The sequence below is a fragment of the Pinus tabuliformis genome, chromosome 3_1, assembly GCF_031772625.1.
Source record: "Pinus tabuliformis cultivar Carrire ecotype Pingquan chromosome 3_1, CPIR1, whole genome shotgun sequence".
NCBI lineage: Eukaryota > Viridiplantae > Streptophyta > Pinopsida > Pinales > Pinaceae > Pinus > Pinus tabuliformis.
The window spans coordinates 519,160,653-519,232,741 of record NC_142301.1 but is presented as its reverse complement, the minus strand read 5'-3'; the positions used below and the strand labels follow the sequence as shown (position 1 = coordinate 519,232,741).

The window sequence follows — 72,089 nt, the reverse complement described above, 5'->3', positions numbered from 1 at the left end:
TATTGGGCAATTCTTATTTTTGGCATAACTTTCTCATACGGCGACCGTTTTCCGAACCGTTTGTGGTGCCAAAATCAGGAAGACGAGCTCTATCCGGTCATTCAAATTCAAACCAGTTTTGAACACTTTCATTTTTGACCATTTTAAGACACTTGGTCCTGAGCTCTTGATAACACCTCCCAAATGAGAGGGCTTTTGGTCCCCAAAAGCTTACTGATTCTCTGAACTGAACTGTACAGCACTTGAGGAACAGAAATATCCTCTTCTGTTCAGCCAAAAGAGCATACTGATGCCAAAATGTCTTGCCTTATCAACTGTCACGATGCCCATCCATGGCACCTCCGCTCCAGAAGAAGCGCTGCCTCCCAAATGAGAAGGCTTTTACAAAGATGAAACACTTCATCATTTCTCCTTTTTACAATCTTGGAGATCAAATTAACTTTTTCCAAGTCAATATTACATTACATGCATGGTTAAAAACAAAGTAATCAACCCTTCAAGTTAATCAAACATACATGTTTAAGATACAAGGAAATCATCATGATCCCTGTGCTCATGCATATCATTCTCATGCATGCAGTTTATCCTTCAACTTTCTCTTAAGTACAATCATAAGCACAATATCCTCGATCACATGTACATGTACTTTCAAAGCTGAAATGAATATAACTTTTGCTGCGATAGAGTGAGTCTCATACTCAGCTTTTCCATCCTGCAACTTGCATTCCCTTAACAAAGAAATGCATTCAATCAAAAGACATGCAACTTTAATTGGATAAGAATTCTATCCATTTCTTACCAATCCATTTCAAAGGCGCTTCATTTAACTGCACATCAATATCAACATGTGTATCATCCTGACACATATCAATGATGGAAACTTCCTTCCCATTCTTGCCATACTCTTTCTCCAATTTCTTCAACTTTCATGGAAGCATTGTTGGATTCAGAGTCCAACATCTTTTAGCAGTATGTCCATGCTTATGGCAATAAGTGCAGCACATGTTCATCTTCTTGACAGCATGATTTGCATTGTTCAATGGAACTTTGGCTTCTTGCCTCCTTTCCTTCAAAAGTTTCCTGTATGTTGCCATTCTTTTCCAACATCTAGAAACATTATGGTTAGCCAAACCACAAAAAGAACATGCAATTCTTTTCCAATGCTTGTGTGGAAATTTTCCATGCTTTACATGATCAAAGGAAGGGTGATGGAAATCATATTTATACCTTTCTCTTTCACCTTCATTACCTTCATAAGGTGGTGAATCGAAAGAAGAAGAAGCTCCCTTTGGAACACTATCAATCCCATCAATGGTTTTAGAGCTTTCACCACTCCCTTGTTCAAGTGCATGCTGATGCACACCTTCTTCCTTCATGGCTGCTTTGGAACTTTCTTCATAAGATTGTCCATAGCCAAGACCCAAATACTTAGGCCTTACCTCAACCATTATTGGCTCAACTATACCCTGTGCATGTTTGCCCAATCCTTTTCCTTCATATCCCATTTTGGACATCAACTTGGACCCTATGCCTCTGGTATGTTTCTCAAAAGAACCAACATAAACATTCTTATAAGAATTTGAAGATAAACTAGAATTGTTTACCTCTTCTTCAAGCTGATACTTGGCTAAGGCTTCTTTGGCAACAAGGAGTTGTGTCTCCAACTCATGCATCCTTTCCAGATTCATGTTTGCAATATGAAGTTGGCCTTCCATTTCCTGCAATTGGTTAGAAAGCAACTGCTTCTCTTCCCTCATGGAATTCAACTGCTCTTGAAGTCTAGAGCTCTTTCTTTCATCCTCATACATTTCTCTCACCATATTCATCATGATGAAATTTTTTTGCTTCAAGCCTTCATAAAAAATCTTGTGAAGGAGGACGATTTTGAGAACTCACTTATGGAAGTTGTCATTATAAAAAAGAACAAAAGAGCTTCAGCAAACTCAAACAACAAGTAGTTTGCAGAATAATAAAGCAGTCAATCTTCAACACTGCTTTAAAACACCTTTCAAGCTACACAATCAAGCTAGTGATGTCAGTCAAGCAAACCTAGTGCTCTGATACCATCTTGATCTGAAAATGGAATGTACTTGTTTAAGGGTGCAAGGTATCCATTTCCCATAATTTCAAACGTGAGCTATACACTCCAAGTGACCTCTGAAAATGTGAAAACTTCTTATTTCTTATACAGAGATAGACTGTAGGGGCATTCACCGGACATGTCACCTCTAAAGAGAGGATGAGTTCCAGAGGCTACCTGGCCCTCTACAGGCTCTGCTTAAAGAAATAGCAAAGTAAACACTTAGAAGTCTTTGACATACGCATACTTGAAGTTTGATGTCTTACGGAATAAGACAAATAACTTTCTGCAGCTGAATAGGTGATTATGTGTGTATGCAAGTTACGTATATTTGTTGTTTAACACTTTATATCAGTTTTTTTTAGAATATCATCTTTAGCAAATAAAGACATCAAAATGATAAAGCAGTTCACCCCCTCTGGGCTACATTTGCTGGACCAAACCTCTCAAACTAGGCTTGTCCTCTTGTATTAAAAATGCTACAAAGACTAATACAAGAATATGAGTGTCTTGAAAGACAGATCTGACTGTAAATACAGAATCAGAAGATAGGAATTAGCTAAACATGCTCTTTCCCAAACACTAAACAGTGAAATTGTACCTTATACAGTACTTTCCCCAATTGGCCCTAGTGGTCTTTTAAACTTGCATGGAGAATTTCAAGGTGAAAATGACCTCAATTGGTTCTAAAACCTTTGCCATTAGACTCAGAAGGTCGAAAATAGTAGACATAGGCTTTTGAATCACCAAAAATGGATGAACACAGCCCCCAAACAGCTCAAGCACTGAAATGGCCCTAGTGGCCCTGAAAGCTTCCCTGAAGCTAAACAGTGAGAAGAATGCCTCAACAGGAAAAACGAGCTGTAGAAATGGATTTAGAATACTGAAAACCTTCAGGAATGACCTTCGTTCCACATTCACTGGCTGCACAATTCTCAATGCAGCTCCTAAACTGATTTGGCCCTGGTGGCTCCTGGAACTTCCACGAAGCAAAATCACCTGCAAACGACCTCAAATGGCTGTGAAACCTATGCCAATGGCTTCAGAAGCTCGAAGAGAGTCAAAAAAAAAAAAAAAAAAAACATCGTCCAAAAAGGACTTTCCTAGCCAAAGTTATGGCTCATTCAAGATTTCCTCCAATCTGCCCTAGAAAAACTTCAAATAAAACTGGCTAATTGCCAGATAACCCCGACAAATAGGCAATTCCGTCCTTTTTGTAGCGCTCCGCCAGACAGACCGCCAGTTAACGAATTGCTTTAACGGCACATGTGAACGCATTTATCAACGGGAAGTTTACCTTGGCTGGCGCGCCTGGGCGGTTAGTGCACGGGCGGTGAACTATGTGTTAACTCCTGCATTTGGTGGCAATGTGAACACGTATATATTATAACAGTTGAATGGTTTAATACCCGACGGTTTAGGGTGGAGCGTCATGGTCCCGGCGGATGGGCATATGGTATGGGGGCTGGCCCTCAGGGGCTAGCCCCTTTCGGGCCCAGCCTAAAGTAAATTTGAACTTCATATAAAGTTTTCCCTGCCCATACAACAAGACCTGTAGTTGTGGTTCAACGGTTAAGCACTTGGGTGTTAGATGGGAGGTCCTAAGATCAAACCTCACTGCCACCAAAATTTTAAATAACGCACATGTCACCTGCTGACTTCACTCGAGCCATGTTGCTGCCTCTAGGCCTGCCACGTGGCAGCTTGCCATTCATTGCCCAAAACAAAATATTCCAAAGAATATTCTATTTTAAAAATTTTTGAAAAAAATTCAAAATTCCAATGTTATTGGGCAATTCTTATTTTTGGCATAACTTTCTTATACGGCGACCGTTTTCCGAACTGTTTGTGGTGCCGGAATCAGGAAGACGAGCTCTATTCGGTCATTCAAATTCAAACTAGTTCTGAGCACTTTCATTTTTGACCAGTTTACGACACTTGGTCCTGAGCTCCTGATCAAGGGGTTTCGTAAAAATTGCGAAGTGTGTGTGTATTATATATGCTAGAAATTAACTTTGAATTTAGATCAATCTAACTACGAAACCAAATAATGACAAACCAAATTCACCTATTCTAATTCAACACTCAATTCAAAAGAAATTATAGTACAATTATAGTACAACGTGCAGAATTGAAATATTAATCTTTCAATCTTGCAGGAACTGAAAAGCACACCACTCTTTCAGAAATGAAAGCAAAAACAATCATTCTTAACCTCTCACATAGGAAAAGATATGAAAGCAAATAAAAACAAATGCTCTTAACTTCTAGGTAGAAAGCAAATAAAAACAATCACTCTTAACCTCTCACACAGGAAAAGATATGAAAGCAAATAAAAACAAATGCTCTTAACTTCTAGGTAGACAAAAAATAAAGACAATCACTCTTAACCTCTCACACAGGAAAAATTATGAAAGAAATAAATCTTAATCTATGAAAGTAATAAATATTAATATATGAAAAACAATAAATCTCACACATTGTAGGTGGCCAATCCAAAAGCATGAGAGATGGCAAGTTGAGAGGCTTCAAATGCAAGCATAACCAAATCAAGGTGAACATCACTCATGAGCATGGTGCCAAATCCAAATTTTATATTCAAAACATGAGCATTTCCCCAACTTTACACATGCCTTTCAAAGGAGAAGGCTCTCCTATTTATACAAAAACATAAGAAGCTACCTCATTAATGGAGGTCCATTATTCTCCCCCTAGATCCCTAGAAAATCTCATAGAATTACAACTCAAATAGGTAATGATGAGACACATATCCTCTTTGACCTTTACCCAAATCTTCTTCCATATCTTGAAGATAATTCGAATTTGAGTATTGGAGGCCACACAAGGGTGCCTTGGAAGCTTCCAAATGACCTACACATGTCATGAAACTCAAGCCACTTTTAAGTATTCGCAAGTATATGTCATTTTTTTAAATTTTAACCATTTAATTCACTTATAATACTAGAAATCATTAACTTTTGGAAAACACAAAGGTAACCCATATAATTATGAAAATGGAGGCTAATGAAAGGTTATATGGTCATGGAGTTGTGACATGTGAGTGAAATGGTGGTGATAAAGGTGAAAGTGGATGATATTTTAAATACATTTTGGAGACTTTACATTCCCCCAACTGACGTTATTGCATGTCCTCATGCAATTTGCTGCATTGCTTAATCATGATTTTCTTTTGAATGAGATTGGCTTATATCATATATCCTTAAACTTTGCATTTGATAGTATTTGACAATTTTATTTCATTTTGCAAAGTATTCCTTGTCATACGTTGAATTGCAACATGTTTGGTTGGTTCTTGTGTGACAATCAAATCTTAATTGGTATTGGTTCTTGTGTTTCAATTGCTTATTTCTTTTTGTTGCAGCAAGATTCATTGAACATGTTTAAGAATGCATAAATCAACCATATATCTACAAACTAAAATATACATACAAACAAACATAACAAAAATCATAAAAAAACCTATAAATATACAAATATTATAAAAAAAAACACTTCATTAAAAAAAATAAAAATAAAATGATAAAAACAAATATTATACAAAACATATATTTACACTTAAAAAAAAATAAAAATAACAAAATAACAAAAATTATACATATAAAACATTAAAACAACATTCCACTAACATCAAAATATACATATACGGAAAAAATTAGTACGAAATTTCCCATGAAAATTCAAAGCATTGCGAGTGAATATCTAAACTGATATGAACTGATATGTGGTTTTCACTGTAGCAGCACTGAGACATGGTTTTGACTGTAACAACATCATATTCCGGAGCACAAGTGCTAGCAATGCGCATAAAATTCATAACTTTGCATTTGTAGCATGAAGGAGCATAAGTTGATCGTTGCTAATTTTGAATGTCCACGTGGAGGGATGGATGAGGCCACAATTTAATGTGTAATCTGCAAAAGAGATCCGCAGGCGGTGGTGAGAGCAGCGGGTGGAATTTTTGGGTGGATGCGTGTTTCTTCTCAGTGAAGCAGTTGGAGATATAGAATAGAGCGGAAGCTAGTTTTTGTAAATAAATTGATACTTGGTGCTCAAAAACCCACATTTCTCCCCATATTGTGGACGCAAATCTAATAGCGCCCATCAAAACCAAGATGTCTTTCTCATGGACTCAATCAAACCGGATTTGTTTCAACGATTTGCAGGATCAAGGCAGTAAGTAAAAACCATTTTTTCCACGTAATCTGGAAAATAAGGCTCTAAAAAACCTGGAATATCTCCCAATCTATTACGAATTTGAGAAAATCACTCCTGTTTATGGTAATTGACCTTGTTATGGGAAAAACCTACATTTCAATTTTTAGAATTTTGTTTTCATTTGGCTATAAATCGTGTTTTAAAACTGATGTTTTTAAGTTGCTACACATTCTGGCAAATGACGAGTTAACAAAATTAATTGTTTCTAGATTGATTGGAGATTTGAACTTATTACGTGGACCATGCTAATGCATATGTAGAATTTTTGGCCTTCGATGTTAGGGAGGTTTCGATGTGGAAGATTTGTGCACCCTGGCAGCTGGACACAGGGATGAGCCAAGCATGCACACATGGAGTTATTAACAACGTGCAGTGACTTTGGAAAGAAAGATCCTCTAAAAAAAACCTACTAAAATGTGCCTCCTAGGCTCACGAATGAACCATTGATGCTCAACCTGCAGATCCTCAATTGATTTCCAGATTTGGATATTTGGAGTGTATTTCTTAACAAATTCCATAACTTGCTGCTCAGCTTCTTGCTCCCACTGTTTTCTTGGAATTTTTCTAAGAACTCAGCCGCGCAGTGGATGCCTTGGCCCGATCTTCATTGTCCTTAGGAACCCCTTTTCTATAGTGCTGATCAATATCCTGGACCACTCTTTCCCCCTGCAGCAGCCTTAGCACCAACTCTCTGGCCTCAGTTTCATTTATGCTGGACCTGCAAGTACTAACTGAGAAGCTAGTATCTGAAAAGTGTGCCTGTCGTTCTGCAGTTACTCTGGTTAGAAGGGCTTGCCGAGAGAACATAGCTATTAAGTGAGCAATGGAGTCAGTTGGGTGCAAAGTTAATTTCTCTAGTTCACATGACTGTATTACAGATATGGCAAGCTCAGAAGAAATAGAACAGAAAATAATGGCCATGTCACTGAAGGAATCAATGAAGAAAAATGTAGATGAACTTAAACAGGAAGGTTTAAATGATATGTCTGTATCTATTTCCATTTCTGGGACAGTGACCTCTCTGCAAATTTATTCCTGAAAAGTTGTGATAGTGTTTGCCCATTTCGGACTCGAGAAAGTTGTAAATGGCCAGATACAGTGTGTGCATAGATGGGCAATCAATTTACAGGATTGCGAGCAAACTATGATGCATTTGATCAACTTTCGATATTGTTATTGCATTTTTCTTTGTGAATTTTTAAAACATATTTTTTTATTGTTTTTATTTGGTTTATGTGTTTTGTTAATTTTTTTTTTGATGAATTTTGGATTTTGATTTTTAAGCTAATGCAATTGAATTTAATTTTTTTGCAGGTAGCATGAGAGCCAGTTATCAATTTGTCAATTCTTTTGGGAAAGAAAATCAAAGAAGAAAATTGATTTCAGAATTTTTATTTTCCTTATTCAAAAACATGAATTTTTTTGATTGAAAAAAAAATGATTTTTTTTCTTTTTTTTGTTAATGAAAATCTAACATGATTTTTCTTTTTTAATTATTTAAAATCAAAACATGATTTCTTTTTATTGAAAATATTTGTGATGTTAATGAAAAAAATGCAAGAAAATAAATAAAATTCTAAAAGATTTTCAAGTCTAACAACTTTAAAAAAATGCAATCAAGAACTTAAAAAAATGTAACCAAGAACTTAAAAAAAAATGTAATCAAGTTTGATTTTATTTTTCCTAATTTATCTACTTGAAAGAAATTTTTTTATTTATTTTTTAAGTATATGAATATTTCCAATGGAGCCATTTACAGATTAGACCATCTAAAATGTTCATATCCAAATTTTCAAAATGTACCTGATTGTGTATGAGGACATGAGAAATCATTTTAACCTTTAGATTTGCCGCAAAGATCTCTTGAAGAATGGATGAATGTCGTGGCGCAATCGCGTTTCGACACCATTCCTCAATGTAGTCCTTGTGCTCCAAAGAATGTTTGATCTGCATTCTAGATCCTTTGTCCATAAATGATTAATATCAAAAAAAAAATTATATATCTATATATATATTTATAAAAATGACATGCAGCTAAATGATTTATGCATCTACATGCTTTAATCATGCATCTAGAAAAAAACTCAAAAATGAACTCTAGACTGCAAGCTAGTTCGTATGCACACTTCCCCGGCAACGGTGCCAAAATGTTGAGGAAAATTAATTACTTATCATTTAATTGTCAACCTGGGGGTTTCGTAAAACTTGTGAAGCATGCGTGCACTGTATATGCTAGAAATTAACTTTCAATTTAGATCAATCTAACTACGAAACCAAATAGTGGCAAACCAAATTCACCTATTCTAATTCAACACTCAATTCAAAAGAAATTATAGTAGAATTATAGTATAGCGCAAGAAATTGAAATCTTAATCTTTCAATCTTGCAAGAACTGAAAAGCACACCACTCTTTCAGAAATGAAAGCAAAAACAATCATTCTTAACATCACATAGGAATAGATACGAAAGCAAATAAAAAAAAATGCTCTTAACTTCTAGGTAGAAAGAAAATAAAAACAATCACTCCTAACCTCTCACACAAGAAAAGATATGAAGGCAAATAAAAACAAATGCTCTTAACTTCTAGTAGAAAGAAAATAAATACAATCACTCTTAACCTCTCACACAGGAAAATATATGAAATAAATAAATCTTAATGTATGAAAGTAATAAATCTTAATCTATGAAAAACATTAGGTGGCCAATCCAAAAGCATGAGAGATTGCAAGTTGAGAGGCTTCAAATGCAAGCATAACCAAATCAAGGTGAACATCACTCATGAGCATGGTGCCAAATCCAAATTTTATATTCAAAACATGAGCATTTCCCCAACTTTACACATGCCTCTCAAAGGAGAAGGCTCTCCTATTTATACAAAAACATAAGAAGCTACCTCATTAATGGAGGTCCATTATTCTCTCCCTAGATCCCTAGAAAATCTCATAGAATTACAACTCAAATAGGTAATGATGAGACACATATCCTCTTTGACCTTTACCCAAATCTTCTTCCATATCTTGAAGATAATTCGAATTTGAGTATTGGAGGCCACACAAGGGTGCCTTGGAAGCTTCCAAATGACCTACACATGTCATGAAACTCAAGCCATTTTTAAGTATTCGCAAGTATATGTCATTTTTTTAAATTTTAACCATTTAATTCACTTATAATACTAGAAATCATTAACTTTTGGAAAACACAAAGGTAACCCATATAATTATGAAAATGGAGGCTAATGAAAGGTTATATGGTCATGGAGTTGTGACATGTGAGTGAAATGGTGGTGATAAAGGTGAAAGTGGATGATATTTTGAATACATTTTGGAGACTCTACAGGTAACCATGGGGGAAGTGGTAGTCGTGGCGGGCAGGGTTCTTGTTGGAAGAGTTCGAGGTCGTGCCTATTCGGCCGAGAGACTTAGGCTTTGTATCAAAGATATTTGGGGGAACATCTTCAAGGAACTCCCAAAAGTGCAAACATTGGCCCGAGGATGGTTCGCACTCTATTTCCATCAGGAGGAATATACAAACTGGGCACTTACCAGACATTGGCATATTGAGATGGCTCTGATCATGCTTAAGCATTGGTGTCCACTGTTTGATCTAGAACGGGAACAAATTGGAGTCGAACCACTTTGGGTAAGGCTGCCTGGTCTCTCCCTACATTTTTGGTCTGAAGATATTTTCATTCACATAGGAAATGCTCTTGGCACCTATCTAGACTATGACAAGACGTACATTCACTCGGGAAATCGGTCATTGGCCCATATACTGGTTTACTTGGATACTAGATAAGGGTTGGAGGAAAAAATCACCCTGTAGTGGAAGAATTTCACCAGGATTCAAATCCTGGACTATGAAGGAGTGCCTTTTAGATGTCATAGGTGCCATAAGGTCGGGCACCTCTACAAGGAATGTCTGTTGGTTTGCAAGACTGCTTCACCATCCAAAGAAGCAGGCGAATGAATGAAAAGGGATGCCACATCAGCTCTTGGTTTGAATCCTTAGGAAAAATATCCCTAGACAAAAGAAGGTGCAACAACTCAAGTGCCTTCCTCGAGTGCCCCCCGCCCTCCTTCCCCATCGATGACCAGATCAAGGGTTGCAGCTGTGGCAACTTGATCATTGGCTACTCCTCCTCTCCCTTGCTCTGAAACTGTTTTTTCTCTTTTAAGTTCTACACTGCATTTTCACTCTGCATCTGCATCTTTACCGGATTATATCCCTACCATCCCTTGCTCCCTGGATCCCCATATTCCAGTTATCTCCACTACTCCACCCACCATCCCAAACCTGGATCATTCTCCCTCTCATTTTGAGCCATCAACCATCTCCGGTCACTCTCATTCTTATAATCTTCGTCCCCACACTTCTCTACCATCTGAGACCTTTGGGAACTCTGGGTTGGGCCTGATATCCCCTTCCTGCTCCTCCATTGTCCCTTAAGGGTGGAAATCCCCCATATCAAATGCCATTAAGCATCTGGGGTGGATGTAGCTTTTGGCAAACAATCTACTCTCGATTTGGTACTTAGAGCACAACCTACCCACCCTCAGTCTCCCCCATGAAGTGGCTCTTCTTCAAATGCAGAGGTCTGGCTAGCCCTCCTAAAAAACTAGCCCTCAGACACTTATTTGAATCTAAGTCAGTGGATATTATCTTTCTGCAAGAAACACTTGGGTTGGCTGATCATACTATACTTGTGCTTCATTCGATTAAACTAGGATGGCATTTCCAGGCTCTTGATGTCATGGGGCGATGGGGTGGGCTGGACCTGGGTATTAATTCCCGCACAATACACCTTAAGACCTCCTGGGGTGGGGTTGGCTTCGTTGGCATGGAATTATTTTCTTCAGAACTAGGCATGGACCTCAAGATTGTCAATGTATACAACCCTTGTCATAACAGAGAGGATTTTTGGAATCATCTCCTAATTCTTTCCATCATCAACTCTGATCAGACCATTTTGGGAGGAGACTTGAATTTCTCCATTGGATACAGGGAATCATGGGGAAGCAATGCACAGGTGGATCCCTTATCTGACTTTATGGAACAACTCCTTGAACATCATCACTGGATTGACATCCTTATGGTTAAACCACAACCCACTTGGCGCAACTGAAGAATCGAGGATGTTGCCTTGGCTAGGTGTTTGGACCGCTTCCTCATTAAGGATCCCTTGGTGAGAAGGTTATCCTTGTATAGACAATGGGTTGGTTCTGGAGGAATATTGGACCATTCCCCCATCTACATGGAACTCTCCAGTCCAGTCCGGAAGCCAAATGCACCCTTTAAATTCAACTCCACTTGGCTAAAGGATCCCTCATATATTCACCTGGTTAACAGTTACTAGCTATCTCATCCACCATCCTTGAGGAGAACCTTGACGGAGGGATTCTATGACAACCTACTTGAAATCAAGCGATTATCTATTTATTGGGCAAAAGAAAAAAGAGACTGGGATGAACAGACCCTCAGGTCTATTGAACTTAATCTGGCCAATCTGTTGGATGAACAGGATTGGGGATTCACATCTGAAACTGGAAAGTCCCACCTTATCGAATTGGAGGCTCAGCGATCCAAGATTCTAAAAGAGAGGGAAGGAACCTGGTGCCTCTGCAATTGGGCTATTTGGTTACAAGTTGGTGATGAGAATACAAAATTCTTCCACAACTATGCAAGGGGAAGGAAAGTTTGCAACACTATCTGGCACATGCCCATGGAGGATGGTGTACTTGCAACTTCTTTTAATCAGCTGTCTCATCTGTCTCATCTGGGAAACAAACAATTCCAAAAACTCTTTAAGGCCCCCCCTGGTGCCACCCTTGCTAATATCGTTTGAATAGTGGGACATTTTCCTCGGTTTGTTGGCATAGATTAAGTTGAGGAGCTCACCTCCATAGTTACAATGGGTGAATTGGAAAGTACCTTAAAATGGTTCAAAAAAGACAAGAGCCCAGGACCTGATGGTTGGTCTATTGAGTTTTATCTTGCTTTTCATGAAACTATTGGTCAGGATCTGCTAAAGGTGGTGGAAGAATGCAGGACATCTGGGCATATGTACAAGGCTATTAACTCCACTTCCATTGCCCTTATCCCCAAATCAGACTCCCCTTCATCTTTTAATGACATCAGGCCTATATCTCTTTGTAATTGTCTCTATAATATCATTGCCAAGATAATAGCCAATCACCTCAAACCGATTCTCTCCTGTCACATATCCCCTGAAGAATTCGCTTTCCTTCATAATAGAAATTTCCATGAGGCTATAGGCTCAACGCAGGAAGCCCTTCATTCCAGGAAATCTAAAAATCTCAAGGGGTAAATTCTCAAAATTGATCTAACAAAAGCCTTTGACCGGGTAAGCTGGCTCTAACTCAAAACGATTCTCACCCATTTGGGTTTTCCCCCTCCCTTCATTAATTGGGTTATGTGTTGCATCACCTCAGCCTCTTTCAGTGTCCTGATAAATGGCTCTGAATCTTAATTTATTCATGCTAAATAAGAGCTGCATCAAGGATGCCCTCTCTCCCTCTCCTCTTTCTGATTGTTATGGAAGGACTTAGTAGGCTCATTACTTCTGCCAAGCATGATATGCGTTTTTAGGGTCTCAAAATAACCGATCAGTGCATACTTACACATCTACTTTTTGTAGATGATGTACTCATCTTCCTTGATGAAGGCATTCGAGATATTAATACCTTTTTAGATATCCTTCTACTCTTTGCAAAGGCCACAGGTATAGAAGAAAACCATTTGAAATCCACTATTACTCTATCTGAATGTACTCCCCATGAGGCTAGGTTGGTAGTGCAAAAATTTCCTTTTCAGAGCCATCACCTGGAGGATGGACTCAAATACCTGGGCTTTTGGATCAAGCCGCATAGCTACAAAATTGATGATTGGATTTGGCTCTTGGTCAAGATCGAAAAATGATTACTCAACTGGAACCACAAATTCCTCTCCAGGGCAGGACGATTAGTGCTCATCAAATCTATCGTGGAAGATACACCTGTTTACTGGATGTCGCTGGCTTGGATTCCTAAAGGAATCCTTTCTCAAATTCAAAGGATTTGTTGCAGATTCCTTTGGAATGGCTATAAGGAGGGTAAACCCTTTGCATGGGTGGGATGGAATCATATTGCTATACCAAAGAAATGGGGTGGTTGGGGTCTGAAGGATTTATCCTCCTTTGCACATGCACTTGCTACTAAGCTGGGTTGGAATATCCTCACCTCCCATAGCCTCTGGACTGAGGTTATCTATTATAAATATATTTGGCCTCATCAGCTAATGGATTGGATATGTATGCCCACTTGGCAGAGAACTGGGATTTCAATGGTTTGGCGAGCGATCCTACACACATTGCCTACTATCAGAAATGGATTAGCATGGAGAATTAATGATGGCACATCTGTTCACATTGGTTTAGATCCGTGGTTGGGCTGTGGGAATATGTTTTGATTACCCCCGGACTTAATTCAATTTCTCAATAACAGGAACATTACTGTAATTTCTCATGTTGCGGATATGGAGAACAACTCTATCTTTAATCAAGCATGGTTCTCTATAGAGCATTTAGACATCCCCGCACACTGCAGTATGACTGGGAGGCTTATATAGAAGCCCTTAATGAATCTCACGTCCGTATAAAAGAAGGGGTTGATGAACTCCTTTGGACCCCTGCAGAACATCGTACATACTTCTTGAAGGTGTTCTATCCCATTATACACATCAGGCACAGACCACTTGTTCTCAAGGATTGGTGGATAAATATATGGAAGCTTAAAGCGCCTCTGAGAATGAAGATCTTCATGTGGAATGTCATCCGAAATAAGACACCTACTAGTTGAAAATTAATGCAGAGATCATTATTTGGCCCTACCTGATGTGTGCTCTATCAGTAAGCAGAGGAATCTAATGACCATCTATTCCTATCCTGCCCATCGGTAATTCATCTTTGGAATCAAGTCCTGGATGAGCTGGATCTAACTAACAGATGGCATGGATAGAATGTATCAAATTCTTGGGATCATTGGTGAGCTTCAAACCAGAACTCTAAAGTACGTTGTCTACCACTCCTCATTTGATGGTCTATTTGGTTGACAAGGAATGGGATCATCTTCAGAGAAAAATTGGCTCGATGGTCGTCCATCATCACAAAAATTATTACAACATATCATGAAATCCCTGAAGAAGATAATATACTTGTAGGTCATGTTGTCTCACCCGAAGTTATTGATCAATCTATTCCCTGGGCCTATTTTGATGGCGCGACACAAGCATAGGGATGTGGAGGGGGAATCCTACTTCATAAAACTGAAAACCACCATTACAAAATTCTAATGGGGTTAGGCTTGGGAACAAACAACTTTGCTAAACTGATCTCTCTCAGACATCTTCTACATTTTTCACTGGCCCATGCATGTTATCATTTACAGATTTTCGGTGACTCAAAAATCATCATCAATTGGTTCAATAACATTTCTACTTGTCATGTGCACTCTCTTAGGAACATATTGGATGATATCATGATATTAAAAGAATAGTTCAATTATGTTTCATGTCAACATATTTACAAGGAACGTAACATGGCTGCTGACCAACTTTCCAAGGAGGCTACGACACACCCCAAAGGCCTATGGTTAATTCAGGAGCAGATTGGAGATGATCACTACCAGTACTATCATCGGCCATATATTGATAGAGCATACCCGAGGGCAGACAAACCCTAAATTATTTTGCAATTTTTAGCAGTGATTATAACAACTACTTGTTCATGTATTGTATATATTTATTTCATGCCTTTGGACTTATCAGTATACCCTGCGTGGTAAATTATGTATAGATCTATATATTTTGCATGGCTATGGCCAATAGACTGCATATGTCTACGACATCTACTACATGTAATTTTTCAAATTAATGAAAAGTTACGATTTTTCCTCCAGGGAAAAAATGAAAATGAATATTTACACAGAAGGTGTCTCTTTTTGAAATTGGTTGCTAGGCATTTTCATCTCCATTTGACATTTGTCCTTCTGTTTTGACATGGGTCAACTTTAACTTAAGGAAAAAAAGGAATTACACATCTTATTATAAAATGGACCATTTTGCTAAATAAAATTTGCTTATATATAAATGACTGTTATAAATAATAATGAGGAACTTATCATGGAAGAACTTATTAGAATTGGAATAATTACTGTTAGCCTCACTCTCATAATAAAACAATTATAAATCCAAATATCTTAATTAAATAAATCAAATCTTGAGAATTAGGAGTTAGTTCCTCAAACTAGGGAGTTTAGTTAGGATGAGAGATTCTCTCCAATTAGTTCTCCTAGATTAGTGTTTTGTTGAGAAAATATCTCAACCATAGTGTCCAAGATAGGTGTACTACCTTGAGACCAACTTCCTCATGTATTTATTTGTACTATTACCATTCTTTGTACATTGGATTGATTAATAATAAGAATGTGAGGAATGTTGTAAGGCTGAGGCCTTTTCCGCCATGTTTGATTGTTGTATATGTCTGATATTTATTTTATGAGTGTGAGTGTGTATTATTAATTTATTAGTTTTCTACATGTGGTATCAGAGCCAATGAAATGTAGCAACAACATTTTGAAGGCCAAGAGTGCTTGTGAGGGTTCATCGCATCAATTCGGCAGCCATATAACAATTGTGTTAATGAGGAACCATACAGCTGGTCGCAAAGAATGATAGAGACCACAAATCAAGATTCACATACAATGGCAACAAAATAATGGCCAAACCGCACCCACATTGCAGATCTAGGGATCGCTGCTCTCTGAAGTAGTCAAGGTCGTAAGGAGATTGGTTGATGGTAAGGTCAACAAGTTTTTGTTTGCAATCCATAGCCCTCCACACACAGGACAGACCATCTCTTATTGCGCACCGTCAAGGAGCAGAAGTGGATCGCAGGTGGAAGCCATGCTGAAGTTTAAAACTAAGGGCCCTACGCATATATGGTGATTGATTGACGTGCACCATATATCCATCATGTTGAGTAAAACAACATCCTTAGCCAAATACAGAGTCATATGACTGGTAAGATTGAAAGTTTCTGTAAGCCAAACTCCACTCAGAATATAAAGCAATGTGCCGCCTTTGTCTCTGTTGTTTAGATTTTGAATTTGAGAGATTGTCGTACGAAAACCTTTGGTGTTGAGAGTTTTCTCGTCACCTACAGCTCCAAAATATCTGATGGATAAAATGTTTTCCCGATGTTTGTTCGGAACAATTCCGATACACGTTTTCGGTTCTGGTCCAACCTTAATGCCACGGTAAAACCTCTTCTTGCCATAAGAAACTGAGAAACCCCATTGGATCAAAACCAAAAGGAAGATCACTCACAACATTTGACAATTCGTTGCATTTCTATGAACGTATCGTCAAAGCATGTTGTTGCTGGATGTGAAGAAGGATATGTATCGTTGATTGAAGACATCAACTGTTCCTATCACAGCAGGAAGACAAATGAGTGGAGGAACCTACTTGGGACTGTAATCATAGTTTTGTCATTGTTTTGATCCAACCGATACCCGTCGAAGTGGCACACAGGCCTTGAAGTGAACGTAGTCCCCTGGCATGCTCGCCATCAAATTAATCTGCATGAATCCTCCATTCTCTTTAACAGATTAATGGGAGCTTAAATTATTTAGGAGCATAGCAACGTTTGTCAGAATTGAATCCGAATGGTCAGCAACCCTAGTCCGACCTAACAGTCCATAGGATTGTTCCACATGGCCATCAGATCGCCCAGCTCAACTCAACGTAAAGCAAATGTTACATCGTGGAGGGAGGTACTGCGACTGACAGCTGTCGGTGAGTTTTCCAGGGTGTGCTTCCAGACTGGAATGTTTCGATTGTTTTTTAATGATTTTGGTTGGATTGCTCCAAATGTATTTAGATAAGGTATGCTTTGAATTTGTAAAACTTTTTGGGAGTGATAAGTGATGGAAGTAAAGTGAATCTTTTGTAATGGAGTGATAAGGTATAAGTTGTAATTTGGAGAAATAAGGTGTGTAGAGAATAGGTATATTTTCGAGCTATAATTATTTTGTATTTAGAGTGATAAGTGATTTTTTAGAGAAATCCATTGTTGCACTCCAAAGTAATATTTTACTTTGAGAACGATTGAGCTAGTGCAGACAGTTTTTGAAGACAATTTGCTTCCAAAGTTTGCAAGTGTGACATTCTCATTGAGAAGTTTACATGACAAAGTTGTGACATTGAAGAATGATGTACTCCAGTAATTAATAAAATCATAATTTTTGTGGTGCTTGTGTCCTAGATCCGCCCGAAATTGAATAAGGGGATCTTAGGTACACCGTGTGTAATGAATGTGTGTGCATGACTTGTGTTCAGATTATCAAAACACTCTCTTTGTATTATGCTTAAACAACTACATGCACATAAGCAAGCTTAAGTATAAGAACGCTTAATCAAGCTCCTGTAATCAAGCTTAAGTACACAAGCACAAAGCGTCACATCATCAACTTGATAAGATGATCTTCCAAGCAAGAACATTCCACATCACATAATCAAAGCAATCCAGTTAAGGACGCTACAAAATCAAGCATTTCAAGCCAAGATGACATCAACATTATCAACACTTTTTGTATCACTTGCAGATAAACATTTTTTAACTGAATTGTATGGGTTCATTCTCGGTTGTAACCGACACCCTATTTGAATTGTTAAGGTGAATACATTAAGTCAAGTAAGTCTTCAACTAAGTCATCAATATTGAACTTGTCATTTGTCTCTTAGGTGCATTTTCAACAATGTTCGACACCCTTCCTTTAAAAAAAAAAACAGTACATTCAGTGAGTACATTCAAGAAAGCACAAAGTGTCAGTAATCAATCAAGCAAGTTCAAGCACGCCATCTAACAAGCAATCATCATCAAATGAGTATGAATTCTAGTATTCTTTTCTTCAAGTGAGAAATAAGCAATAAATCAAGCGAGCGTGTCATTCAAATAATCAAAGCAAGTGAGCGTGTCATTCAAAAAATCAAAGCAAGCGAGCGTGTCATTCAACCAATCAAAACAAGCGAGCCTGAATTCAAAGTGAGCAAGCTAACATGGCGACACATATTCAGTTGTCCCAAATTCTTAACAATTTGATTTTATCATCAGCTAGCGACATGGTGAACATCAACAAGACAACTCTTGCTGATATTCAAGTGCATCTTCAACATGCACATGAAATGATTGAGTTTCTTCAACTGGAGTCGCAACATCAAAAAGATGAGTTGCAACAGAAGAGTGATGTTTCCAAGTCTTTCATCCATCCAGATGAAGATAAAGATGATGATTCCAAGTCACTGATCCAACCAACTTCAAGTGTCGAAGTGGTCCCTGATCTAGTTCAACTTTCTTCCAAACCAATCATCAAGCCATGGGAAGAACTTCAAAGTAACAAAAATCGACAAGGATTAGGATATGAAAAAGATGAAAACAACTTGCATATGCCCAATTATTCTAAGCCGATCAAGTTCACCAGTGCAGGATTTCTTGATCAAATAACATCAACAAGCCATGAGAAAGTAGCAGACAAACCAAAATGCCTTCATTGTCAAAGAACCAGTCATCTGGAAGATCAGTGTTTTGATCTCCATCCTTGTCACCATTGTGGCAAGTCAAATCATTCATCAACACAATGCAGCAAACAACAACAATCAAGCAGATTGAAGATCGATTATTCATGGATTGATCCTTGGGAATGGTCATCCACATTTAGAAGATTGTATAAGTTTTACAATCGCATTCACTCACACATATTGCAGCCAACAGTAAAAATGAAGATGGTACTCTCGTGAAGTTGAATGGGGGAGTACACCAGTGAAACACTCCTACACTTGAAGGGGGGGGAGTTCAGAAATAATTTGAAGAAGATTGTCTCTCCTTTCAGTTGACAAGAGGGGAAAATGTCATTGAAATTGACAGTGGTTATCAGACTGCAAGTCTCAACAACATCAACAAGGCAGCCAGTGGGCATTTTCATCAACGAGTGAGCATCAACAAAATTCGCCAGTGAGCGATCAACAACAAAGTCAGCAATGAGCAGTTTTTCAAACACAACAAAAGCAACCGTGAGTTGTTTTTTGACATCATCAGCCAGTGGGCGTTCTCAATATTTTGTCAGTGGACACAGGATGTTGATTTCAAGAAAAGGACAGTTGGATCCTTTTGCAGCTTGGTACGTGATGGAGTTGTCAAGCGACATTCAAATATTAATAATAAATGTAGCTGATTCATGGTCTCTTCATATTACAGTTTCTTCGGCATCTAGCTTTGGCGGTTTTTGAGGTAAATGTTTTTTTGAGGATCAACCTTAGAACATGGAAGATGGTTCCTTGTTCTTATTCTGGATTTATCATTGATGGGGGGGGGGGGTGCGGGATGTTAGCCTCACTCTCATAATAAAACAATTATAAATCCAAATATCTTAATTAAGTAAATCAAATCTTGAGAATTAGGAGTTAGTTCCTCAAACTAGGGATTTTAGTTAGGATGAGAGATTCTCTCCAACTAGTTCTCCTAGATTAGTGTTTTGTTGAGAAAATATCTCAACCATAGCGTCCAAGATAGACGTACTATCTTGAGACCAACTTCCTCATGTATTTATTTGTACTATTATCATTCTTTGTACATTGGATTGATTAATAATGAGAATGTGAGGAATGTTGTAAGGTTGAGGCATTTTCCGCCATGTCTGGTTTTTCTATATTTCTGCTATATATTTTATGAGTGTTTTATTTATTAGTATGTTAAATTTTCTACAATCACAAATCCCTAGGAAATTGGTGGGTGGGGAGCCATCTAATTTTTACATTGAAGGTGTCCCTTTTTGAAATTGTTCACGCTAGGGATTGTCTACCTTTTTCATCTCCATTTGACATTTTTTAAAAATAGATATTTTATTACATGATGAGAAATTTAACAAAATTTTCATTATTTTTAAAAATTAAAAATTCAATTATTTAGATGAGCATGTATATTTTGGAATGGTTTTTGGAATTTTAATTTAATTATCAATAATTATTAGGTGGATGGTATAGATTTAATCTCCATGAAATATTTTAGATTTTTCATAGTAGTATACACAAATCAATGATTGAGATTTATCTTCAAAGTAGTTATGTCCTTTTTATCCTTTTAATTAAATTAATTAATTAAAAAATGTTATATGAACAAGTGTCATATGAAATGAGTTATGGTTTTTTGGGCATGTAGTATTGATAAACCATAGTAATGACCCATGATATATCATATTATAAAAAAGCATATTTACAAATTAAGAATCTAAATATATTTAATTAATTTTTAGTATCTAAATTAAAATTAAGTTTGTTATTTATTTATTTTTAATGTTTTTGAAAAAAAATAATAATAATGATAATTTAATTTTAAGATTATGGCTAAATTAGATATTAAGTTGATACATGAGATTTTTTCATTTAAAATTTATAAAGATATATATATTTTAATCCTCTTTGAATTTGAACCTATAACATTTTACCAAAAAAACACATACTCTTAACCATTGTTATATATATATATATATATATATATATATATATTTTTTTTTTTCCTTTATATTTATACTTCGTTAATATGAAATTGAGATTTATAATTTCTCCATTCCACATACAAAACAAATATATGCAAAATAAACAATTCAATAATGTGAAAATTTTCCAAACCATAAATACATATTATATACTTAGTAGGTACTCCTTCAAATCAAGAGTGATGAATGTACTTATTGTTTCAAGTTAAAAACGGGGAAAACGTTTACTCACTCATTATTAAAGAAAAATAAAGCATAATAACAAAATTATTAACAATGTTAACATTCAAGAAAAACTTTTACAAGAAAAGAGTTATTATTTTATTAAAATATAATGAATTATCTTCATCTTAGAACTAGGAAAGGTACAAGGGTTTTACATAGGTTGATTTTGATACGTGTAATGTGCAACTGAATATTTATTTATATATCAAAAAAGAAAAATAAAATAAATAATATATATATATATATATATATATATATATATAATATTTAATTGAAAAATTAAATGGGCTTAGTTTTATTTTTCTCAACCAATTTACAGCAAGATCATAACCTAACCAATTTTTTTTTAAATAATAGAAAATATCTAAATTTTTGGTAAAGTTCGTATAGAAATTACGGCTTTGGGGATTCTTAAGATAACTCCCACACAAAATTGCTTTAATTAATTATGATGAAGTCCCACTTTAAATCGTGTTCAACCTTAGATGTTATTGGGTATTTTTTGGTTAGGCCATCCTCGACATAAAGACTTCTTAACTACGACTAACTTACATGGTTACTCATTATTCTGGGACCCACACGAGCTGTGAAAAGACAACCGTAAAGAAAATTTAACGTCCACAATGTTAAATATAGCCTATGGGACCTATTTTAGAGTGTAAAACTTGAAAAAAGGTATGCACCTCAAGGGATTTAATCCTCTTCAAAATGGATCTATATTGGTTCTATATATGCATATAGCATGTGTAACTTTTCATTTTTAAAATTGTATTTTTGAATGCATAAATGGATACAATGCCTTGAAAGTTTACTTGGACACTTGGATTGTGTAAATTACACCACATAAATGTGCAATTCCAACAAATCTTTGCTAGACAAAATTTAAATTTAAATTTAAATTTGGAGTTAATGGTTCTAGGAAAATGGCTCCAAAATAATTTAATTTTTTTAAGGGAGATAGCTAAAATTATAAAAGTAACCCCCTTCTTTATGTTGATTGCAAAATATCCTGGAATCTAAAGGTCACTCGAGCGAAAGATGCTCATTATCAACACACATTGACTTTAGTCACTTCGTCTACAATTACATTTTTTGTGCGCAAGTCCCCACGAGGACCTATGGTAATGTTTCTCCTCAATACCTTGCATGTTATATCTTGGATATGATATCTGTATAAGATTTTGGCATAGTGGTTTGATTGGAAAAACTGATTTAGCCAGGTGGTTCGAGCAACATCTATCAGACAGGTATCGATACAAGTGTGAGACTATAGCATGCCTGAACACATTTCCTCCCCTCCATCCCTTTAGGTTGTTATCTTTCCTTTGCTACAACATTTTTGCCGTAACATCATAGGCATGTTCAATTCCTTCGGTGTCTCTTTGCACCTTTAGGAGCAGTTGCTAGTAGTTAAGTTTTAATTGAAAGCATTATAAAACGTCAATAGTCTCACTTTCACCATGTTCACTTTTTTCATTATTGATATTACAAGATAATATGAAAGAGACATGGTAAAAAAATTTCTAATAAAATATTTTAGTTAGAGATTAAAGATAAAAAAATAAAAAAATGAAAATTCTTATATTTTTACTTTTGAGTGTGAAAAAGAAGTCTTATACTTTTTAAAAGTATTTCAATACATAAATTAAATAAACTGTTTGAATATTTATGGTAACATATATATATATATATATATATATATGTATATGTATATGTATATGTATATGTATATGTATATGTATATGTACATGTACATGTACATGCACATGTACATGTACATGCACATGTACATGCACATGTACATGCACATGTACATGTACATGCACATGTACATGCACATGCACATGCACATGCACATGCACATGTACATGCACATGCACATGTACATGCACATGCACATGTACATGCACATGCACATGTACATGCACATGCACATGTACATGCACATGTACAGTGTACATGCACATGTACAGTGTACATGTACATGTACATGTACATGTACATGTACATGTATATCTGAACATTTGAGTGGTGGGATCTACTCTGAAGGTTTGACAGGCGATGGAGGAATGTGGAGCCAAGTAACGTTTTTTGTAGGTTTCAGGGCAGCCACGCGTATGTTGGCCCCACATTTGGTCTGGGTGCCGATGAATTTTTGAGATTTTTGAGGTAAGGGTTTTCTAGTGGAACAGGTTTATGTTCTCCTCATTCCAAGTGTTTGGGTCACTGGTTGGGGTTTCACTGTACTTTTCCTCTGCTTCTTTTACTCATCCTTTCAATGTTACCTTCCTTGCGATGTAATGGTTTTCTCGGTTTCACCACTGGCTTCCTAGTCACTTGGGCTTCAAGTTACCGATGGTGTACTGTTTCTTGGAGGTTCCTCTACATTGGTTTCTCTCCCATAATTTTCGCTGCTCGAATTTGCTTCATTGGTCAGTACAGTAACAGTTTATTTTTTTTAGTCTTTTTCTCATTTTACTATTAACAAGATGGTCAGCCCCAAGGATTATGTTGATTTGGAACTGACACCAGAGGATATTTTGTCAGTGTGGAGTTTGGAACTGATGCAACAAAATCTGGCGAAGGTAGCCTTGCCAGCTAGGTCACCACCTGGCAAAAGTGGTAGTACGACGCTGGCATGGCATTTTGGTGGTGATTTAAGGCTGCTGGAGGAGTCAAAACCTCCATCTATAAGGTAAGTTTGCTGTTTTCTGGATTCTAAAGCTCTTGAAGGTCAGGACGATGCAGTATTGGCAGGAAAATCTGTCGAGTCATCGGCAGAAATATTGGTAAGCCCTAAAACCCCTCTTGTTGCCTCTGCCTTTGGGTTTCTAATGGTCGGGTTGGAAGATATAGTCAGGAGTAGTGGGCTTAAGAGAAAGGAAGGGTTGCAATCTTGTTTAAATGAAGTTTTGGGGGTTGAATGACCGACTGCAGGTTTGAGATTATACAAAACACAAAACTGCAAAATTCTTGCTCTGCCATGCGCCATAAACCTCTCAGAGTCTTTTTGATTAGCTATTGAGACTGTTGGTAGTGGGGAGAACTCCTTTATTGGCTTCCCAGAGTTAAATTCTTCAGTGGGTCAGCTTCTCCAGAAAAATCTGGGAATGATGCACTAGGGTTTCCATCTCTTTCTTGTTAGGGTTTGGAACTAGTTGGTCAATTGGAGTAGGGCTCCCAGGGGTCAAAGGAGGGAAACCATCCCCCCATTCTCGTCTCCGGTGGAAAGACACTAGATTTTTGGGTTCCTCCAAACATCAATTTGGTACTGGATGAGCCGTTGGAGGGTCTCCCGATGTTTGAAATCCAAGTTGACGAAGAACATATTTCAAAAGCCCCTTCAGTTAATGGTCAGGCCTCAAGCCTGGAGAGGAAGAAAGGGAAGGTGATAAGAAAGAAAGCAGAGAAACTGAATTTGATCCTAGGGGTCGACATTCATATGGACGAAGCTATGGATGCATCAAAGTGCATCATAGTGGGGTGGGTAAAGGGAAGACAATTCACTGCAAATTTCATAATGGAATGGATAAAAAATGACTGGAGTGTAGGGTTGTTACACAGACGGAGGTAATATGCTTGACCAAGGGTTGGTTCATGGTTATATTCTCTAATGTTGAAGTTGTTGATTGGGTGCTTGAGCAGAACTAGGGTTTTGGGAAAGCTTCGATTTTTTTTTAAAATGAACTCCTCTCTTTGATGCTCAAAGAGAACGATTAGGAGAAATCCCCATGTGGGTGCGTCTTCTAGCTCTTGCCCTTAGCTCTAGTCGATGGATGTTTTCAAGGTGATTGGGAACATTTTGGGTACCTTTCTGGATGTCGATATGTCCTTTCAGGTGACAAAGGAAAGAAAGGTGGCTCGTATCCTAGTTAGGTTGGACCCGAGGGAGGGTTTGGAAAATATGATGTAGATACAGGTGGACAACTACTCCCTCACTGAATTTCTCAACTATGAACAACTGCCTTATAGATGTCATTGCAACCACAAACATGTTCACTCGGCAAGGGATTTCCCTTTGGAGTTTAGATGCCAGAGAAAGAACAGGGTGGAGCCGGTTCAAGAAATGCAGGAGAAGCCTTAGGACGAAGTTATGGAGCAGTCGGAAAATCATGGGGAACAACTAGCATAGGCTCTGATTCTGACTGTGGTCAAGGAGGTTCAATTGGCAACACCCGAAGAGGAAGAAATCCCTACAATAGAACATATGCGGGACGAGATGGTAGAGAAGGAGGCATCTCATCCTGTGGGTACCACTTCTCCCCCTCCTCTTTCGCATTCGATTCTGTTGATGCCCCATGTGGATCCTATTCTCGGGCCTGGTCCTTCCAGGCCTTATTTTGATGGTTTTTCTCCAATTTGAAATATATCTTTAGCCCTTGACAATATCATTACATCGATCTCGGTTTTAAATATTTTTGGATCCTCTTTGGTGGGCTTTGTTTTACCCCTCCGTTGAGATCTTTTCCCAAGAAAACCCCATTATAACCTTCAACCCTGGGATAAAATAGACCGTCCTGATGAGCCTGTAGGTGGTCTCGACCTTATTCATGATAATGCTAGTCCTCCCAAGACCCAGGGCTAAAAAATGAACATTTCAAAAGCCCAAATAAAAGCAAAGCTTGACATAGCTGATGGGAAACAACTCTCCCTCAAAGGGTCACTTAGAGTAGCAGTGACCCCTGTGGTGGTTTCCAAATGATTTTTCTGTCCTTCAATTGTAGAGGTATTTCCATCCCCGGGAAAAAGTTTTCTTTAAAACAATTATTCAAAAATGTTAGTTGTGATGTAATTATGCTCCAAGAGACTCTTGGTCCTAGGGATTCTGTAATAAAAGTTTTGAGTAACATGATGCCTGGTGGACTTTTGTGGCATTGGATGCAAGTGGGCATTCTGGGGGTTTAACTATGGATTCTAAGGGCTACATATTAAATTACTTAAATTCTTGGGGCTTTGAATTGATGCTAGGAGCGGAGGTTTTATCCTTGGATCTCTATACAAACCTAACCCTTATCAAAATTTATGGACCTTGCCAGGGACGAATTCCCTTTTGGAACAAGATGTTTTCTAAATCTCTACTAAATTTCTCTAAGCTTGTGGTTGGAGGGGATCTCAATGTTTCTTTAGGTTTGTCTAAATCTTGGGGACCAAATGCACAGGTGGACCCTTTGGTTGATTTCTTTCTAAACAAGATTAGGATGGGGAGACTTATTGATGTTGATCTTCTGAAATAAAAACCTACTTGGAGAAATAGGAGGGTTGGAGAGGCAAGGGTGGTTAGATCGATCTTTTATTAAAGAATATTTGGCTGCTCAAATTCCTTTTTTTTCGCTAGTGGGTCAGATCCGGGGGTGATTTAGATCACTTTCCAATTTTTTTGGAACTAAAAGGGGCTAGTAGGAAGCCTGAATCTCCTTTTAAATTCAACTCTTCTTGGCTTAAAGATCTATCCTACAATAAGTTGGTTCATGAGATTTGGAGATCTCATAACAGAACCTAGGGTTTATCCCTTGCTCAGTCTTTTATGGAGAAGCTTAAAAAATTGAAACAATCAATGATCTCTTGGGAAAAGGAAAAATATTTAAGGGATGAAGCGGCTCTAAAAACCATCAAGATTGAACTGGAGGCTTTAGAAAGTCTGGAAGGGGATGGGTATGAGACAGAAGAGAAAAAGGGAAGGATTAAAGCTATGGAGGGTGAAGGTATAGGATTATGAAAGACATTGAAGAAAAGTGGAGGCTTAAAAGTATATCCATTTGGCTTGAGGCTGGGGATGAAAACTCCAAATTTTTCCAGAACTATGCTAAGGGCAGGAAAAACTCAAATACCATTTGGGAATTAAAAAAAGATGATGGGGGATCAACATCTTCTTTTAGCGAGCTCGCTGCCCTGGGTGTTTGTCATTTTAAATCCTTATTTAAGGCTCCTACTGAGGCCACTATTGCGAAGTCATTCGGGTGGCACAAGTTTTCACCAGCTTTGTTGAAGAAGACAATAATGATATACTCATGGCTTTCGTATCAAAGAGGGAAGTGGAGGGATTTCTTCATTCTATGCAAAAGGAGAAGAGCCTGGGTCTTGATGGTTGGACGGTGGAATTCTTCCAACATTTTTTTGACCTAATTGGGGATGACTTGGCTGGACTGGTGGAGGAGTCCAGAAGCAGGGGTTTTGTGCATGAACCCCTTAATTCAACCTTTTTGGCTTTAATCCCTAAATCTGATGATCCTCAAAATTTCAATGAATTCAGACTCATCTCTCTGTGCAATTATACATACAAAATTATTGCCAAAACTATTGCAAAACACCTAAAACCAATCCTTTCAAAAAACATTTCTCAGGAACAACTTGGGTTCCTTGAGGGTCGGAAAATCCATGAAGCCATTGGGTTGGCCCAAGAATCTCTGCACAATATTAAAAGACACAACAAAAAAGGAATGATTGTCAAAATTGATCTTTCAAAGGCTTATGACAAGATTAGTTGGATGTTCTTGTGTCTTTTGATGACCCACCTGGGTTTCAATATTGGTCTTATTAATTGGGTCATGGGTTGTATAACTAATCTGATCTTTGTTATTCTCATCAATGGGGTTGCCTCTCCTTTTTTCACTCGCTAGAGGGGTTTGCGTCAGGGATTCCTTTTATCGGCCCTTTTGTTCCTCTTTGCAGCTGAAGGGTTAAGCCAATTGATTCATTCTGCTATCAGAAGGGGTGAATTTAAAGGAATTGAAATTTCTATAAATCTCTTTATTACTCATCTTATTTTTGTGGATGATATTTTACTATTTTGTGATGGGTCTAGGGGTGAACTATCACAGCTAAAGATAATTCTAGACTTACTCCTTAAGGCAACCATGATGAGTATTAATGCACATAAGTCCTCTATTACTCACAATGGGATCTATGGGGCGGAGATAAATAGATCATTATCTTTATTTCCTTTCGAAGTAAATCCTTTGTCAAATAGTCTTAAATACCTTGGGTTCCTCCTAAAGCCAGACTCCTACAGGAAATAAGACTGGAATTAGTTAGTTGCAAAAATAAAAAAGTGTGTCAAGCATTGGAGTTTTAAGTGGCTCTCAAGAGTAGGGCGCTTGGTTCTTATAAAATTTGTTTTATTGGCTATCCCTATTTACTGGATTGCTCTTACTTGGGTCCCAAAAGGAGTTCTTTCACTGATCAGGAAAATTTGTGATCATTTCTTATGGGCGGGTTTGAAGGAAGATGATGTACTCCCTTGGGTTGCCTGCGGGAAAATTGTTCATCCAAAAGATAGGGGTGGGTGGGGTATTAAGGATATTACATGTTTCTCTCGCTCTTTGGTTGCAAAATTGGCCTGGAGTCTTTTAACCAAGGACCACCCATGGACATTTGTGATAAAAAGGAAATATATTGATCCCTTGGATTTGGATGCTTGGTTGCAAACCCCGGAAAAGTTCGACCATCTGGAAGGCTATGATTGAGTCTTTTGACATTGTTGTTAATGTTCTATCCTGGCTTGTTGGGAATGGTACTAGTGTTTGAGTGGGAGTAGACCCTTGGGCTGGTTGTAATGAGGCTTTTACTCTTTCAAGGGATCTGAGGGAGTTCCTCGCTACTCAGGGAGATTACTTTCTCAATCAAATTTCAAATGACGAAAAATCATCTTTTTGAAACCAGAGTTGGAAGTCAGATGAGGATTTAAACCTCGAGCCCCAGTGGGAGGGTGTCTGGCTGGACTACACTATGGATTTGCAGAGAAAAAATGTATGCATAAGGGAAAGGGAAGATGAACTCCGATGGGTCCACTCTCCCAATGGAATTTATGCTCTGAAGTTTGGGTACAATTTGCAAATGAATTGAAGGGCATGTGGAGATAGGAATTGGTGGTTCAAGCCAATGTGGAAACTTGGTTGCTGAGAAAAATCCAGAATTTTATTCTGGTATATTCTTAAGAACAAAGTCCCTACTTGGGATAACCTTCAAAAAAGAAACAAACATGGTTCAGGATGGTGTACTCTATGCAAAAAATTTGAAGAAAACATTTCTCATCTTTTTTTAAGTTGCCCTTTTACTTTAAGAACATGGGATATCTTCTTGAAGGTTGTTGGTATCAACATGAATTGGCTTGGTCTTTCCCTGATGGATGCTTAGCAAAATTGGTGGTCATTTTCAAATGATTCTCATCATAGGAACATTCCCCCGATTATTTGTTGGGGGATTTGGTTGGCTCAGAACTAAAGAAATTTTCAGAACCAACCTTCAGACCCCTATCTTATTGCTATTAAATGTGCCTCTATCTATGAACTGATTCCTCAAACCACTCCCTAATTTTCTTGTCAGAACATACAAGAAGAACATATCAGACCTGATATCCCATGGGCATATTTTGATGGGGCTTCATATGCTCATGATAGATGTGGGGCAAGGATTACCATTCACATAAATGATCACAGACTTCTAAAAGCTTCAGTGGGTATTGGTACCGGTTCAAACAACTATGCATAATTAAAAACTCTGAAATCCTTTTATGTTGGCTAATACAATTAGGGATTGATTTAATACATATTTTTGGTGACTCTCTGAATGTGATAAATTGGACAAACAATGTGCAACACTGTCCAAATATTACATTGATTCCTATATTAGAAGAAATATGTTTTATTAAATCATCCTTTGTTGATTCCTATGTATGTCACATTTATAAGGAAAGGAACATGGATGCGGATTACTTTTCTGAAAAAAGATATACATTAGGCTCTAGACTCCTGACACATAATTGATTCTAATAATGGAAGGGTCACCGAGTCGGATAAGCCTCCATACTTTTAATGGCTCTGTTTTTTGTATATGAATTTATATCTTTGCCTCTTTTTGTTGTGGGGAAGCATAGATTCCATTGGTGTTTTTTCTCTCCTTTCAGTCGACATGTTTGTATATGACAATTGGGCACTTAGTTAACAAAACTGCTACTTTATATTTTTGTTGTTGGGTTGTTTTCTCTGAATGTTTGGAGAGACCCAGGTTTATGTTTACAATTTATAGTACTTCATATGGTTATTAGTATTGAGCAAGTGCACTTTCCACTTTCCTCAGTATGTTGTGGTTTCACTTTCTGCGTATGGTGGATTCACAGTTTGGTTTTGAATGCTTTGTTGCATCTACTTTGTAACTTTTTATTTCCTTAATAAAAAGTCTAATTTTCATGTGGAAATATATATATATATATATATATATATATATATATATATATATATATATATATATATATATATATATATATATAATGGTAATTTCAATGAGAGGTTCTCTATAGCCTAACATGGTAGGGATTTTGTAATTTAATGTAATGTTCTATAAACATTTTAACTTAGTTAAAATAAAATAAAATATTTTTTATATTTATTAATTTTTATAAATTATTATCTGTGGGTTTTGAGCTCCAGGTTTATGTGGAATATAGTTTATTTAAAAATTAGATCCATCTTAAATCTGGATTTACCAAGCACTGAGAAGGATCAACTTTCTTGAAATGTAAACCATTTTAGACTGAAAATAGATTTGATCCATCTCGGGGCTTGGTAGATCTGAAGTTAAGATTGATCTAGACTAGTCATAACCAATATAGATCCATCTTAACCACATATCTAGAAAGAGCTTAGAGGGATCAACCTGTTTTAAAATGTAATTGCACTTCTACAAATTTGATTCCTATAGATGCTTCATATATATATATATATATATATATATATATATATATATATATATATATATATATATATATATATATATACACACACACACACACACACCCACACATTCACCATATATAATTTTTCATTATTAGTCCCTGCCAAGGCAGGACTATAACAATCGATTTGTCTGTTGACCATTAATAGTTTAGCATTGACCATGACAACTTCTAATGTTTAATTTTATAAATCATTATTTAAAGTTTTTTTTTAATTAAAAATAATAATTTATTACCATGCGATTGGGTTAAACTTTGAGTGTCTATTTCAATTTTTTTGACATGTGTCCCACATGATCCATGAAATTTGGCCACCCCGACAATTCACCAATTTTCATGGGGATCATTGTTGGTATCTTGTAATCAAAATAAAACTAAAACTACAAATTATTTTTTATTAATTAACTCATTGTATTGCCTAATTGTAAATATCAACATAACGTTAATATGGTTGTGTTGAGTTAACATATCTTTATTATTTATAAATCTACATGTTAAAGAATCAAATAAAGAAAATATATTAATTAAAAATATATATATTATTTATTTAAATCAAATTAAGTGATATTACTTTTGATTAAAGTTAAACTAGAGCAAGATATACTAAAAAAATGTAATTATAAACAAATAACATAATGGTTATATAAACTCAATAACATAATGGTTATATAAGATCAAATATTGATGCATTTTAAAACTAAATAAACACATAAAGTTATAGACGATTATATGAAATTGTAATATAATATATTTTAAGAATCATGAAAAGTTATATTTAATGTAAATAACAAATTGTAAATACCAACATAACATAGCGTTAATATGGTTGTGTTAAAGAAAATATCTAAATTAAAAAAATTGTATTGTTTATTGAAATGAAATTAGTTGATATTAGTTTTGATTAAAGTTGTAACATCCCTTCACTACAACCAATCAGTACAATTTTTTTTACAGGTAAATAATTTTTTTTCTTCACATGCTTACTTTGATGAATTTTCTTGACTTAGTTGATTATTGGATTTTTTAATGTTTAGAAGAGTAGCACACTACTACTACATATTATTGTAGGTCTTGGCATGATATTACATATGCATATTAAATACATCCTCACATTCACTTATGTACGGCATGGTTATTACTTGATATGAATACCTTTGGGGTTTATTATTGAGTTGGTGTTTTTAGAAATTCCAAACCATAGTGGCATATATCACTTGGTCCTTTACACTATCCACAAACTTTAACTTAGTGTCATATTTATTCAATGTTATATGGTCAAAATCATCTAGAGAGTACAACTGGATGCACATTGTAGTTTAGGATAGTACCATTGGAGTTTGAGCTAGCAGACAATCCAACAATGGGAATTTTTAGGGTTTCTCTGTGACCATAGATTGGTTTGTGGGAAGTTACGAGAGTAACAACCTTCCCTTTCATGCAAACTTTGATCATTCAAACCTTTGCTTCTTGGAGGAATGAACTCTACAACCTAAACCCTCCTTGTACTATTAGAAAATGATGAAATTAATGACTATGTGACTAAAAAAGTTATTCACCACAATTATTTCAAGTAAATTACTACTAAATTTGAGTAATTTTAAGTGACCAAACTAAAAATTACTAACTTAAACGACTAATTTAGTCCAGGGATAAAATATATGACTAGCTAATAAGTGTTTAAACTTAAATGACTAATTTAGTCTAGGATTAAAATATATGACTAGATAATAAGTGACAACATTATTTCATTATGAGACTACCCTACAAGCCACCAAATTTCTATCATATCCATGAGGTCAACAACAATTTGTGGTTCAAGATATAGCTAATTTGGAACAAACTTAGCTCTAGAGCCTAGGATTTTTTTCTGCCTCTAATGTTTATGGACAAAGAGATCAATTTCTAAAGCATGTGGGAGCCAAACTATCACCTTTCCCATGTTGACTCCCTCTATTGAACATCATGGAAAATATCCATAGATTAGTTATCCTTACTAAAACAAACATTTGATTGAAATGATCATTAATTCTATGACATTACTACTTCACTATACTTTTTGACCACACAAATCTTATTTTGATGTCTACCCTTCTTATTTTATGACAATACTACCCTACAAGCCACCAAATTTCTATCATATCCATGAGGTCAACACCAATTTGTGGTTCAAGATATAACTAAGTTGGAACAAACTTAGATCTACAAGCTATGTCATTTTTCCACCCCTATATTTATGGACAAAGAGATATCAATTTTCTAAAAAATGTGAGAGACAAAGTATTACCTTTGCCACGTTGACTCCCTCTATTAAACATCATAAAAAATCTCTATAAATTAATTATCTTTATTAAACCAAACATTTAATTGGAAATGACGATTGACCATTACCATGACATTAGTACTTTTCTACACTTTTTAACCACGCAAAACTTGTTTTGATATCACCATAATTTACTTTTGATAAATCAACCAAAACCCCCTCAATTTATATTTGGTGACACAAAAACCTAATTTTTTTCATAAATTAATAATTATTTATAATAAAAAATACCTCCCATTAAACAAAAGAAAAGAATCAACCTTTTATTTAATGGAATTTAATTCCCTTGATAAACACAAGAGCATTTCATTTAATTTTCATTAAGGTTTCATGGATTTGTTTCTTTCAAATATTAAAATGGTTTATTTCCCTCCATTTGAAAGGTTTGTCCATGGGGAAGAAGGAGAAGGAAGGGCGCATTTGGAAGGATCGAGGGTCGATGCCACTTTTGGCTTAGCATGCCCACCATATTTGAGATCTATTCTCCAGGAGGGGCTCCCAATGGGACTCCCAATGTCCCATAATGACTTGTGGGCACAAGCATGCATCCCGTGAAACACATTCCTAACACAGTCCTTGTGTTCATGTTCCTCTTGCGTCGAAGGGTATATGCAACGAAGATCTTGCGGGCGCAAGCATGCATCCTGTGAAACACATTCCTAACATAGTCCTTGTGTTCATGTTCATCTTGTGTCGAAGGGTCACTTTCCATTATATACACCATTTCCAATCTGATATTTTTTAATTCCTTTGGGCTTTTTCGTCAAAATTTGACTTCTGTGCTGAAGAATGTTTTTTTTTTTGTCTGTAATATAAGAGTATCTTGTAGACCTTCCATTTTTGGTTTGATATGGACATTATCATTCTCTACTTCGAAACAAACGATCCAAGCACATAGAACATTTGTGACCACATTTAGAAAGTCTTTGTTTGAATTCTACTACGGCATCAAAGTTTCAAATTGTCTCTTATAAGTTTTGTATGCCATGAAAACTCTACAAGTGTTGTTGCAAAGTCTCTTTTGAAACACAACCCATGTAACATTCTTTATGCACATTTGACCCATTCATGCTGCTTGACTTGAATTGAGAACCATAACAGTCATATGCCATTTTGCATATTTTTTTCATTCGCATTATGAAGATCATTAAAAATCCTTTAGACCTTTAATTAGCCCTGCGATTTCTTGCACAAACCAAGGGGTAAATGTGTCAACATTAACACATTTATGGTAGTGGATGGTGATGGCTAATTGAAAGTCCATATAATAACTATGTTTTTGATGTTTTTAAGACTTGGAATTAACTCTTAGAATAGTATACAACAAACTTGGTTTGTTGGAGTCTATGCAAAATATTTTCTCAATAATGTTCTCATATCTTAAAATATGCACTATATATTGTGATGTATTTTAATTTCAAGTATGCAATGTAAAAATATAAAAATATTATTGTGTGTGAATTCTATTTTCTACGTGGAGTATCCACTAACATTTATTTACCTTAAGGAATACATATTTTTTCATGTATTTATTTTCGGATTATCTTATGCTAAACACTTACCACTAATCCCAACTTATATTATATATTTTTCAATCAATAAAGTTACTCTTTACATCAAGCACTTATTAAAGGTTTGCCAGCATGGTTCCGATTATAATTGCACAGGGTTGATATATTAAAGTTGGTAAATGGTTGAGGTTTTGCATGTCATTGTTGTTGTAAATGGTTCTTGGTTATCGTCTTGGTGGAGGGTGCAAACAACCAAGCCTCGGAGGGCTAGAACATTCTCAATACAAGGTGTCCTATGGCATGTTTTATGATGCCTTCCTTCTACAACATGCGTCCCTATCCCTACCGTTGGATTGATTCGGTGTTGATCTGGCGACTCAAGTTTTTGGGGATCAGTTATGGGGTTTCTACCCCCTCCCAACCCCGACTCTTCAGCTCATTTGCAGCTTTCTGTCTCTGGTGATTCCTCTGCAGAAAACCCTAATCGATCTACATGCCTTTCAGGTTTTCACCGTCTCCAGTACAACAATAAGTAAATTTTGACGTTTGTATGTGCCAGTAATTTTGATAAATTTTGATGTTTTTATGTGCCAGTAATCTTGGTCTGTCATATTTAGGGTTACATAAATAAATTTTGTTGTATATTTCTCAAGAGCAGGTTGCCTTTCCAAGTTGCAGTTGGTGCCCGGTTTGTGAACCTTGCAACACCGGCTATATGTTGAATCTCCTAGTGAGTAATAACCTCTATATGGATTTTCCTTGTATTTGCTTCTGAATTCTTTCTGTTTAGGGTTAATTACAGCTAACCCTGGTTTTACTTTGCTAGGGTAGTGGGTGCGCGACCAACAGGGATTCTTCCCAGGGTGAGTTTTGGTTCATAATTCCTCCTTATTTTTTTATAATTTTGATTCCTGCAATAACTTCGCCCATCTTTGCAGGTTAGTCTTCCCTATTTCGCACTCTCTTGTCAGAGGGTTTCCTGTTCTCTAAAGTTTAGCATTTCTTGCTCTACATTGCCTTACCGCTCATCTTCATGGTCTGTGTTACTGATAACTTTATGGTTAGATTTACTACAGAGCCGTGAGCTCTTACGATGTAATTACAATTTTCTTTTGGAGGCTAAGCCCCGAGCTGGCTAAATTGTTTATCGTTGAAATTATGTACTCTACTACAATGTATAAGAAGGGCTCTATAATTCACCTTTGTTTTTATTTTCTATGATGCATCCGACATTATTTGTAATGGGAGCTATATAATGCACTTAATGCAACTTGGAGGATTTTCTCTCTCAAGTATTATCTGTTATCAATTCCACTTTCTAGGGATACTCTTTTGGGTTCCCTTCCTTTTCTATTTTATTATCTACTCTTCTTTCATTCTTCTTAGATTTTAGAACTGGGTGATAGATGCTCTAGGAACTCCTTATTGTTGTTGTCAAATGTTGTGCTCCTAGTCCCATTGACATAGTTTGAAGTATTATTTTGTCACATAGAGGGTCTCCCTCTCTTGTTTTTTGTTGAGAAATGCTGCATATATACTTCAAATAAGTACATCATGGAACATGAAGGGTTACCACAAACAAACAACAATGGTACCCCAAAAGGTGAAGGCAAGGGGTTTAAGAGTTCCCATCTCTTTTGTGAACTTTGATATCCATGGATGTTTTCTTGTATGTGTTTTTATAGATTGACATTTTTAGTGTGTTTTTCTTGTATTTGTTTACAACAGCAGCCAACACATGTTCCGAAGTTTGGGAAGTGGAATAATAAACGAGATATTGGTTACAAATCTTATTTTGAGGGTGTCGGTGTTATTAGAGGTGCAAAGCATGACCATGAAGAATAGTCTAACAAGGAAGATGAAAGTCATTAAAAATCCTTTAGACCTTCAATTAGCCTTGTGATTTCTTGCACAAACCAAGGGGTAACTGTGTCAACATTGACACATTTATGGTGGTGGATGGTGATGGCTCCTCTTTGTTTCAAATGCTAGTAAGGATGTTGCTCTTCCTCACCTCCATAGTCTTTTCTTTCGAGAGGACTAGTCATGACTTGGAGGATTTTCTCTCTCAAGTATTATCTATTATCAATTCCACTTTCTAGGGATACTCTTTTGGGTTCCCTTCCTTTTCTATTTTATTATCTACTCTTCTTTCATTCTTCTTAGATTTTAGAACTAGTTGATAGATGCTCTAGGCACTCCTTATTGTTGTTGTCAAATGTTGTCCTCCTAGTCCCATTGACATAGTTTGAAGTATTCTTTTGTCACATAGAAGGTCTTCCTCTCTTGTTTTTGGTTGAAAAATGATGCATATATACTTCATAGATCAAATAAGTACATCATGGAACATGAAGGATTACAACAAACAAACAACAATGGTACCCTAAAAGGTGAAGGCAAGGGATTTTAGAGTCCCCCTCTCTTTTGTGAACTTTGATATCTATGGATGTTTTCTTGTATGTGTTCTTATAGATTGACATTTTTAGTGTGTTTTTCTTGTATTTGTTTATAGTAGTGGCCAACACATTCCAAAGTTCAGGAACTGGAATACTAAACAATATACTAGTTATACATCTTATTTTGAGGGTCCCCATGTCGTTAGAGGTGCAAAGCCTAGCCATGAAGAACAATCTAACAAGGAAGATGAGGGTATCAGATGCCAAAGATTTGGGAACAAACCTAGAGCAGAGGGCATGTTCCCACCTTCAACAATTAGGAAAAAGTCACAAGGTGGAAACATACAAACCAATGAAACTGTAAGTATTTCATAATTTTTCCTTCTTGTAAATTGCTTTCAGTCAAAACTGACATAATTCAAATTTAAACCATAATTTATAATGTTAGAATACCTGTAAGATAATAGTTCCAAATGTAGAAATAAGCCAAAATTTTGGAATTTTTCTAATTATTCACTAGATAAAGTGGTCAATAACACTGGAAAAGGGCATTATTTTTTGCTTGTGGTTTAGGAACTCATCCGGATTTATAGGGAATCTCCTAATTTTTAGGAACTAGAGCATGCATGCACAAGAAGAAACTCGTTGGGGTTCCTTTGATTAAGGCACAAATCAAGGAACCCTTTCTCGCTATTATTTTTAACAAGACTTTGGCTAGACCTTAATTTAGGTTGGAACCAAAGAGAGGTTTTTGAGCCATGAAAGTGAGATCTCCAGCTGAGACACCATTAATGCCCTCCTTTTTGGCTTCAGCTTCTGCTATCAAAGCTAGATTAGATGCATTAACATTCTCTTCTTCATCACATCCATGTCCAATAGTTATTTTCAGTTATATTTCCAATAGGAATCTTCCTAAAGGGCCTTCAAAACATCCATGAGCTCAAAAAGTTGGGCTTTGGAGAGGAACTTGGGCAGAACTTGGTCCCTCATTTCTGCTCTTTTTTATGTGGAATAGTGCCCTCATAAATGCTTTGCAACTGCGAATGAATTTGATTGTTAGCACTATGAAAAGGAGTGAAATGACCATGAGTAGAGAATCTCGAGTCTCAGAAGACCTAGGGCAGATCTCCAAACAACACCAACCAGCTTCCAGTCCAATGTTAGAAATTTTCCCATGTAGCTTTCAACCTAAGAATCTACTCCTAGAATCTACATGGAATTTCCACATCACTGGTCTATGCAACCATTTAGATGAAATACAACATGCATGTTTCAGTCTACAACAGTTGATGTCCAATGGAAAGTTGTCCCAATTCGCATGCAAATTTAGCAAAACAGCATACAAAATAACATTTCCACACAAAAACTACCAAGTTGCAAACTTAAATCACATTGATGAACCAGGAACGTGTTTAGAGGAAGAACTAATAGTGGGAATGTAGACTAGATTGTTAGAGGAAGGTGTGTCACTATGTATGGTATTGTGACATTCCTATGTGGATTTTTCTTGCAAACATTTATCATTTGACTTCTTAAAATGGGTAGGTTGTGCTCAAGGTGATAATGTTCCTACTCCTTTTATGACATTTAACCAAACTGAATTTCCACCAGAGATTCTTTGAGAGGTAAGATTGTCTACTTTCTCATCCTTTCAATTGTATCTGAGAAATTTGTAGGTTAATTGTGTCAAGGACTCCTTCCATAACTGCGATGAACCCAAATTAGAAATGACATTAATGCTTTGCTTCAAGTGGCATTAGAATGACCTCAAATTGGTTCACAAGTAGAGAGAAAATAAAGCCATGAGAAAAATTTCCAGTTTTGATAGCCAAAACTTGTAGAGTTGGAAAGTTGACTTTTTAAGGGTATATCTTCCTCAATATTACTTAAAATTGCTATTATGACCCCAATCTTAAAATGACATCAAAAGTTTACTTTGGATAACATTGGTGTGATTGCAATCAAGCTCCTAAACGAAAAGAAAGACTAAATTCATGCCACAATATAATAATCAATTGATCTCATTTTTTTTGTTACAATTTTGAGGCCGCAACTTAAAATGGTTGTAACTTCCTCAGTATGGCTCAGAATTGCAATTATAACCCATTTCGGAAATGGTGACACAATTGCACTTCTGATGGCATTTGGTGTGACTACAATATGGCTTCCAAGCAAGGATAAATGCTACCACAAGATAATTTGCAAAAAATAAAACAAAAGGATTTCAGATTACTCAAATTGCTGCTTTGATACTACTTGTTAAGATTGATAGTGCATAATAATAACAAGAATAAAAGGAACACACAATTGGACATCAACGAATTTCTATTATCCACATTAATCAAGTGAGGGCAAGCTCTCCCAACCACTTCAAAGGGGATGACCTCCAATATGAGTGCCAAAGCATGATAGATAAAAATCGCTTGATTACATGAGGAGTACTCCATCACTAGTTACAACCACTCTAGCTATTGTTGTACTAATCCACCATTAGTGGACCTTATGTAATGAACACAATGACTTTAATCTATTAACCATCATAGTAGGATTTTATTAATGGCTCGGCCACTTTACATTAATTAACCAGAATACATATATAAACTTTACTCTAATGGACATTTATGCCATTATTACATTATTGGAGAGGGTCATGATGATAATTGTATCTCGCTCTAGTGCTAGAGTGAAGTTGATACAGGGGATTTTGGGCACTATAGAAGATATTGTGTTTGACATAATAATTGTGGATTATTTGGCTTTACGCAACTTACTAATACTATAATATGGAAATTTAGTTCATCATAATGACATGGTAAGGATGCTATTAGAATGTGTTAAAATTGGAAACCAGGGAAAAACTTCATGTGGGTCATCTTATTCATGGCTGATAATATTTTTATTAGATTCCTCTCGTCGAGAGGTGTAGGATTGATATAAAGATCATCCGATTCCGATAAGTATTCATGGAGATATGAATTTATTTTGATTATGGAATTATCATCAAGCTGACCTACAACTCATGTAGGCTCAGAAGCCCAACAGTCGCATCTATTCACCCACCAACGTTGTGTATAATATAAGAGGAATTTTCCTCATTTGGACTCACTCATCTCATCACATCTCTCTCTCTCTACTGTGAAGATATGGGTCTCTTCTCTACTGCGCTGAAATGGGTCTCTCTCTCACACATGTGAAGCCAGAAGCTGTTGAATTTGAAGCTGCAACTGCAGAAGTAAAGATTGACTTGCGTGGACTAGAAGATCTCCTCTTTGGAACTATGTTGTAGGTTCATCTGAACCTCCTTTGAAAGCCGCAACTTTTGGTGGTGGAATGAAGTCAATCCGATGAACGGTTTGCAAGATATCAACTGCCCTAGTTTGAAGCCGGAAACTGCTGAAACTGAAGCTGCAACTGCAGAAGTAAAGATTGACCTACGTGGCCTAGAATATCTCCTCATCTAAACTACACTGTAGGTTCATCTGAACCTCCTCTGGAAGTTGAAACTTTTGGTGGTGGAATGAAGTCAATCCGACGGTCGGTTTGTGAGATCGTCTGCCCTAGTTTGATAATGAAGCCGCTAATGCTGATGCTGCTGATCTAGGGTTGCTACTGCTGATATGAATTAGATTTATTGTTCTATTTCTCTTTGCTGAATTATTGAAGATAAAAGAAGATTTGATCAAAGGGTTTCCCCACACATTGTGGGGTTTGTCCCTGGCTAGCCGCCACATCTTGTGTCTCTTGTCTTGGCTTGTTTTCTGTCGATTGTTTAATGTTCTATCTGCACTTTACTTTATGTACATGTGATTGCTAATCTGTGGAATATAATAAGAAAAAGAAGTAAACTATTACAAGCATAGAACATACCATAACTGAACATGGTATCAGAGCTGAGGTGAAGACAAAGCCCGAGCAAGAGCAAGAGCAATCATTGAAGAGATGATTGGCAAGGCTATCCCAAAAGAACTATGGGGTCCTCAACACTCTTTCATGCCGAAGACAAGCTCCGTGAGAAAGTTGACTATCACGGATGGAAGATGTCTATCGATCTAACCCTTGAGAATCAAGGAGTGTTGGAGGCAATATTATTGAGCCTCCATCAAATGCATCCGCTGCTGCCTGGAACAAATGGAAAAATGGAGAAGTCAAAACAATAGAAGATCATCCGGGACTCTATCAACAAGTACTTGGTGGCCTACATCTCTGAACTGGACACCTCCAAGGAAATCTACAATAAACTGGTGAGTTTATTTAAAGTTAATGATGCAAATCAAGTTTTGTTTCTTAGAAATAAGCTGAGGTAAATCAAGAAGAGTAAGGATGAAAGTATGCAAGCATACTTCTTAAGAATCACCGAGATCAAGAACGATCTCCTATCTATTGGGGAAACTATTACTGACAGAGAAATGGCACTCACAACTCTTGGAGGATTACCATCCAAATGGTACATGTTCAAGACTACTCTTCTAAACTATAATGTAATTACTGGTTTCGAGGAATTAATGGCTAGATGCATTCAAGAAGAAACAAGGGAAGAAGTGCAAGAAATGCCCATGCCTAAAGGTCCTCCTGCTGCCTTTACTTCTCATGCAAAGAGAAGAAAGGACTCACACCGAGATGATGATCAAAATCCCTCTGATGGCAAATCAAAGGAATGACAAATTCAACAGCAAAGGTAAGAGGAGAGCTGGAGATCGAGGAAGAGGACAACCATTCAAGAAGGCTAGAAAGTCCAGGATGTATTAAATGCACCTAACCTCAAAAGGAACCTAGTGTCCATCTTGGCAATGGAAGATAGAGGCTACAAGGTAACCTTCAGCAATGGCAAGGTATGTATATGGAAAAATAATGTTAAAGATGCCTTTACTCTTGGGTTTAGTGTTGATTCATTATATCAGGTCGATGGAAGTCCGCTAGGTGTCATGTCTTGTGACACAACTCTTTAGTCCAAACTTTGGCATCAGAGGTTTTCCCACCTTCATTACAAAGCTCTACCCGATGTAAGACAGATGGTAACAGGGATGCCCGAATTCCAAGTAGAGAAAGAAGGTGTATGTCCGGGATGTGCCAAAGGAAATCTCAAAAGGGGGCCATTCCCCTCAAGCCAAAGCAAGACCTCCGATATATTATAGTTGGTTCACTCAGGCATACCTGAGGTTGGCATTAAGAGGGAGACTGCTACACCACATACTCCTGAGCAGAATGGTGTGGTGGGAAGGAAGAACCGCACGATTGTGGAAGTTGTCTGGGCCATGCTACATGATTAAAGACTTCCAAAGTTTCTATGGGCTAAAACTACAAACACTGCCGTATATGTACAAAATTTGATGCCCTCATCAAGCATTGGGTTCCAAGACTCCTGAAGAAAAGTTCACTAGTAAGAAACCTGATGTTTCTCATTTCAGAATTTTTGGAAGCCCTGTATATTTTCATGTGTCGAAAGAGAAAAGAAATAAATTGGGTGCATCTTGAAAGAAGGGAATTTTCGTGGGCTATGTTGAAAATACTAAAGGCTATAGAATCTATGTAGCCGGTCAAAGGGAAGTCGTAATTACTCATGATGTCACCTTTGACGAAGATATGGCTCTCATTAAGGTGAACAATCTTCCGACTTTGAGGAGCTCTCAAGAAGCCGACAGCAGGGAACCAAAAGAAAAGGCTGATGAATCAATGCCTGATGTAGAAGAACCCATGGATCTGATTGATCCTCCTCCACATGAGCCTTCCTCTTCTAGGAAGAGGCCTTCATGGCTTAGGGGCCTAGTTGATGATGCTGAAGGACATGCTGCACCTCGAGGAACCTTTTGTGAAAGTAAGAAACCTAATAGGTATCAAGGATACCTGACCATCATGAGCACGATCATACAAAATGAGCCTTCATCATTCTCAGATGTCGTCAAGCATTAACTATGGAAGGGTGCTATGACCATAGAATATGAGTCTATTATGGAGAATGATGTCTGGGAAGTAGTTCCCAGACCCCAGGGCAAGACAGTTGTTACTTCCAAATGGATTTACAAGATATAGCATGCAGCAGATGGAAGTATGGAAAAGTATAAGGCTCGTTTTGTTGCTCATGGTTTCTCCCAGAAGGAAGGTATAGACTATGATGTGATATTTTCACCTGTTGCCAGATATACGACCATCCGCTCGATCATAGCCCTTGCCACTTCACAAGGATGGAACCTACATCAGATGGATGTCAAGACTGTGTTCTTGCACGGTTTAATCAAAGAAGAGGTCTACGTGGAGCAACCTGAAGGATTTGAGATTTATGATTGAAAATCTCATGTATGCAGGTTGAAGAAGGCTCTTTATGGGCTGAAGCAAGCACCCCGAACATGGTATGAGAGGATTGATAGCTACTTGATGAAGTTGGGATTCACTAGGAGTGAAGCCGATCCTAACCTTTACTTTAAGGTTGAAGATGACAAGCCTATCATACTGGTGTTGCATGTGGATGACCTCTTTCTACAGGTGCAAACCCTCTCATTCACAAATGTAAGAGGGAGATGGCTTCTGAATTTGAAATGAAGGACTAAGGACTTGAAGTGTGGCAGAAGCCAAGGGAAATTTTCCTATCTCAAGGAAAATATGTGATAAATATATTGGAAAGATTCGGTATGATGGACTGCAAGCCTGTGACTACCTCGAGGATCTTAACTTTTAGAAGTTATATGGTAGTGATATCGGACCAGACTTGGGAAATGCCTCTGAGTTTCAAAAACTCATTCGCATTGATGTTCTTGGTGAACTTCCGTCTGAACATATGTTTTGCAGTTAGCATCGTGAGCTCATATTTGGTTGAGCCTCACTGGATTGATGCTAGGAATCTTCTGAGATGTCTTCAGGACACAATCTCTCATGGATTAAGATACACTGACGGAGATGTGAGACTACTTGGATATACTGATGTTGATTGGGCAGGCAGTGTGGTGGACTGTAAGAGCACTTCCGGTTACTATTTCACCTTGGGATCTGCTTCGATATCCTGGATGAGTAGGAAGCAGAAGTCGATGGCTTTGAGCACCACCGAAGCAGGATATATTGTTGCTAGCATAACCTCGTGTGAGGCAGTCTGGTTGCGAAAGCTCTTCAGTGAGCTGTTTGGATTTACATTGGATACCACTGTGATTCTCTGTAACAACCAGAGGTGGGATTCGATTATTGAGGAATCCCATATTTGTAAATTGCTCCAGCAGATAGACATCATTTGGGATATGGTAAGTCGATAAGCAAGGAAGCTCCATCACATTAAGATGATGTACAAGTTGATACACCTTGTCAAAGCCCCGAGGAAAGATCTAATATGTGATTTTCCCAAACGACTTGGAGTCGGCAAGAAAACCTTGTATAAGGGTATTGCATGCTGCATACATTGAGCTCTGGGAGCTCTGAGGGCTTGCGGTTCCTACTGGAGCAACATATGACCACAGGGTGACTCACCCTCCCCTGGTGGTGCACACTGGAACAAGATGATTCGCTCTCTTGTGGGACAAGATGATTCGCTCTGTTGTGGAACAGGATGATTCGCTCTCCTGTGTAGCAGGATGATTAGTTCTCCTGTGAGGCCTGGATTGATGTGTTCTCCATGGCAGCCTAGATTGATGTGTTCTCCACGACGATTGTAGCAGGATTGATGTGTTCTCCTGTGAGGACAGGATTGATTAGTTCTCCTGTCGAGGCATCCTACCCATGCAGTCTGGGACTCATGGGAAGTACCTCTCATTTGATCAATGAGCAAGGAAATGAAGTTAGGGACCATAGTAGTACTAATGGACACATCGTTGTATCTATCGTACTCCCTACGCTAGGATGACCTCCATTGATCTGGGATCAATGATACTAGTCTGGGACCAGTGGTAGGAGTTGTACCATACTATGACGCTGACTTCGGGTCGGTTGAGACTGGTCTGGGACCAGTGTTACATACTCTGAGACTGACTTCGTGTTAGTGCAGTACTGGTCTGGGACCAGTGAGAGTGGTACATACTATGACGCTGACTTCGGGTCGGTTGAGACTAGTCTGGGACCAGTGGTACACTCTCTGAGACTGCGATACTGGTCTGGGACCAGTGGTAGGAGTTGTACCATACTATGATGCTAACTTTGGGTCGGTTGAGACTCGTTTGGGACCAGTGGTACATACTCCGAGACTGACTTCTTGTCAGTGCAGTACTGGTCTGGGACCAGTGAGAGTGGTACATACTATGACGCTGACTTCGGGTCAGTTGAGACTGGTCTGGGACCAGTGGTACACTCTCTGAGACTGCGATACTGGTCTAGGACCAATGGTAGGAGTGGTACTTACTATGAAGCTGACTTCGGGTCGGCTGAGACTGGTCTGGGACCAGTGGTACGCACTCTGAGACTGACTTTGAGTCAGTGGAGGATGATACTGGTCTAGGACCAGTGGAGTTGTACTCACTATGACGCTGACTTCGGGTTGGTTGAGACTAGTCTGGGACCAGTGGTACATACTCTGAGACTGACTTTGAGTCAGTATGATACATCCTCGATCATTTCTTCTTCTTCATAATTCAGAAAAAAGCAGAGCAGAACAGAACAATGCAAGAGAAGAGCAGAACAGAGCAAAACAATACAGATCAGTGCAGGGCAGAACACGACAAAGCAGAACAGGCAGAATAGAGCAGAGCAGGGCAAGGGTCAGGCTGTACAGGGCATTTCATTTGATGGATGAATAGTAACGACCGATAGACAGATTGCAGATGAAGTTCTCCATGGTTGAGAGGGAGTGTTAAAACTGGAAACCAGGGCAAAACTTCATGTGGGTCATCTTATTCATGGCTGATAATATTTTTATTAGATTCCTCTCGTTGACAGGTGTAGGATTGATATAAAGATCATCCGATTCCGATAAGAATTCATGGAGATATGAATTTATTTTGATTATGGAATTATTATCAAGCCAACCTACAACTCATGTAGGCTCAGAAGCCCAACAGTTGCATCTATTCACCCACCAACGTTGTGTATAAATATAAGAGGACTTTTCCTCATTTGGACTCACTCATCTCATCACATCTCTCTCTCTCTCTCTACTACGCAGAAATGAGTCTCTTATCTACTGCGCTGAAATGGGTCTCTCTCTCACACATGTGAAGCCGGAAGCTATTGAATTTGAAGCTGCAACTGCAGAAGTAAAGATTGACTTGCGTGGCCTAGAAGATCTCCTCTTTGGAACTGTGCTGTAGGTTCATCTGAACCTCCTTTGAAAGCCACATCTTTTGGCGGTGGAATGAAGTCAATCCGATGAACGGTTTGCAAGATATCAATTGCCCTAGTTTGAAGCCGGAAACTGCTGAAACTGAAGCTGCAACTGCAGAAGTAAAGATTGACCTACGTGGCCTAGAATATCTCCTCATTTGAACTGCGATGTAGGTTCATCTGAACCTCCTCTGGAAGCTGAAACTTTTGGTGGTGGAATGAAGTCAATCCGACGGTCGGTTTGTGAGATATCGCCTGCCCTAGTTTGATAATGAAGCCACTAATGCTGATGCTGCTGATCTAGGGTTTGCTACTGCTGATATGAATCAGATTCATTGTACTATTTCTCTCTGTTGAATTATTGAAGATAAAAGAAGATTTGATCAAAGGGTTTCCCCACACATTGTGGGGTTTGTCCCTGGCTAGCCACCACATCTTGTGTCTCTTGTCTTGGCTTGTTTTCTGTCGATTGTTTAATGTTCTATCTGCACTTTACTTTATGTACATGTGATTGCTAATCTGTGGAATATAATAAGAAAAAGAAGTAAACTGTTATAAGCATAGAACATACCATAACTGAACAGAATGTGGCTTGTTGTGGGCTTTGTCACTGCAATTTAATTTGTGTGGTTAGTTGAAGTTTAATGTGACCAAATAACCAGCCTTGTGCTTACCTTATACATTACTTTTATTTTTTTGGGCATGCTTTCTAGGCCCTTGCTGTTAGTGATCTCTCTGATCTCGTGACCTTCTTTTCCCTCTTTTTTCAGAAGTTGATGTGACATTTGGGTATGTGTCATCTATCCACCTTGGTTTCTTCCCTGCACTTCTATTTCTCTGCCAATCTTATTGTAGCATCCTTGGACTAGTATTGGCACGAGGGAAGCATCCATCTGATCCTTTCTCTGTTGTTTCTTATTTATTTTAACAAAGATATGTGATGGTTTCTCTCCACTACCTTGCAATGACGTTTTTTATTTTTATTTTTATTTTTTATTTTTTCCTTTTTTATGCCAAATCATACTTGAATTTCATTGATAATAACCCGGATTTATATATTTATTTTAACACCAAATTGACATCACGATAAACATATGAATATCCCATTAAATATGATCTAAATATGGTTCAAAGAATCTCAACTTTAGCCTAAGCATGTGGCATAGTAATTTCTGAGGTGTGAAGTTTTATTAGAGGCACTATTTGTTTGTTTGTTTTGGTTAGAAAAAGGTTTTGCTCTTGGTTTTATGTGACTTTCAATTTATCATTTGTAGCATGTTAAGAAATGAGAAATAATAATATATGACATTTATCTTGCATAAATTTATGTTGAATGAAATGATACAGAGTTTAACCAAGCTACAATCTTCTTTGGTAAAGGCAGAGGATTTTTCTTTTGCATATACCATATACAAAGTTTAAACACAAGTAATATATGGATTTTTCTTTTGCATATATGTTATTTTTTTTACCCAAGATATCACAACAAGAAAAATATTGATATTGTAGGAATTGTTTGAGGACCTCATTAAGGCTGATTTTTCTGATGTCCTTGATTGGTACCTTCTCATGACATGAAGGTTTTAAATATGAATTAATATGTTCTTGAAACAAATAAAATTCAAAATTTATAGATATAAATGATAAAAAAATCAACGCCTTCGTTTGATTGTTACTCGACTCTCGTGTGTGCAGGTTACTAGAAATGGGATTGGAAAAAAGACGATGAGACAATGTAGAGAATGTTTTGGATATGATTCATTTATTGTTCGAGATCCTTCAGGTGCTTGAGCCATCGACTTTGGAAATGTTTCTAGTAGGGATTCCTGTGGTTTTTAATATTGTGATTCTTTCACCTCATGGTTATTTTGGGCAAGAAAATGTTTTAGGAATGCTAGACAAGACACTAGTGGATAGGTAAACAATTTTTTTATAATTGCAATGTTCATTCCATGATATCCTCTCTTTATTGTTTGATTATATTTTTAACATTTCTTTTGATTTTGGTTTGTCTTTTAATTATGAAATTGAAAATACTTGGTATTATGTACATTTAAAAAACATCCAAAGCTTGAAGATGAGTTTAGTATTACACGATATTAATTGAAATCCTTTTAGTTGTTTTGTGTTAAAATATTTTCATGACTATTAAAAAAGTTTACTTTCATGTTGTTATTTGGGCATAGGTTGTCTATATACTTGACCAAGTTCATGCGTTAGAGAATGAAATGTTGTTGCGAATAAAATGAGAAGGATTAGACATCTCACCTAAGATTATTTGTTTTAACAAGTTATCTACAACCTGAGCTTTTTAGAATGTAACTTAGATGACATGATTGTGCCTAAGCTTTCTCTAAAGGTTGAATACTAAGTTATTAAGGTGTTCTTTTTTATGGTGATGTTTTATTTGTTTTTTTTATATAGGTCATTGGGCCACATAGTGGCCACTATTGCCCAACTAAAAAAAACTTGTTCGAGTTTCTTGCTTTATGGGGGAAAATGGCATTGACATTGCTGATGTTGAGGTATGTGTCGTATAAATATTTTATAATATATTTTAGTTTATATTCAAGTATTCATTGTCTTTCATGTCTTATACTTTGCATTGTATCTTCTTTTGTTTTTAGGAGAGGAACTCAATATTGATGGTAAGAAGCAGGAATTGAAGAAAGAGGAGAGAAATTACACTGGAGCGACAAATGTAAAAAGAGAGAGAAGAGAACTGGTCTAGTGATACCCTTAGAGCCAATATCCTGCATAAGACACACACATAGAGACTGATGATCAAGTCTTCAGAGTTGGTGAATTCACTTGCAATGTCTTGACAAGACAGTGATAATGTTTTGAAGTGATAAAACAATATTTCATGTGTAAAATGTAGTCCAACCAATATTAAGTTGGAAACTCATGTTGTAATACTTGACAATTTATATAATAAAATTTATGTGGTTGAAATTATTTATATTTGCACATGATATTATTTAGTATTGTAATTAACATATGTAACTTTACATTTTCATATTAGATGAACATGCACATTGTATGATTATTGTTTTCTTTTTCTTTTTAAATATAGTCACAAAATCATTCTAATTAATTATGTTGATTAATAATGAACACAAAATCAATCTAAAACTACTAAATTAGTAGTTTATATTGATTAATGATGAACAAAAATACAATTAATATATGACTAAATTAGTCATTTATAATGGTTATTAATGAAATCAAAATGAAATGAATAAAAACTACTAAATCAACCATTTATATAATGAATACGAAACTATCAAAAAAAGAAAAATGACTATTGCAAATGATAAATTTGTGATTACAAATGACGACTAAATTTTGCATATATATGACTATTAGTAGTTAATTTACAGTATCTTATAACACGACCAAAATTTATTAATATTTCTTTGGTCATTAATTGGTTTCAAACAATGACTAAAATTTGCATATATATGACTATTAGTAGCTAATTTACAGTATCTTATAACAACCAACATTTTAGTCATATTTTTTTGGTCATTAATTGGTTTTCTCAGGTAATTATATAGTAATATATTTTGTTGTATATTTGGTCATTAATTGAAATAATCAGTGGCTAAATTAATGACCAAATTTATGACTAAATATACTACTAGACAATAAAATTGAAACAACCAATTAATGACTAAGATAAAAATGACTAAAAGTTGGTCGCGTTATAAGATACTGTAAATTAGCTACTAGTGGTCAATGACAAAAAGATGGTTATTTATATACAAATTTTAGTCATTTTTTTAGTAACTAATTAGCCATTTTGTACTAGTGTTGGTAAGGTTTACGTGCCTATCTTTTCCTCATTGTTGAGAGTAGAATTTCACCCATATTATTTTTTGAAGTAATGAAGTCTCTTGCAAACTAATTTCAGGGTTTCCTAGATGCTTGTGGGTATTATGGTTGTATCTGGTGAGCAACAATAAGGGTTTTGTGTTCACGTTCTTCAACAAGTAATTGTTCAGTCTACCTTACATTGCTACAAATTGTTGATTACAGTTCTTTTCTACCTCGATTCTTCACTAACCTTAAATATCTAGTGGTTTCTCAGATATCATATGCTACAAGAGTTTTCTTGAGTGTGCGGCCTCATTACTCTGCCAGGTTCTTTTAATAACTCCCTCTCTTTGTTTTACTACCCCAGGGCCCTCATTCGACGAACAAAACCTATCACTGGGTTCTTGATATCCACCAGAAATATCATAATTGTGTTATAATTTAGCGTAGGATTGTTTCTCGGTTAAATGTTCTTCCCATACTTGCAGTTTTGAAGATTGTATGAGGTTGTTTTTCGAGTTTTATGTTCTATACATTATTGTTCTGTAATGTCCCAGATACGGTCTTTTGAGCTTGAACTCTCTTCATTTTTATTGAGTACATTTTGTTGTACAAGAACTTATTTTTCGTTTTCAAAATATATACATTATGGTTTCTTTGATAACCCTCCTTCGAATGTTAATATGTTTGTCGACAAAGGTTTTGTGGAATTCTTATTTGTAGCAGTTTCAATGAAGTGTGGTCTTGAGAAATATTGTTGATAGTTGATCTAGGTGGATGTTGGAGGTCACCCTCCTATTCCATCTGAAATTTGTAGACCTCGAATATATATTTCTAACAAGGTATTGTGCACATCCAACAAATATCATATGCCAAAGTTACGACCCTTGGAATTTGATTACCTAAACAAGGCCCATAGTTTTGGTGCTTGATCACCTAGTGTTAAGTTTTTGGATGTTTAGGGTTTTCCATTGTTTCTCAATAATAAATAGGCCTTCGAGCCTCATTGTAACACAATTCAGAGGCATATAGCAGCCACATCTCTACTCAGAGATAAGCTACCATCACCCGAGCTACTTTAATTCCATTCTATTTGTAAGCTTATTTCAGTATTTGATATTAATGAAATGAAATGCTATTTCTACTGCATCTCTATATTTATGGTTATATATGTTGTTGCGTTCATGTTTAATTTCGTATTGGTGGTATTAGAATTGTATTCTCTTTCTCTTTTTTTCTTTTCATGTCCTCAACGATGTCGGGATATAAGGAGTTAGGGCTCAAACTAGTCGAACCTTTGTAAGACAAACACTCACAAATCCTTACAGCCTCCCATGGAAGAAGAGAAAAAATATGAGGGGGTAGGAGATCCTTTCAAAATCTTGCTCGAAGAAGCTCTCGAGCAACAGAGGAACGTCATGATGGAAAAATTTTCCTCGATCCTTCAGCGACTACCCAAAGGTGACGCATCTCTTTCCAACAGCTACTCTGGAAGCACCACACCCTTTAAGGTGCAAGTTAAATTTGACATCCCCATATTTGAAGGTCAAATAGATTTATACATCGTAGATAAATAGCTAAATATGTTAAAATTATATTTTTTTTTCATGATTTATCTAGCCGGGAAAATATTACTTTTACACTTCTCAAAGTCGCCCCCCACGTCAAAGACTAGTGGGAAACCTACTGTGAGAAGAAGGACAAAAGTACATCATAACTATTTTTAATTTCCCCCACTTAGAATTCATTCTGAGATGATATCAAGGAGTAGTACTACCCTGTCGGGAGCTATGAGGATAAATACATAAAGTGGACCACATTGTGGCAGGGAAGGGACCAAGATGTGTTAGAGTTTACGATTGTTTTTCATACCCTTCGCACGAAGTTGGGTATTAAGGATTCTTAGTGACATTTGGCACTCAAGTACCATGATTTCTTACACAGGTATATATAGGATGAGATGGAGTTCCTGGACATATCCTTGCTCAACACAGCGTACTGATACGCTGTCAAGATTGAGTAGAAGTTTAAACAAAAGATGCGAGACTTGGGGCGACCCAAGAAAACCCTCTAAAGCTGCAAGAAATGAACAACACCACGAAGACAAAGAAGGACACGAGAAAATGGTGTTAGTTCCATAAGAGCTCCACTCACAACATGAGTGAGTGTCGGGCCAAGCAGTCACTGGTGGCCAAGCTCAAGGCTTTCAAATCATATGTATGTTCCAACTCTGAGTTAAAACCTGACAAGGGGAATGACAAAGGGAAGAAGATCGTTGACGCTGAGCCTAGTGCCACCGTGGCCACCACCAAGATCCATAAGATTGAGCCTGAAGATCCAAAGGAGGGGGAACGCCTCTTCCACTCACATATGTGGGTGAAGGGTTCTTCATTGGAGTTCATTGTTGACAGCAGGAGCCAAAATAACCTCATTTTAGCAGAGGTTGTGAAGCAGTTGGGCCTACTGACTATAAAACTTCAGCAACCATACACCATCAGGTGGCTTCACTAAGGAGGAGATCCCTACGTCAACCAACAGTGTCCCCTTCCTTACAACATCAAACCCTTCACGGATGAGGTACTGTGTGATGTTTCTCCTCTTGAAGTTTGTAATGTATTATTAGGAAAACCATACTTGTGGAGGCGACTTGTTGTATATAGAGTAGACCTCACTCTATTATTATTTCTTTGGGTAATAAGTTATACAAGATATCGGAGGTAGCCCTGCCTACTGCCATCTCTCTTATCTCTGCTAAGCAATGCAGAAAGATCATCTCCTAGACTCAATTTTTTTTTCTTTCTGATTTTCTCTCAAAGTAAGGGGAAGATCATAGCCACATCCATGGCCCCTAAGAAGGGTTCCTCCATGCAGCAGAAGTAGGTGGATACGATTGTGGAAGAATACAGGGAAATCTTCTCCTCACCCATAGGGGTACCCTTGCACTGTCAAGTCAAGCATTCGATCAATATGACTCTCGGAGCACCTCTACCCAACGAGCCAATATATCGTCTCTCCATTCTAGAAAATAAAGATATCAAGCGTAAAATCCAGGAGTTGTTGTAATAAGGGCACATTCGACCAATTTCCTTGCCTTGTGGGAGCCCAATTGTACTTTCATAGAAGAAGGATGGGACCTGGAGGCTCTACATTGATTATCGAGAACTAAATAAAATCACTATAAAGAATAGGTATCCAATCCCACAGATTTATGACCACCAGGGCCAACTCAAGGGGGCCAATTATTTCAGCAAGATTGATCTAAAGTCTGGCTATCACAAGGTTCCAATACAACCCATAGATGTATGGAAGACCGCCTTCAAATCCAAGGAAGGAATTTTTGAATGGTTGGTTATTACTTTCGGGTTGACAAATGCCTCTGCTACTTTTATGAGGCTAATGGATGACATCTTATGGACCTTCACTGACTCATTCATGGTTTTTAATTTGGACGATATCGTCATCTTTAGAGGGAGTTGGGAAGAACACTTGCAACACATTTGACAAGTCCTTCAAACTTGGAGAAATGCATCTTTGGAATGAGCCAGGTCCAATATTTTGGTTACATCATAGATGAGCATGGCATGCAAGTGGATCCAACTAAGATCCAAGTCATTCGAGATTGGCCAGCCTCGACCACTCTCACAGAGCTTCACATCTTTTTGGATCTTGCAAATTTTTATCGAAGGTTCGTGTTGGGATTATCCCATATCACTTGACCTTTGAGTCATACACTAAGGGTGGGGTGAAAGAATTTTTTTCCTTGTCTGAGTCCCAACAAAAGGCATTACATTGAGTTGAAGCACCACCTCTGCTATACACCGGTACTCACACCTCCAGACCTACAACAACCATTTGAAAGTGAGGCAAACACATCTGACTATGATGTTGGTGCAGTCCTCACCCAGCACAAGCATCCAGTGGCCTATCATAGTGTGACACTTTCTGATACAATTCGGAAGTACACCACCTATGATAAAGATATGTATTCCATCATGCAGACTTGCTGACAATGGAAGCATTACATTCTGGAGAAGGAGATGGGCAGGGAAAATTTTATGGGCTAATATTCGCCCATGGGCTAATTTTCTATACTTTTTCCAAAAAGAAGATTCACTAATTTCCATTTTTTTGTAAAAATGATTCTTCCAAATTTTATAGAATGAAATTATTTTACCCTAAAAATCGCCAAAACATTATGTATAGACTATATAAAAATATTATAAATTTGAATATTTTTACAAAAACAACTCCAAATATTTTATAGATTTCATATTATGGACTAGTGGGATTCACCAAGGTTTCTAAACTTTAAGATAAATTCCCATCCTTAAAATTTTCCCTGGAGATGGGCATCCACACTGATCATCGACCTCTTCAATTTATACAGAGACAAGGGAAGTTGTAGAAAGATCACCATCAGAAGTGGTCCACTCCAATATGTTCCTTACGCCATTACCAAAGTTGTGGGAGAAAATGTTTTTTCACTCAGCATTCCCCCATCCTTTGGCCAACATCCAGTGTTCAATGTGGACCACCTTCGACCATACTTCCCACCATTACTGGACACATTAGACATTGCAGAAAAAATCACACCAACAAAGTTAAACCCAGACTGCATGGAACAAGCCACAACTGATCGGATTATGGACACATAGATCAATAAAAATTTCCAACACATGATCCAACTATATCGGGTTGACAAAGCTGGCCAACTCCTGCACGAAGGCAAGTGGCTCACCAGGGACCAAATTCAGCAGAAGTTTCCCCATCTCATGGAGGCACTCAATGCAATGGGGACCATCGCTTCCTAAGGGGGGAGGACTGGTCCAAGTGGATGTTGGTGGCCACCCACCTGTTCCACTTGGACTCCCACCATTGCCTCTTTCATTTTTTCAGTTTCCTTAATTGTAGCATAGTTGACTATTTTTGGCAGTTTTTCGGGTCGTCAACTACCAGAGTCATTTTAAGGCCCTAAACATCATTTTTTGCGAAAACCGAGCAAAAAAAGAGTCTTCAATTTGATTTTTTCCATCCGAAAGTTGTAGTCCTTGCATAGATATTTGTAACGAGGCATTGTGCGCGTCAAACAGAGATAGTATGCCAAAGTTCGACCCCGAGAAGTTGATATACCAATTTACTTAAACGGGGCCCATAGTTTTGGTGCTTCATCTCCTAGGGTTAGGTTTTTGGATTTTTTGGGTTTTCCATTGTTTCTCAATAATAAATAGGCATTCAAGCCTCATTGTAACACATTTCAGTGGCATGTAGCCGCCACATCTCTTCTCAGAGATAAGCTACCATCGCCCGAGCTAGTTTATTTCCATTTTGTTTGTAAGCTTATTTCAGTATTTGATATTAATGAAAAGAAGTATTATTTATGTTGCATCTCTGTATTTATGGTTATATCTATAATTTGTTGCATTCCTGTTTAAGTTTGGATCAATAGTGCACATCATTTTTCTCTTGTTGTATTTAGTTTACAAAGTCAAAAGTCGACTTCACAATTTATTGTAAACCACTATTTTATTAATAAAGTTTTGTAAAGAAGAATTGTTTACATTCATTCTGGTATTCTGTTTCAGGATTATGATACTTTTCAGTCTCATTTATGTTGTATATTGTATTATTAACAAAGAACTGTCTTCCAAAATTTTATCTTTGGTAATATCTGTTTTATTTTCCGTAGTTGATTGCTTTCTTTCTTGATGGTTAGGACTTCTCTGGGTTAGATGACCCTTGTCAACCTTGGCCAGGAAATAACTAAACCCTCGTTCTTTAAATAGAGAAATCATTTCTTGTTCTCTAGAATCCCTAGTCCTTTTCTGAACCTAGACTGTAACTTTGATTATATATATATACATATATTTGAACAAAAAAACGCTAGCAAGTTAAATCACTCGTTAGATTTTTCTCAAAACTATGTTGTTATTCCCTCAGTTTTGTAAGTTATAGTATTTAGATAGTTATTAATTTGGTACTTAAAGTACAAGTTGGGTTTTCACCCAGTATCAACTAGTTCTTTAGGTTTATTATTAAGGATTTAGAAATATTCACTGGCTACTGGTACCATCCAACTAGGCCAATGAAACTAATTTGGTCCGAAAAGATTTAAGTACTTCAATGGTCTTAATAATTAATTTTGTGACAAAGCTAATCATTATCCATTTCCTCATAAATAAAATAACTCTTTCAGACGATTGACCACATCATTTCTGATACTTCCATAGAAAACAATCACAAAAAAAATTGTAGAAGCAATTTCATAATCATTTTACAGAATAACATGACTGATAAGGAAGTAGTTCAAAAATACGTATCTTTCTTAAATGTTTGAACTAGCCGTAAAATTACCAAGGGAAAGGGTGCTCCACCATACTAGTGAGTATGGTATCAACTACCAAACCCTACCCCCCACCACCAAGCCAGTTTCACTTCTAGAACAATTTCTTAACAGTGACCTAGCAAGGTCTTTTCAAAGGCGTCAAGACTGTACAAGTCTAGCCAAATAAATCACAAACTCACAAGTTTGTCTTAGGGTTTCCACTGGCCACCGACTAGCTCAAGAATTCCCAAACTGGAAAAAGCATGCCTCACTCAACAACGTTTTGATTGAGGGTCACAAGATTACAACTTGATTATCCTCACTTGGACCTCCTCCAATCAGGTACCAAGTCTTCAAGGTTACCTTAGGTTTTCTTCCCTCTCGCCCTATTGGCTCCTAACTAGCTTGGACCATTGATTGTATTATTTATAAAAATAAATCCAAATAAATAAAATAACATTTATGTTTTACCATCCATTCTAGGCCTTTACCAGGCCCACAATTTTACCAAGACATTTTCAGTAAAATAGAACATTTAGATCTTTATTGAGGGGTGTTACATATTCCCCCCTCAACCGAAACACCATCTTTGGTGTTTCTTAGCCCTTAAAATAGGCTGGAATATGCCTTGGGCATATAATCATCATTTTCCTAGGTGGAATCTCCCGGCTGAAGTGCTTCCACTGCACTTAACTTGGGTAATTTCTTACTTTTGTAGCATAGTTTTTCTTTGATCGCGAATGTGCAGAGGTTCGAACAGGATGACTTTGTCTGGCTTGACCTACATCCATAATCATTATGGTGATTAGTTTCCATTAATCATTATTTAAGAACACACACACACACACACACATATATATATATATCTATATATTAAAAAATTTATTATCGGCATCATCAGTTGTTCTTTATGTACCCAACAAGGGTCACCAGCATGTATCACAATACAACAAGGGTTAGCAACATGCACTCAATAAGAGTTAGCAACCTCATTGTAAATTCATCACAATAGCAATAAATCATTTTTACTTACCCAATGGTTATGCCAATCAACAAGGACCCCACCATGTGGTCCACTATAAATTTCAGACCATGGAAGTACTAATTTGATTTGCACTACTTATGTAGTAATAATAATGTTATTGAATTGAGACTTCTGTGATCCATATCAAAAATTTTTAAGAATTCTTCGACGAAAATCACATGGAGAAATTTTTGTCGACGCGTTTCGAACCAACCAGTGTGGTTCATCGTCAGGACAAGTTGAATGAGCAGATCTGGCTATGCACTTTAAATAGATAGGGCAGAATATCCACTGACTCAGATTTCACGATGAGGTAACAACTAAAAAGACAACAGCTAAATTTGACCTGATAACGGCTAGTTTGACCATGATAAGAGGTATTATATTAATTTATATTATTAATTTTTTTTATTTTTTTTATATAAAGGAAATTTTAGTTATTAATATAGAATAACATAAAATAAATTAATTACAAATAAATTATTTTTAAATATATTAATAAACCTAAAAAAATTGTTAGAAATGTATATTAGAATAGGTAAAATCATTAAATGATAATAATAAAAAAATAAATAATTTTAAATATATTAATTAATAAAAATAAAATTAATTTTGAACTATTAAATAAAAATATTAGTGAGTTATAATGGCTAGTTTGACTATGATAAGGGGATATATATATGGTTATAGAATAAATTAATATAATAAAATAGGTAAAACATAAATTAATTTCAAATATATTAATATATTAATAAAGTAAAATTAATAATAATAATAATAATAATAACATAAATAATTAAATTAATAAAATTAATTTTAAAATATTAGTTAGTAATATAAATATTCAATTTTTTTTTTATTTTTTTTTTGAGAATTCAAGGGTTGGAAATAAAAATTAATTCAAGGTCTATTTAATGGAATAAAAATAAAATAGAATAAAATAAAAATAGTATATTAAAATTAATCTAATAGTATATTAAAATAGATTAATTTTAAAATTCACTTTATATAAATTAAGTTTAAATTGATTAAAAAATAAAAAATATAAATAAATAAATAAATAAATAATAATAATAATAATAATAAATATACCATATTAAAGTTTAAATTAATTAATTAAAATAGATTTAAATTAATTTTTAATAGTCCAAAAAGATTTTACATATAAAAAAAATAAAAATAAATAAATAAATAAATAATAATAATAATAAATAAATTACCATTTAAAAAATTAATATATCGATGAAATAAGGGAGGAAAAGAAAGAAAATGACTAGGAGGAGAGGGCTGGGATCCAGCAACTACTGATCTTCTAGCCATCCTCTCTATTGAGATTGTTCGGTCTTTTTTCAATCTCCAGGGCTTCCCTAAATTTCTGGTGATGGAATTGCGACACTCTAGCAATCACACTAGCCTCCTCGATGCAGACATGATGATTGGTTTTCTTCACATGCTCTGCTAAAGCGGAAGACTTAGTTCTCATATGCTTGAGGTCAGCTGCGTGCTCACTAATCCTTTGATTAATGGAGCGACCAGTCTCACCAATATAGGGGGTCCCACAAGAACAAGGAATAATATAAACCCCTTTCATGTCCTTAGGGTCGATGGGATCTTTTACAGATCTGAAGGATTTATATGGTAATTTATTTATTATTATTATTATTTATTTATTTATTTTTTATATGTAAAATCTTTTTGGACTATTAAAAATTAATTTAAATCTATTTTAATTAATTAATTTAAACTTTAATATGGTATATTTATTATTATTATTATTATTTATTTATATTTTTTATTTTTTAATCAATTTAAACTTAATTTACATAAAGTGAATTTTAAAATTAATCTATTTCAATATACTATTAGATTAATTTTAATATACTATTTTTATTTTATTTTATTTTATTTTTATTCCATTAAATAGACCTTGAATTAATTTTTATTTCCAACCCTTGAATTCTCAAAAAAAAAAATTGAATATTTATATTACTAACTAATATTTTAAAATTAATTTTATTATTTATGTTATTATTATTATTATTAATTTTACTTTATTAATATATTAATATATTTGAAATTAATTTATGTTTTACCTATTTTATTATATTAATTTATTCTATAACCATATATATATATCCCCTTATCATAGTCAAACTAGCCGTTATAACTCACTAATATTTTTATTTAACAGTTCAAAATTAATTTTATTTTTATTAATTAATATATTTAAAATTAATTGATTTGTAATTAATTTATTTTATGTTATTCTATATTAATAACTGAAATTTCCTTTATATAAAAAAAATAAATAATAAATAATAAATAATATAAATTAATATAATACCTCTTATCATGGTCAAACTAGCCGTTATCAGGTCAAATTTAGCTGTTGTCTTTTTAGTTGTTATCTCATCGTGAAATCTGAGTCAGTGGATATTCTGCCCTATCTATTTAAAGTGCATAGCCAGATCTGCTCATTCAACTTGTCCTGACGATGAACCACACTGATTGGTTCGAAACGCGCCGACAAAAATTTCTCCATGTGATTTTCGCCGAAGAATTCTTAATAATAATGTTTTCAGAAATCATTTACTTATCATTTATGATAAATTGAAACTATTGTATTATCATCCTGATAGCATTACTATGTTTTTATCTTAATTGCAAATGTTTCATATGCATCAATCGTGCATGAATAAAGTTTAGGATACCCTTCTTTTCCTTCCATGGTCAAGGTGGCTATATTGTTGCCTACTTTCCCAAGTAGTGTCCATCTTGGGCTGCTTTTCTATTTCCTTTTCGCGCAAAACCAAGAGTCCATATTGAAAGATTCCTTTAGTTTTGGTCCTTTTTCATCCCACATTACAGGTTGTTGATGAAGGTTATATGCAGTTCATTTCAGTATATAGTCGTGGGGTTTCTTTCCCTTGCATTCATTTGCACATTGAATCAGCTCACAAAAATAGATTTAGGGATTTGTTTCTGTAGTTATAGATGCACCACACGGTCACAATATTTTTCTTTTCCACTAGATTGTTCCACGTCATAAAATCTTTCAATTCTGCTGGATGGTTCCAAGGAACCCAATCAATGCTTACTTGTTTATACTGCAACACCAACTCAATTAGTCTTTAGTTAACTATCACACCAATTTGTACCTCATACAAATCCAATGACCTTTGCATTTTTTTTAAACTTACCTGTTCACAATGCCACGTACACATTACCACATATAGTTCTAAAGGTCACACCATTTTTATTCATGTGAACCAGGTCATACTGCCTCTAATCACAATATAAAAGTCATGCTTGGTAGGATTTTTTTTTTGTTAACATATAACTTCATTTTTCATACTATCCATAAGTAGTCATGTTTATACTCCAATGACCCAACCTACCTGGCTGTCACATTACTGTTTCCACTCTCATTATTAGAACTAATCAATATTTCCTTGCCCACGTTTTGCGTAAAACTATCATTAATGAATCTTTCCTGTACCATTTATATGGTTTTTTGGCGTTTATGTTTCTTGGAGAAATCAGAATATCATTATCAGTATCACCTCTAATTTGATAAGCTCAAAATGTTTCATTCATTTTGTTATTTCAATAAATTATTGTGACACTCTATCCCGACTAACCAACACTTTTTGATAGAGATTTTTAAGTTGGGACTTCTTCTATAATGCATAATTACATGTTTCCCATGCTACTTCTCCTTGATAATGTCACTAGCCATGTTTTTGCCATCATTCTTTAAGTTATTTGATATGCAGAACTGAAGCTTTAGACTACAAATAAGCCAATTTTTGATAATCCACAACCACGGAGATCACAAAAGATTCATGACTCACAGACTCATATGTCTGGCTTCAGGATTCCACTAGCTCCAACCAGCTCGAGAATTCCCTACTGGTAGCATCCCACCTTCCCTTGACAGTGTCCTGTACAAGGAACTAATTTCTTTCTCTCTCCAACAATTGCCTCAAGCTTTCTCTCATGCTCTCCTTGGCTTATGTTTCCCAAACTGAGATAATTTATCTCTAGGGGTGGGAGTAACTGTCCCAACTGTCTGGTAAATGAGAACTTTCACTTAGTGACTTTTCCTGTAAATTCCTTAGCTGGCCATAACCAACTTTTAAATAAAATTTAAACATTACATTTTAAATCAGGATTTCACACAGCCCAAATTTCACTGAATTACTGCAAGAAAAGTGAATTAATTATTTAATTTTTACTGAGGGGTGTTACATCTCCCCCCCTTGAGTGAAACACCATCCTCGGTGTTTACCTCTAGCCCTTCAACCCAAGCTGAAATCTGCTTTCCTCCATAAATTTTATCTACTCACGTTGCCTTTTCTGGCCAAAGTGCCTTATCTGCACTTGATTTTGGTGATAGTTTTCTTTCATACCATTCTCCTTTTTTTGTTCTTTCTGGTTGTAGGTATAGAGGTTCAGTCAGAAGTCTTCTTGCTGATCTGTTCCTATATTCACAACTACCAAGACTATTATTGGTCTTCTAAATCATTATGTAAGAAATACGCATATTCGTATACTTATATCAATCTTGTTATAGACACCACCAATCATTATTGGTGTACTCGTTAAGGTTCGGTTCGTGAGTAAACTGTGAAACCTCATAAAAGTTAATAGCCAGCATTTCAAGATTAGCAGCATTATATAGTAATAAATCATTTAAAAAAAATCCATTCATTGTCCTTATTTGTGATAAATTGTACTAAGCACATTTTCATGATGGGTAGCATTTTAAGCCTTTTAGCTTAATTCTACTCATCACGTACGCATTATCCATATGTAAGTAGAACTTAATATAAGTTTTGTTTCAAGTCATTCTAAGGGATATATATTGTTGTCTGCCTTATCTAATTAATGCAGTGATGTCTGACTCCGTTGTTCTGTTATTTCCTCTTTAAGGTGAACTAGGGATCCATTTGCAGTGTTGCTTAAAATTTTGGTCTTTTGTTATCTTGTACCAGAGGGTGTTGACACAACTTTATTTATGTGCGTGGTCACAAAGTTTTTATTCATATCTATATATATATATATATATATATTAATCCTTTGTATATCAAATACCATTCACTTCATTCGTCAACAAGTTATTATTTTTTATGATATTTGACCAGTGACTATTTGTGGAATGGTTAATAAACCATCATTTTACTTCAAATGAAGAATTATGTTATACTTGTTATTATTAATATTTTCCAATAACATCTACATCAACTCGTCTTAACTCAATTACTAATGTGTTGTGCTTATTAGGCACTGCCTCTACATTGATTCTTGTGTTAAGAGAGTTAACCTGGTGAGGTATTGATTGTATCAACTGAAGTATGACCAAGCTAACCTTCACGGTTTGACTCCAAGTAAACACCTCCTTTTCTACAATTGCATCTATAAACTAGTTCTTTGTTGCCCAACTACTGCAACATGCCAATCCAAGTCTACTGAAACTTGAAAGAGATAATCACACAACTTTACCATTGTTAATATCAAAATTAGAGTAGCCTAGTCTACTTCCCTTCCAAAATCCCTAGGGTATGATTCACCTATGGCAGTCAAGGCTACACCATTGAACTTTGTGGAAACAATCTCCTTTGTGGGGAAAACCTTAAAGTGCTTGTTGTGGAGGTAAATCCCCTCTGCGGATAGAGGCGATCCATACTAGTCCAAATAAGTTCTAGCAACAATCAAACAACGCTAACACGTAGGTTCCTAATTGCAAATTAAAGACCGATGATGAAGGCCTACCTGGATTCCAACGCTAGTACTTGTAGAAGAGTCGACGCTCCCGTTCCTTTGCTCCGGATGGTCACAGTCCCCATGATCCTCGTGCACGGACACCTGCACATGAAAAGAACGATACAAACACAAGCATAAAATCCAATAGATGAAACTATATATCAGTCAGAAAGGATATAACTCAAACACCATCATAAAGACAATAAGAGTGGAACCATAATGATAGTCGTCTATTATTGATAAACCAAGAAGAATACAACCATAGTTCTAATGTCAAATCCTTCTCAAGAGGGTCCAGCCTACAAGTTCCTCGAGCATTCACCCTTGAAGGTAGATCTCCCAAGACAAAACTCTCTCACTCACAAGTTTACACAAGATCAAAACACTTCACAACCTTCCTTAAGCTCTCTACAATCCCACACTTGTCACACCAGCTACCTATCAAGCTCACACACTATCAGCAACACTCCAAACACTATGAATTCCAAACTAGCAGCTCATAGCAATGGTGGAGGCTTAAATAGGAGAAGGAGTCTCCATGAATGGTGGGAAGATGAGCTTATCTCCAAGGAAGGTGGCTCAAATTACGAAACATACATGCTAGAGAAGGGAGGGCGACATATACAAGGCCAACAACCAGGTTTGGAGTCATCTGGAAGGCTGGCTGTTAGAAAAAACTCACCCAGACTGGATCATCGCGAGTACATAACTGTGCTGGAGCGTTAACATCACTACCACATAACAGAGAAGGCCATGTCATTGCGAGCAAATATAAGCAGCAGTCGCGCTGTCTCATGAAATTTGACCATCGCGGGAATCACGTGTACTTCCGCGATGGCAGCGTGTTCGGTCTGTTTTGGAGCGCTCATCAGCGCACTTATTTTTACAACAGTCGCGATGATGGATAAACTTTGGCAAAGTGGGTTATTTGGCAACATCAGAGAGCATGAGCATGAATGATTTGGACTCATGACACAGTAGGAAGACTGGTATGAAGGCAGTGACAAATTACTGTGTAATAGATGCCCCCTAAAGCATGAAGCCCGAGAGAATGGGAGGGGTGAAATGCTTTACGAAACTGACTGAACTGGAACACCACTGGGAAGAACCTGCACGCAAGTACAACTGATATCTCTGATAATCAATTACATGTAGTCTAGGCATGGGTGCAACCATCCAAAAGACATACAAAATGGGTCTGTGGTATGGACGCAGCCACCCAGCTAATGAGACCATGATGATAATAAAGGTATGGTCACAGCCATCCATGAAGACTCAGGTATGGTCGCAGCACGAGTCATGTAATGATCATAATAATCCACAAAATCGCAACCTGGATCTCCAAAGACAAAATCTAGGGTCTTGCGCTCCATCTCGACCCGAACAAAGTACAAGTCCAAGCATTCGAATATAGGAGTTGAAGTCAAACATGCAAGAACATCATTTGATTACCAGTCAATGATGAAAACTGTTAACAGACGCGAGAGGTACCACCAATAATGACAATGGTCCTTAAGGTACTATAGGTACAATCTATGGCGTGCGAATCAGTGAGTTGGCGTTGAACACCTGCAGAATCATTCGATCGGAGGCCAATGATGAAAACCTCACGTCGAACATGAAGAACCTGCCATTGAGGCATGCAGGCTCCAAGGCACCTGAAGGGAGTCTCTAGGTCAACTGCCTGGATAATGAGCTGAAGTTGACAGCAAGTGACCTTGATCGAAGGTGGGCCATAATGTTTCCCACATCGTCGACACGAGACAGAGAAGGATAAAATGTTTTGTGTGAGGTATCAGAGGGAGGTTGAGTATTTTGCAGAGGTCAACTTCTCTTGAACATATCGGCGGCACGACAGTGGACTTGGCAGTATTTGACATTAAATGATCAGGGGTCATGGTGACAAGGCAATGAGCAAATAAGAGGTCAAACAGGAAAACCCACGGAGGCAAGTGTAAAAATAAGATGAGATGTCCCCACCCAGACACGAATGTAGACAAGTGCCATGTTCAAGAGCGACATACTGCCGACACGACAATGATTGTGGTTCCATTTTCCCCACCATTGCTGGCGAGTACCTCGGTTATTTTTTCGATGACAAGCTTGACGGGGATAGCATATGCTTGAAAGGTGTCATTTCGACAGAATCCAATGTCATTAAGTTTTAACGAGTCTGACAAAGGAAGAACTCGACATCTTTTCCTATTTAGAGAGTCTGAAAAGACAGCAGAAAAGTGAACTCCAGGGGGGTCCTTTTTCGTAAAGTTGTGTCTCTCGAGCCCGAAAAAGTATAAAACAATGCCCGAAAGAACCGCCCGACCAGTATGATCGAGGAGTAATTTTCTTAAGTAGTGACTTCGATCCGAAAAATTAAAAAAGCGGTCAGAAGCACGTCGTTTTGTAGCCAATAACGAGTTCGAAACGACAAAAATCCAACGATCTTTTTAAGTTTAAACGGTCGAAAAAAGAGCTTAAAGGCGACCGCCTCTCGCTTTTTTTAACGAGTTGAGAGGGAGACTCGACTATCTTTTCTTGTTTCACATCGGAAAAGAGCTAAAAGCAGACCTCCATTTTTATTCTCTTTAACGAGTCAAAAAGGGAAAAATACTCGGCAATCTTTTCATATTTTACGAGTCATAAAAGAGCTTAAAGGAGACTCGTCCTGGAGGAACGAGTGGTATAAAGGGCAGCAACTGGTTCCGGTAATGGTGGAACTGCTCAAAAAATGTAATGGTCAAGAGGCTGGCTAATAAAACCACTCATCGCTGTGGTTCCTCAGGAAAGGAAAAACAACCAAGTGAAAGCATATGATCAGCCAAAGAGATGGTAGCAAGGGAATGAATCAACCAAGGCTCATCTAGCAAAATTTAGCGGATAAAATAGCAATCATGAGATGTAAATCAGGTATGGGTTCATTTTTTACACAAGCTTGAACCATGGAGAACCTTGCTTGGATTCGGTTTCATGTTTACACAAGCTTGAAACGAAAAACTATGCTTGTTATAAGTTCGCATGCCCCCAACATAATGACGCAAATCGAGGTACATGCCCCCCAAGCTTCATTTCATTCAACGAGGTGGATGGAATGAAGGTTCACTTTCGAGATCTTGGAAAGACTCGACTGGTATTCTACGAGATCTTAATCAAAAGACTCAATCGGGAAAGGGAGTTGTTTCATTTTTTAATGAGGTTGACACAGTAAAAGAACTATCCTCATAACCCTTGTTTCATTTTTTAACGAGCTTGACACAAGACAAGGAACTGTGCTCAACCAGACGTAGTTTCATTTTTTAAAAAGCTTGACATAGGGAAGGAACTATGCTCTGTACGAACTTCATCATAATGAACGGGAAGTCATCACTTCCAAGAATGGCACTTCCGGTGGAAGGACAACATCTTGGAAGTCAGGACCCAATGCCCCCAGGACATTATTCACGACGGCATTGTCATGGGATACAGGCACGGGGTAGGTAGCCACGTAGTTGACCTGCGGTGGGGCAGACACAATCGGTGGGTAAAAACCAGGAGGGGGTGGCAGCTGCGCAGGAGGCACCGGGGGACTAAAGAACGATAATTGATCTATAGTCATGATTCTTCCGTTGTGTGGAAAGCAAACCACACGGAAAAGCAAAGATACAAGGGCCCCCATGGCATAAACATAGTCACGGCCAAGGAGAAGACTGAAATCTAAAGCACCTTGGACAACCAGCACTTCCATATAGATGGTTTTGCCTCCCAAAGTAATAGGAAATTCTGGGAGGACCCCTAGAGGTTGACTGGTTCCCCCGTCAAACGCTAACAGATTCTGTGCGACTGGCCCAAGCTGCGGAGAACCTAAATCTTGCCAAGTAGTGGACGGCATAAGACTGACGGACGCACCTTCATCCAAAATAGTGCCAGGTACTGCCTTATCATAGGCAAGTAATGTAATCTGGAAAGGCGCATGGGATGGAAGGCGGAAAGCAGTCAGGTGACTCCAGTCGAAGGAGATGGCCAAACTACTTGGTGGGGGAATCGTATGATTGCCCCCATGCTCCATGGGAACCGAAGAAGGACTTTCGGGAGCAGCTGGGATAGGAGAGTCATTCTGAGACTCAGGAGAATCTGAGGAGACGAGAAGAACATGGGCATGATGCTCTTCCGAAACAGAGTGATCGACAGGTGGTGAACCCAAGTCAACACTCTCTCCGACCAATGGTTGGTCTGGAACAGGCTTGGCACAGCCAGGTTCGGAAGGAGGAGGACAGACAAGAGAAGAATCTAAGTTGATCTCTTTGTCCACAAGGAGGGGGTCAGAAGAGAGCCTCTGATAACCAACAGGAAGTTGGGGTGAGGAAGCTGTAAGACTTTCCAAGATAGCGGAAGCTTTATCCATGAGCGGACAAAGGTGAAGGGGATGATTGCCCTCACATAGTCTACAGGGGATTCGAATCTTCCCTTTCTTCTGAATGTTGTCAGTTGATAGGGTGGCATCGCCATGAACTTCAGAGGACGATGAGGGACGAGCCGGATCGCTAGACCATACTTCTAAGATCCTGGGAATTCTAGGACAATCATGAAGAAGGTGGTCATCCTTGCACAATCTACAAGGAAATTTGACCTTCCGCCGAGGAGCAGAAGGTGGCTCGACTTGAGTTGGATTTGGAGCAGTCACTGCACTTTTAGCCTCTCGCTGATGAGACTTCTTCTTCTTCGTCTTCTTCTTCTTCTTATTAGCCATGTGGTTACTTGAATCCATACTTTCACCAGGCGAAGTATAAGACGAGGACATAGAAACAGGCGAAGAAGGGGAGAGGTCCACCTTAGAATTAACATGATGTTGTTCGGGTGGAGGAACTGATTGACCAGTAGTTGAGACGGTAGGGACTAGAGAGGTTGAGAACAACCAAACAGACAACCCAACAGTTAACCCAGGAAGGGACAACGTTGCCATGTAAGGAGCGCCAACATTTCCAAAAGGAGGGAAATGACCAGGATTCCCATCAGAGGGGATGCCTGGGTTGGTAAACTCCGGGAAAGTTTCCATCACAAACGAGGAGAAACCCTACACAAACTAACGCGAACAAGATCTAACCGGGTAAATGTTAATCGTGACCGAATAAATTTTAAGACGCAAGGACATAACTTGACCTTTCATTTTTTAAGAGTCGAGAAAAGGACAAAAAGATGACTCTAGTCGCCTTCAAATGTTTAATGAGCTTGAAGTGACAAGTGCTCAAATGGACCTTTTCTTTTAGAGAGTTCGAAAAGGAACGAAAGTGACTACTCTGGAGAGCTAGGCAAAAAGGTTTACCAAACAAATCCGTAAAACTGCATATACACCTTGGCAGTCATATGAAAACCAAGGACTTTCCATACGGCAGTCAATCTTCCCGAATGTTGTGTTCGGTGCGTTACAGCTTGTAAGGTGGCAGACACAGTTTCCTATGGATAAAGGATGATAACCTAGTGGGGTCTCCCCATATACTCGACGGTACGTGGGAGCTCAAATCTGTGCTAGACCACTATTGCGTCACGGAAGGAGGAATCACCCAACCTTAAGTGAAACAAAAGTGACTAGGTTTAACGACGCTGGAGCACGTCTTTAGCCTAGACCTCTAAACAGTGTGCGTTATGTTCCAATGAATTTTTAGGTTCATTCAGTTCATTTTAAGGTTGATCTTGTGTTAGGTTTCAGTTTTCAGGCCTTACCGTATGTAATCTCTCAAAATTTCCTAAATGCAAATTATATGCCAAAATATGTCATTCCATTCGATGAATGCTAGTTACGAGAAGGTTTGAGAGCTTTCACACAAACGAAATGATCACGAAACAACAAATAGTTTCCCTAATGCAGCTAATGGAAATTCACAAACTTTTCTTCAAGATCACTAATCACTAGTCAAAATGAAAAGCTTCTAATTCTCATTAACTAATACAAAGCAAAAATAAATAAAAATTGTTGATGGCAAAGTGCATTAAACAAACTTTGAGAAACGTTAACAAACAAATGTGAAAAACCGGTTGACCCCAAACAATTGTGATCTGTGTCCGGGTAGTGAAAAGAAATCGAAACAATGTCAAGATTGGTTCAACAGCGATCACTTAAACAACCAAGCAAAAGCAAGCAAAGAGGAAGGCTTCACCAAACCAATAGCAAGCAGTAAACAAACCTTTTCAAACCAGTAACCAAGCAAAGCTGATCCAACAAACTTGGAATAATAAAACTAGGTCACAAAGCAAAAAGGCAAGATTCGCTCAACAAAACTCACAAGAGAGTGCTTCAACCTCCAGACAGTGAAGAACAAGTCATAAACCAAGTGAGAACAGCAGGGGATAGCAAGACCAACAGGTTCAGGAGGCAGAATTGAAGAAATTCAATTCTACAGGAATCAGCACGGGTGATACACAGCAACAATGCGCTGATAAAGAACTATGTGTAGCAACAATGTGATGTCAGCGCGGAAGTACACGCCTTACCCGCGATGGTCCGATTTATAGAACCGTCGCGACTGTTTGGTGTATTAACGCGATGATCAGGAGGTCACAGAAAGGGCTGCGCGATGACAGCGTGACTGTTTAATTATAAACCACGATGATGCTCAAAAACAGCCACAATCAAGCCAAAAACTCCCAAACCAAGACAATCAATCTTTAAACAAACAAGGCATCTCCCAGACCGAACCAGGAAACCAAGAAACAGAGAACTAATCCCCAAACTTTGAAAAGAGACCAAAAACAAGCTCAAGGAAAGAATGAACAAAAAAAAGACAAAAGCCAGCTCCAAGCTGTTCAGTTCATAAACCAAACCGGAGATTGACTGAAGTGGCGTTGATCTACTTCGCTAATGCAGAGCAATAGCATTTTGAAGGCTACCTGGCCGTGCTTCAGGCTCCGTCTAAAGTTTACAAATCAAACAACAAGGTAAACTCCCTAGCAGGTGGAGGTAAATCCCCTCTGTGGACAGAGGCGATCCCTACTAGTCCAAATAAGGTCTAGCAACAATCAAACAACGCTAACACGCAGGTTCCTAATTGCAAATTAAAGACCGATGATGAAGGCCTACCTGGATTCCAATGCTAGTACTTGTAGAAGAGTCGTCGCTCCCGTTCCTTTGCTCCGGATGGTCACAGTCCCCACGATCCTCGTGCACGGACACCTGCACATGAAAAGAACGATACAAACACAAGCATAAAATCCAATAGATGAAACTATATATCAGTCAGAAAGGATATAACTCAAACACCATCATAAAGACAATACGAGTGGAACCATAATGATAGTCGTCTATTATTGATAAACAAAGAAGAATACAACCATAGTTCTGACGTCAAATCCTTCTCAAGAGGGTCCAGCGAGCAAGTTCCTCAGGCATTCACCCTTGAAGGTAGATCTCCCAAGACAAAACTCTCTCACTCACAAGTTTACACAAGATCAAAACACTTCACAACCTTCCTTAAGCTCTCTACAATCCCACACTTGTCACACCAGCTATCTATCAAGCTCACACACTATCAGCAACACTCCAAACACTATGAATTCCAAACTAGCAACTCATAGCAATGGTGGAGGCTTAAATAGGAGGAGGAGTCCCCATGAATGGTGGGAAGATGAGCTCATCTCCAAGGAAGGTGGCTCAAATGACGAAACAGACATGCCAGAGAAGGGAGGGCGACATATACAAGGCCAACAACCAGATCTGAAGTCATCTGGAAGGCCGGCTGTTAGAACAAACTCGCCCAGATTGGATCATCGCGAGTACATAACTGTGCTAGAGCGCTGACATCGCTACCACATAATAGGGAAGGCCATGTCATCGCGAGCAAATATAAGCAATAGTCGCGCTATCTCATGAAATTCGACCATCGCGGGAATCACGTGTACTTCCACGATGGCAGCGCGTTCTGTCTGTTTTGGAGTGCTCATCAGCACGCTTATTTTTACATCGCGATGATGGAAAAACTTTGGCAAAGTGGGTCATTTGGAAACATCAGAGAGCATGAGCATGAATGATTTGGACTCATGACACAGTAGGAAGACTGGTATGAAGGCAGTGACAAATTATTGTGTAACAGTGCCTCCACCCTGTATGGTAATTTCTGCAAAACATTACTAGCAAACTGTAATTTAGAGTTAATAGTTAGAAGTAGTTTCTGACTGAATTGCTATGCATAGCTTTTATCTTTTTTAATATATTAGAAATATCCAAATGTATTGGATAAGAAAGCAGATCAGTTGGTATTCAAGCTTAGAATTATTTTAGTATGAGAGAGACACTAGCTTCATTGAACACTCCTGCCACTGCTAGATGCCCAAGATATAAAGCCCTATGCAAGCTACTCCATCCTGATTCTTTGTTCCTCACATTCCAATCAATCGCAGCAGAAGGAAATTGGTTTACTATTGTCCCCTGATTTCCCATGTTGCAATGTGAAGGGAAATTGACCCAAAAGTGTTCTTTGTGTCAATGTTCCACTCTATTATTTAATGTAACCGATACAACATCTATTCCAAGGATTAGTTCTTCCCTACTAGCAAAGAACGCTTGTCGATTATCGACGATATGTGGTTTGCTTCAAATTCCTTCCTAGTTGCAAATGTTAGCTCTCCATACAATGTTAAAACATGTTAATACATACAATCTACTCAATAAACTCCCTTTTTACCACATTTACAGAGGTACTCTGTTGTGGAATATCGCCCTATATAAGATTAAATCTTAGAAAAAAAAAAGCATAGCACTCCATGTAATCCAATTTATTTCAAGCATTGAGTCAAACACTTGGTGTGAATTTCTAAATTATCACAGCTTGAATACATGATAAGCAACTTCACAATACCCTATGT

General features: G+C 37.1%; 1 protein-coding gene across 18 annotated transcripts; it reads left to right on the top strand.

The window, feature by feature from the left end:
- Window positions 1–34,847: 34,847 nt before the first annotated feature.
- On the top strand, window positions 34,848–48,274 carry LOC149188102 (uncharacterized). Of its 18 annotated transcripts, none has more exons than XM_089412937.1 (4): window positions 34,848–35,240; window positions 35,367–35,438; window positions 35,540–35,571; window positions 48,028–48,274. In XM_089412937.1, exons 1-2 carry the CDS (start codon window positions 35,107–35,109, stop codon window positions 35,428–35,430), a joined length of 198 nt encoding a protein of 65 aa, XP_089269063.1. In that variant the 5' UTR covers window positions 34,848–35,106; the 3' UTR covers window positions 35,431–35,438; window positions 35,540–35,571; window positions 48,028–48,274. The 18 variants fall into 18 exon arrangements, 14 of the variants coding, with proteins under 14 accessions (XP_089269063.1, XP_089269062.1, XP_089269061.1 ...); XM_089412936.1 differs by having other exon boundaries at window positions 35,535–35,571; XM_089412935.1 differs by lacking the exon at window positions 48,028–48,274 and adding an exon at window positions 35,652–36,000.
- The last annotated feature ends 23,815 nt before the right edge of the window (window positions 48,275–72,089 follow it).

Bases quoted from the DNA above. Each gene is read 5' to 3' on its own strand.
- LOC149188102 (XM_089412924.1), top strand. From the start codon at position 35,107: ATGGGGTTTCTACCCCCTCCCAACCCCGACTCTTCAGCTCATTTGCAG. The intron at 35,213-35,361 runs GTTTTCACCGTC...ATATTTCTCAAG, and splicing joins TCGATCTACATGCCTTTCAG to AGCAGGTTGCCTTTCCAAGT. The intron at 35,572-35,651 runs GTGAGTTTTGGT...TTTGCAGGTTAG, and splicing joins CAACAGGGATTCTTCCCAGG to TCTTCCCTATTTCGCACTCT.